We start from the raw sequence: 69,962 nt of genomic DNA on the forward strand, positions 1-69,962 counted from the left end.
CTGTATAACCAACTGGGAAAACATTTGATGAAAGAACTGCAAATGTGCACTGCTATACCTATGAAAGAAGATGTTCAGGCAAGGCTCAGGAGACCATAGGCAAAAACTAAAATAGCTGCATTGGTATCATGCTATTATACATATTTTAAAGGTTCCTGTTAACATTGTGATATCCCTTTTACAACGAAAGTAAATGCACTATGAGACAGGAAAAAAAATTTTTGAGACATTTTGACATTTGTTATTATTTCCAAAAAGCACCCAAAATAGTCATCAAAAACTTGTTTAGCATCCTTGTGCTTAATTTATAATCTATTATTTTAAGTCTTTTTAAAATTACAGGTCACTTTTTCAGTGTGTAATGCCTCTAGAAGTCTTAAGTCAGTTCTGGGTGCAGTTCATTTTGTTTTCAGATGGAGAGAACAGTGCTAGGAGGGCCCTGGCCTGTAGCTATGCCACCAGGCCACATGTGGTAACGTGAGTCTTGGTCTCCTCATGAACCAACTCTACTTTGATTAAAATGCCCCTCGTGTTCATGGTTTTGCCTTTGGCTCCAAAGAAATTTTTTTTTTTTTTTTTTTTTTTTTTTCTTTTTTTCTTCTTCTTCTATAAGTGGGCAGTTAGCTGCTAGAAACAGCTGACATATACTGTACCACACCTGGAAAGGAACCAAAATGGCTGTGGTCCCAGGGCTCCTTCCTAGTTTCAGAGCTGAAAGGCAATTGGGACATTGCACAGGCCCATGTGCCTGGCTCTGTGCACTGGTGCTGTCCCCTGGCCTACTATGCATTGAGGACGTGCTGCCCATCTGTGCTCAGTGAGTTGGAAATAATAATGAAGACTGACAGCTCTTCGTCAGTGTTTCTATTTAGTTTTTTTTTTCTCCCCCCCCCACCCCACTGACAAAGCTAGGGTACTGCAGTATCCTGATGCTGAACACTTTTGAACTTTACTTTGGGAACTTCCATTGCCATATTTGGTCTGTTGGAAAAGTACTTCTAAGCCTAAGAGTGAGAGGGGAAATGAGAAAGGCTGGCTGTATAGAAACTGGTGGGTACGGAGGAGGGGGCCTTGAGCCAGGCACCGCCAACTACTTTCCAGAACATCTTGTTTCATCTTCTCTCAACAATATCCTGAGTCAGTGCTCTTGGATTCCCATTTTTCACAGAGGATATCAAGATTCCAGCAGACCGAGGCTGGGCCCAAAGCCACCTATCAGGGCAACAGCAGGCTGAAGCTCCATGGAGCTAATCACACTTGAAAACAGTGACTTTCCATGGCTTTTTAAATGAAGTTCCAAATCAGCATGGACATGATATAAATGCAGGGATGAAGTACAGGAGTTATAATTTCTTTCCCCAAATTAGCCAAGACATCCTATGGAAAAGAATGGTTGGTCACGTCCCAAGTTGATAGATTTTTTTACATTTTTTTGATTAGCTCTGCTCAGCTCACCTGTGTGGTGGAGAACACTTTCTGGCAAGCTGGGAACCTGCTTTTGGTTTTATAAAAGAATCAGAATCTACCTTTTACCATGTAGATGTTACAAATAGAACTTAAGCCTATAGCCACACAAAGGGAGTCCCTGAGAGGCCACAGTCTTGCTAGTCTCTCCAGCAATAATGTTTGGTAGTTGCTGAGTAAATTTCAGACTGCAGAGTTTACTTTTATCTATTCAATAAAATCTGAACTTTGTCCCCGAGAAGTGAGGTTCTCGGTAAGGCTTGGGGAGTCTGCGGTCTGTTCCTAACACCCTTGGCCTTTGACTCACCGTGAGGATTTCCCTGCCCTTTCCAAGAGGATTTGCTGCCCAGATTCCATGCGAGGAGCGGGTTGCTGCCTCAAGGAGTTTATTAGGTGAAAACCCAGGTCTGGGGTTGGGGAGGGATTGGAGGAAACGCCACAGCAGTGCCTTTAAGGGAACTGTGACCATGTGGGCTGAGCTACAGAATATCTTCCATAACCTGCTGGATCACACCGTCCCTATCAGGCTGTGTGCAGAGCCAGGCTTGAACTCTCGGAATGCTGTGGTTTACCTCTTACCCTTCCCATATTGTCCCCTCTTGCCTCAGGGCCACCTTGTCCTCTACCCATCAGGGAACAGCCAAGGAAAGTAGTGGACATGGCAGGGCCTACCGTGTGCAGTGGTGAATGCATGGAATTGGGCCACTCCATGTGTCCTGAGCCCAGCCAGCCCTGAACCCCTGCACAAGAGCAGCCCTATGTAGACTCAGAGGCCAGATGGAGCAGCCTCAGATGGTGCTTCCACCTTCTCTCATCCCTTGGTAGGTGAAGAGGACTGTGCAGGACCACACTCATGATGCCTCTGGCCTCCCTTCTTCAGGCCTCCTCGCGGAGCACTTTAACCAGAACGCTGCCCACAGTGCATTGAGTCAGGCTAGGGCTTGAGGCTCACGCACATGCCAGGTCAAGTCCCTTCAAAAATCCCAGACCTAAGCATTTAGAAATAGTGAGAATTTTTAATATTTTATTAACAAATGAGATGACAGAAGAACAAGTTCTCTGGCAATAACCCAACCCCACCCCACAGTGCATCCACCACGTACCTGCCATGGTAGGGGGTCTAACACACTCTGCCGACTGAGTTCTCAGCAGGCTCCCTGAGTCTTCAGTCACCCGCCAGCTGCTCAGGGGCAGGAAGAGACTTCCTTTCTTAAGAAGGCAAGGGAGAGAAGAGCTTCTGTGTGGGTGCCATGGCCGCCAAGGCAAGTCATGCCCGCCCCTCTGGAGGACAGAGTCCATGCTTTTTTCTGGGCAGGCACATCACCCAAGGACAGCAGTTGGTAGAGGCCCGACTGGAAGCTCCATGTGATGAAGGCATTGGCATCATCTTCCTCTTAGACTGGCTGACAGGGCATCCTCTGATCTTGTCAGCACACACTCAGGACCGGAATAAAAGCCGGTGATGAGCTCCTGACCAGCTCCCCACAGGATCTTGGATGGGCCACATCCCCACACCGTTCAGTATCCACAGCCATGAAGGGGACATCAGTACACGGGGAAGTACGAAGGAGGGCAGATATTTCAGGCATGAATTATTTCCTGTTCATTGAGAACTTTCTTTCCAAGAAGCTTGGCACCGACTTTGTACCAGGTCCTCAGCTCTCCCCTGAAGACAGCGGTGACCAACACACTCCCCTGGTCCTTAGGGCAGGCATCTGTGCCAGCTGAGGCTGGCCTTCTCTGTTCTCCAATCTTCCAGCTTTGAATAAAATGGTTACAGAAACACATCTATGTCATCATGGTATAGAAAACCTTTCACAAGGCTCACACTGTTTCTGCAACATCCTAACGGCTGCTCAGGGAGGACATCCGCCACAGAGGTGGATCCGCATCATTAGGAGTGGGCTCCCAACAGGCCCCTGGTCGCAGGCCACTGACTGCGCAGGGTAGCAGCCTCTGCTAAGGAGCCTCCCAGGGCGAAGACCAGGCACAGGAAAGTCCTCAGAAACAGATGATCCGCTTCTCATCTTCAAAGACTTTGGCCTCCTCTGGCTTTATCAAGTTTCCATTTAGACTGGAGAGAAGAAAAACAAATTTCACACACACAAGGCACTGGGGATAGTGAACACTCCTTCCCAAATGTGTCCCTAATGCACTTTTTTTTTTTTTTTTTAATTTTTTCCCTTTCCTTGGAGGATTGTCTTTTTCAAACGCTTTTTTTTTTTTTTTTTTAACCTTTATTTTATTTTTATGTGGTACCGAGGATCGAACCCATGGCCTCATCGAACCCCAGCCCCTCTAGTGCACTCTTGAGCATCACATAGCCCTCCAGGTAAGGAACACGTTCTCCTCAAGTGATTCTTTGATACTAATATCAATCCTCTCCAGCCTCCATCACTCTCCTAACTGGCCTCCAAGAGCCTCCATAAGCCTGAACTTGGTGACACTGTTTAGGTCTTGTCTTTCTTCTGGACTTTCACAGGTAGCATCTGGCTGTCCTAACCCTTTCCCTTTTTTTTTTTTGCAGTAGTGGGGATTGAACCCATGAACATCGCGTGTGCTAGGCAATCACTCTACCACGCAGCTACATCCCCAGTACTTTTTATTATTTTAAGACAGCGTTGTAGCAAGCTGCTCAGGCTGGCCTCAAACTTGGGATCCTCCTGCCTCAGTCTCCCGAGTAGCTGGGCTTACAGGCTTGCTCCAGAGCCCGGCTCACCCCTTGAAGCTACCTTCCCTCAGCTTGACATGATGTTTTCTGGGTTCCTCCATATCTGAGCCCTCTGCCTCAGTCTCTTTTCCTGTATTCTCCATGTGACCTCTGACTACTGGACTCCCTACAGATTTGGGGCCAGGCCCTTTCCCCAGGCCTTCTCATCTATGCCACGACCTCATTCGGTGGTCAGTGGAGCCTGTTTCCTTCCTGGCATCTTCACTTGGAGTCTCCAGGCACCTCAAAGTGGCCACACCTCCCCAGGGTTCACTAGCTCAGTGAAGTGAGCAGCCCACTCTTCATGGTTGTGCCAGGTAGGACCTTGGGTCCACCTTGACACCTCCTCCCATCCTTATACTCTTTCTGCCATGCAGTTCTATTTAATTTCCTGGCCATCCCTAGAATCCCTGTGTGGAACCTCTCTATAGCCTCCACCCCACGCCCTGGGCTGGGCACCCATCTGCTCTCACCTGGACCACTGCAGGGTCTCACTGTCAGGTCCTTCATAAGCCTTGGTCTCAAATCCAGCTTCCCAGAAGGGGCCTGAGTGGTCCCTATGCCTTGAAAATCTGACCACATCTTTCTCCTGCTTCAAACCCTTCAATGAACCTTCCACTGCTTTTAGGATATAGCCCAAAATACGGGCTGGAGTTGTGGCTCAGTGGTAGAGCGCTTGCCTAGCACCTGTGAGGCACTGGGTTCATCCTCAGCACAACATAAAAAATAAATAAATGTAATTTTTTAAAAAAGACCAAAATATGTGATATGACTCACAGATCTTTTATGGTCGGGGCTCTGCCTATTTTCTTCACCTCCTCTTGCCCTTTCACAGTCTGAACCTCCTAACACGGCAACTTCTTGCAGTTCCCTAGGGACACCACACTCCCTCCTGCTCAGAGGCTGGGCATATGCTGTCCTCCCTCCCTCCCAGCCCAGCTGACTAACTCCTGTCCATCCTTCACGGCTTAGGTTTTGTTGTTATTGCTTTGTGGTGCTGGGGATGGAACCCAGGGCCTTGAGCATGCTAGGCAAGTGCTCTGCTTCTGGCTGCACCCTGGCCCCCATGGCTTAGTTTAAATACCACTTCCTTAGGAGACTTTCCTGGACACCTGCTTTTGGCCTTCCCCCTTGAAGCACCCCTCACAGTGATAGTTAAGTAATTCCATGCTGAGTCCCCCCTCTACTCTGCCACTCCCTCACTAGGTGGTGAGCCCAAGAGGGCAGGTCCAATTTGTTCACTACAGATGCTCAGCACTAGCAGTGCTCAAGTATTGTGTTCCTCAAGGAATGAATGAAGATGCAGTACTAGTCCCCAGGGACCCAGCCATGACCACGGCACAGGCCATGACACAGGTCCTCCCCTCAGGAGCTCACAGGCTGGACACCACCTCACAGGAGCTCCATCCCCAAACACAAGAACTCACAGGACACTTCAAACTTTATGTTCATTTTGGAGAGCAATGAGGTAGAAATAAATGTCAGCAGAAAAAGAGTCCAAGAAGATGGCTCTGTCAGCAGTGGCCACAAGCACACTGGTCCCTAAGCCCCAAGAGCCCCAGCTCCCCTTCCGGTCTGGCACAGCCCTGTGGCCTACTGTAGCAGCTCCTGGATAAGGCCCAGTACCAAGAAGCCACACACAGAGAAACACCCTTTGGCAGCTCCCAGCACAAGCCAGGAACTGAAGGGAAGACGCCCCCAAGACCAGCACCCAAGCCACCTGTCCTGCCCCACGTATGGATTGATGGCCAGTCCCCCCTCCACCAGAATACAAGCGTCTACTACAAGTTCTGGATAGCATACCTTGAAGCCAAAGACACCTGCCTTGCCCAGATAGTTCCTTGTGTAGGAAGGGTGGCTGAGGGACAAAATGCACGTGTTCAAGCTTGACAAAATCAGAGCAGCTGTTGACAACTGTCTCAACCAGCTTGGGAGAAGGGAGGGGACCAACTGTGGTCTGCAAAGCGCTCCCCTCTGCTTTTGGTCCTTAAACACAAGAGTCAGCAGGAAGCACAGCCGCCCCAGAGCAGGATCACAGTGTGAGGATCACAGTGAGATGCCTGCAAGCCACACCCTTCCCAGCTCTCCAGTGACTTCCAGGCAGAGGAGCCAGCTGGACCTTACGGGCACAGATGCCAGCATTGTCGTACTGGATCCAGGCTCCATTCTTTATGACAGTATTTAAAAAAATGTTTTTGACCATGTCCCCCAATAGGAATTAAATTCACCCACATGCGTGCCTGAAGTTAGATTGCCCTACTATGCATGTTGTAGCCTAGTATTCTGTCCTTTTCAATTTTATTTGAAAATAATGCAAGCTAGGAACCACCAGACTGCTTTTATGGTCCACTGACCAGTTCTAAAGCAAAGTAAAAAAAGTCTTTTAAGGATCCAAGGCTGAAGATTGTACTTTGATCCCTGCCCCCCCCCATACACACACACACCCGCTGTGAAAATCATGAAGGGAGAAAGTAGTTAATGGGCAAGCACCCCCTGAGCTGAAGGACTGAGGTCATGGTGAGGCTGCCCCATGAATCTCAGAAAAGCCGCAGTGGGCATAGAACTCTATGGCCTGTGTCCTCCACAGAAACCCAGCTCTGCCCTCTGCCAGCTTCTCCACAATGGTCTCCAGCCCGCATACTGGGTGGGGTTGACTCAGGCTCCAGAGTCATGAGGACGAATTTCCAGAGCACTGAGGAGTCTGCATACTGAGTCCCTCAGTTCTCAGCTCAGGCCAGCACCTCTGAGCATCAGGGCTCCTGCCATCAATTTAATTGCCATGCTCCTGGTGCCTGCAATGTAGCAGGTGCACAGGCCTGGCAACTGTCATGACTACTGGGAAACAACTGTGTGTTCTATAAGCCACTCTCCCAGAACCTACCAGGCCCACTCAGTCACAGAGTTGTTTCCAAGGAGCTGCAGAGTGTGTGGGGGGTGTACCTAGAATGGGGCTTGATGTTATCATAAAGCAACGGCAGGTTTTTTTGCATTAGCATAAGCATGCCCTCAAAGCAGGACGAAGAACAGAGGAAGAGCGACATCAGCTCAGATCCAGCCTGCCAGTGTCACTGAGTCCCAGGATGCCAAGGAAGGGGAGAGAGCTCTAAACTCCAGACCAGCACAGCTATCTCTCAGGCTCATGGGTCCAAGGGATTCCACCTCAGTAGGAGTCGCTCTCACAGGCCAGTCTCTCATGCAACACCGTGAAGGTCTATGACGTGGGCCCAGGGCAGCAGAGCACAGGCGGTAGAGCCAGGCAGCTGGGCTGAATTCTACTTCTGCTCTTGCTGAGACCTTGGACAAGTTCTCCACTGCTTGGGACCTCAGTTTCTACATCTGCATAGTGGAGCCCACACCATTCTAGAGGGTGATTGGAAAAGTCAGTGGAACTGTCCCATGTGGTGCTGAGCACATGGGTAGTGGTGCTGAGTCAAGAGTCCCTGTCAATGGGACAAGCAGACAGACAGCCTTACCAAATCTCTGTTATGCCAGTGTTGTTCTGTAATGCCTCGGCCAGCTGGGCAGTCCCCGTGGCTGTGATCTGATTCTGGATGAGCCTGAAAGAAGAGCATACCTGTGTCCAATACAGAATGCTGGGTTAAATCTGAGCCCTTCACAGGGAGTTGTAGGGACCAACAGGATCAAAGATGGGATTGGGGGTGGTAGGGCGCTTGCCTAGCATGTGTGAGGCACTGGGTTCGATTCTCAGCATGGCTTATAAATAAATGAATAAAATAAAGGTCCATCAAACATCTAAAAACAGTAAAAAATTTAAAAATAAAAAAAGATAGAATTGGACCAGATCCTATGACTCTTCATCAAGCTAAAGGAGTCTCACATTAGAATAATGAACAGCCTTTAAAATGTTAAATTTTTTTCTTAGTACCCATATTACATCTGTTGACTCAGATGTAGACAGTGAACGGGACCATGTGCATGTGCGTAATAAATGAATAGAAGCATGTGTGTGCATGTTTGTGTTCATGTGTGTGAGAGAGAAAGAGAGAGAGAGAGAGAGAGGGAGGGAGAGAGACCTTTTTTGTCACAGGGGTGCCCAACCAAAAAGGTTTGGATACCACCGATCTGAAGAACAAATTCCAAGAAACATGTCAGCAGGGTAAAAGGTCATCCAAGGTCTCCTCCCAGGTAGCTCAGTAAACTCAGGGCAGTTTTTAAAGTTAAGTAGCTACTGAATGGTCATCCCTTCTTTGGTACCACATCTCCCCACCATCCATGAGGGAGGACAGAGAAATAATTCTGTTGCTGCCACTCCTGAGTCCTGTGGGAAAACATGTATAGTGGGGCCTTGTAAAGTGGCCCCACGCTGCTGAGGAACAATGATTCGAATGAAAGTTTCTGATAGAGCTGAGAAGGCCTGAGCTTTCCTGAAAAGTGATCTAGTGGTGACAATTCTAACCCAACCAGGAAATAAATGCAGAAGGAGGCAGTGCTGTGTCCATCCTTCCACCCAGGTTCTCTTCTCACTCCTCAGTACTGCTAAACACGACCCGTAGAAATCCTGGATGCTGATCCAGAAAGGGGTTCTGCATGAGGGCTCTGATCTCATGATCCGTGTGGTCACAGGGATTCAGCATGCAGGGGCCTCCCCCTGGAGACAGGATCACATGGTGGGCAGGAGCTCCTGTCACAGGCCTGGTCCTGCCAACCCTTTTCAGCACTAGCACCATAAAGCCTTATCAGTGCCTTAGTTGTCTCTGTAAAGTGGGAAGAGGGGCACCCTGTGTGCACCTGGTGTGTAAGGCTTAGCAGATAAACACAGAAGGAAGGAAAATGGATGTAAAAGCACAGTCTGGCCTTTTTGCAGAAATTGACAATGTGGCCCTAAACATGGAGATGCAAGCACCTGGTCTAGCCAAGACAACCTGAGAAAGAGCAAAACTGAAGGGTTTGCATTTCTTGATTTCACAATCTCTTATAAAACTACAGTACTCAAGACAGTGAGGTATGACATAATGACAGATGCATAGATCAACAGATTAGAGCTGGTGCATTGGCCTGTAATCCCAATGACTTGGGAGGTCAAGGCAGGACGATCACAAGGTCAAGGCCAGCCTCAGCAACTTAGCAAGGTCCTAAGCACTTAGCAAGATCCTGTGTTTTAAAAATAAAAATAAAAAGGGCTAGAGATGTGGCTCAGTGGTAAAGTTCCCTGGGTTCAACCCCTGCTTAAAAAAAAAAAAAAAAAAAGTCTGTTCATCCAAGGTTGCTGTACAGATATGTACACATCTGCATACAAAGGAATAAAGATAGACTCCCATCTTACACTATATATAAAAATTAACTCCACGCCAGGTGCAGTGGTGCACACCTGCAATCCCAGCAACTTGGGGAGCTGAGAGGCAGGAGGACTGCAAGTTTGAAGTCAGTCTCAGCAATTTAGTGAGGCCCTATCTCAAAACATTAATAATATCTGGGGATGTTGCTCAGTAGCAGAGCACCTCTGGGTACAAACCCCAGTATGTATGTATAAATAAATAAATCTCAAAATGGGTTATAGACCTAAAATGAGAAGAAAACTATAAAACTCAATAGAAATAGGTATAAATCTTTGTGACTTTGGGTTAGATAAGGATTTCTTTATATATATATATATATATAAAGAAATATATATATAAAGAAATATATTTATAATATGTATTATATTATATATATTATATATAATCAAATATATATTTATATATCAAATGTATATCAAATTATATATCAAATATATATTTATAATATATATATTTCTTTATATTTATATATATATATTTTTGGGGGGGGGTACTGGGGTTAAACCCAGAAGTGCTCTACTACTGAGTCACATCTCCAGAACTGCTCCCCACCCTTGAGAGTCTCATTAAGTTGCTTAGGGCCTCACTAAGTTGCTGAGCTTGGCTTTGAACTTGTAATCCTTCTGCCTCAGCCTCATGAACCACTGGGATTATAGGCCTGGGACTATCGTGCCTGGCTAGGTTATTGTTTCTTAAATAATACTCCTAAGGCACTAACAACCAAAGAGCTTGGGAGGCTGAGACAGGAGGATCACAAGTTCAAAGCCAGACTCAGCAACAGTGAGGCACTAAGCAACTCATTGAGACCCTGTCTCTCAATAAAGTACAAAAGAGGGCTGGGGATGTGGCTCAGTGGTTGAGTGCCCCACAGTTCAATCCCCAGTACCAAAACAAACAAAAAAAAAAAAAAAAAAAAAAAAAAGAAAGAAAAAAACAACAACAATACCAACAACAACAAAAAACAACCAAAGAGAAAGTAGATAAACTCAACTTCATCAAAATCACAAACATCTGTGCTTCAAAGGTTGCTATCAAGGAAGAGGAAAACCTCACACACAAGAGAAAATACTTGCAAATCATATGTCTAATAAAAGTCTAGCTGGGCGTGGTGGCACATGCCTGTAATCCAGCAGCTCAGAAGGCTGACACAGGAGGATTACAGGTTCAAAACCAGTCTCAGCAACTTAGCAAGGCCCTAAGCAACTCAGTGAGACCCTGTTCTAAATAAAACACACACACACACACACACACACACACACACACACACACACACACACACACAAGGGCTGGGGATGTGGTACAGTGGTTAAATGCCCCTAGGTTCAATCCCCAGTACCAAAAAAAAAAAAAAAAAAAAAAAGTCTAGCACCCAGCATAAAGAACTACAACACTACAACTCAGCAATAAAAACAAACCAATTCAAAAATAGGCAAAAGGATGTGGAGACATTTTTTCAATGAAGACACACAGATGGCCAACAGGTGCATAAAGAGATGCTTGATGCTGTCAGCAGGGAAACGCATGTCAAAACCACAGTATGGTATTACTTCATACCCACTGGCATGGCTAGACTCAAAAAGAGTGATGACAACAAGAAGTGTTGAGGAAAACGGAGAGAAGTGGAATTCTACGTTGCTGGTGAGAACATAAAACAGCACAGTCATTTTGCAAAGCAGTTGGTAGTTCCTCAAAAAGTTAAATATAGAAGTGCCATATGACCCAGCAATTCTATTTTAAGTACATACTCAAGTGAAATGAAAACACGTTTGCAAAAATATATGCACATGAATGCTCACAGAGTCATTATTCATAGAGTCAAAAAGGAGAAACCACCCAAATATCCATCAAATGACAGATGTCATATATCCACACAATGGAGTATCATTTAGCCATAATAAAGCAATGAAGTACTAATACATGCTACAATGAAGATTAACCTTGGAAATTTATGCTAGTGGAACAGAGGCAAAAGGTCACCTTTATATGAATTACCCAGAATAAGCAAATTCACAGAGACAAATTATTGTTTGTCAGGGAATGAGGGAGGGTAAGACTGGGGAGTAGCTGCCTAAGGCATACGGGTTTTTTTTTCAATGCGGGGGACAGGGCAGTGAAAATGTTCTAGAATAGATCACTATGGTTGTGCAACCCTGTGAATATACTAAAAACCTCTAAACTCTACATATACCTGAACAGAGTGAATTTTGTGATATGTGAGTTTTATCTCAAAAATGTTATGTGAAAGTCACAGTCTGAAAATTTTTAGGCTAAGTTACCATAAATGCTTCAATGTCTGGTTGACTTTCAGCATTTCTGCAAAGCTCTCTGCCACTTCGTCGTTGAGTTCATTTTTGGTCAGCCTAGAAAGGAGAGGAAGTGTTTACTCAGGAGGGTTAAGCCAGGGGACATTGTTAATGAGTTCACAGAGGCCAGATTCCAGCCCAGGTCTCTGCAGCTCTGCAGCTATTGCTTGCTGAGAAGCCAGCAGAGCCCAGGCTCCCGGTAGCCTCCCACCCCACACATACATGCTATCAAGGAAGGGGACTCATTTCTAGTGCAGGTCCTGCTCTGAGCTCCCAATCCTAGCCCCCGTGCCTGCCCAGGAGCCTGCACTCCTCGCCCTCCCTGAGCCTCAGATTTCGCAGAGGAGGGGGCCACAGAGAACCAGGGCATGCCTGGACTCAGGTCTCCTCCAAGTCAGGATGAAAACCTGGGGAAATCCACCACCTGCCTAGTAAAGTGCTCTCCGTGCTGTGCTCTGAGGCCAGTGGCGAAGGACCCAGGTTCAGTGACTGAGAGTACAGGAAGCCTCTCGACTGCTCTTAAAACCAGCAGTGGTCTGGGTCAAGCACAGGATCTCCCTATGTAACTAGGGTTGGACCTTCTTGTCCAGTGGATGAAGGAATGATGAGGATACTGGAATAGTACACTGTTTTAAAAAGTCTTCCCCTGAAGGGGGGTGTGGTTGTCACAATCCAAATCTTAAACGTGTTTCCCCTAGGATGAAAGTCAGTTGCAAAGATATGCACGACAAAGCTTTCTACCTTGCAGTGTACACTACAGTATTAGCTGTCAAAATGCAAAATTGGAATAATTTAAGATACCAATCAATAGAAGCAACTGGTAAAATGATAAACATCTATGCAACATTGTGCAGCCTTCGAATGAGATAGATTGAACAAAGAAGCTGCAGAGGACACAGTGTTTGAATGCTCTTGCCAGGCACAGTGGCACACAACCTCTAATTCTAGTGACTCTGGAGGCTGAAGCAGGAGGATCACAAGTTTAAGGTCCGTCTCACACTTAATGAATCCTCTTAAAAAAATTTTTTTTTGGTACTATGGACTGAACTCAGGGGCACTCAGCCACTGAGCCACATCCCCAGCCCTATTTTGCATTTTATTTAGAGACAGGGTCTCACTGAGTTGCTTAGCGCCTCACTTTTGCTGAAGCTGGCTTTGAACTCATATAAGCATGTGTCACCACGCCCAGCCCTGTCATAATAATTTTTAAAAAGAGAGAGAAACCCTGATGCCATAAAAGGAAATGTCAATTATGTACAATACACAGTTAAGATATTTTCAAAACCATTTGCTTAGTGCTTTTCTACTTTGTATGTATTTGAATATATACAGGTAAAAAAAAAAAAAAAAGTTAGAAGGAAAAAAATGTATTTGGAAAACATGAGAGAGGTAGCTTCATTTCCTACTTTTCAAATTCCACCCGATATTTTTAGTCATACTTTCTTTATCTCCAACAAAAGCATACGTTACTTCTCAAAATGTTAAAGATTTTTTGAGGGAAAAGAATTAAAAATGCATTTACTGGCCAGTAGCTGTAGCGTCAGAACTCTGGTCGAGGCAACACTGGCATTATTTTCAGTAACCACGTGAGCAGAATCTAATACTGAGCCGGGGGTGGATGAAACAACTTGCTCACCCTTAAGGAATTTACGATAAAGAAACAATGAAAAGCAGCATCCGCTTAGAAAGCGTCTGGAGTACAGAGCAGAAGCAGGATGGGGGCTTCCGGTGACAGGTGAGGGTGACGGGGGAGCAGGGACACTCCAAGCCAAATGCTGATGCGGAGACCTGGGAAGGCAGGAGCTGGACTCTGCCAGGTGTGTGGGAGGGTGTTCGGGTCGGGGTGGGTGGGGTTCCCAGCAGTTCCAGTGGCGAGCCTTCTGGTTGTCCTGAGGCCTAGGGTGGCAAGAAGGATAGGCCACAAACTCATATATTTCAGGTCCCCTTTTTTTTTTTCCAGGCCCATTTTCCCCAGCTGTTTCTCTAAACAGCTGTTTTTCCTTCTCGGGGAGGAAACTGAATCAGTTTGCAGTTAGGAGGCACCTTTTCAGTAAAGATTCCAGGCTGTGTGCAGCCCCTGGAATGATCACCAAGGCCCAAAGCTTCAAAACGATTGGCCATTACCAGAATATCTTCAGCGACGTGTTCTGCTGCAGGGCCCTGGCAAGACTCTTTCCTCCTTCCGTGGAGATGCCGTTGGATGCGAGGCTAGGAAGGAAAACACTGCTTAGAGACACGTTCACATTTGGTCGTGGCGTCAATACTGAAACGGTGGGGAAGCCTCGTCTGCATGTGGCACCTGCCAGGCCAGCCTGGGGCAGCAGGTGGAAGAGCTCGGCCACCTCAGCAGCCGCCTGGGCCTTGCTGCTAAAGAGCGGCATCTGAGGACAGGCACAAGCCTGAAGACCAGCTGCTCCAGCAGAGGCCAGGGCACTCTGCCACATGTACGGGCGCCATGGATGAGACCTGGAGAAGTTTCTCCTGCTACTGCTCCCACCGTCTTGGACTCCTTTCCCATGGCAGTTGGGATACAGGCAGAGCTTGGGAGACACCAAGGCTCCAGGATGAAGTCAGAGGCCTGAAGGAGGACTGGAAAGGTGCACCTCCATTTCCAGAGGGGCGGGGTCCCCTCTGTCCCAGCATCATCATGAGGAAAAAGGGACAGGAATCTACTGGCCAGAATTCCTTTTAATTCTATATAGAGATAGGAATTCCTCCCTGAGCCCCAAGGGCTCTTGAATGGCTGCAAGTCTCCCACGTCTTGATCTGGTTGGTGGCTACAATGGTGTGAGTCTGGCAAAACTCCTTGAACTGAACACTTAAAAAGAATGCACTTGACTGTTTCCCTCTTACGCATCAAGAAAAAACAGAGAAAGTAAAATCACACAAGCAAAGCCCTACCCTCATCGGAGAGCCAACAGCCCTCTTCCAGCCGCTTCTCCCCTGGAGAGCTCAGAATGGCCAAAGCCCCGTGGGCTTTGGAGCCCCAGGCGCAGCTCTTACCTTAGGTTGGTCAGACTGGGGTGGTTCCTCAGAGCCTCCGCAAAGGCTTTTGCTCCTTCATCCCCTATTTGATTGCCCCACATCCTGAGGGCAGAGGCAAGACAGTGCAAGTTAGCTCCTCCCACTCGGCCCTTCTTTTCTGTCAGTGCCACCCGTAGATTGATTCATACTCAACAGGCAGCTGTTCTGCGCAATCCCTGGAGCTGTGGCCTGGAGACCTGTTTCTCATGTTGGCCTTTAAATGGGCTGCTCTGGATTTCCAAAGCATAAGAGAATAAAAAGCACTAGGCACAGTGGTGCACGCCTGTAATCCCAGCAGCTCAAGAGGCTGAGGCAGGAGGATCTCGAGTTCAAAGCCAGCCTTGGCAACTTAGGGAGGCCCTAAGCAATTCAGCAAGACCCTGCCTCTAAATAAAATATAAGAAAGGGCTGGGGATGTGGCTCAGTGACTAAGCACATCTGGGATCAATCCCTGGTACCAAAAAAAAAAAAAAAAAAAAAAGAGAGAGAGAGAGAGAGAGAATAAAGAGCAGTGGGGACCTGTGAGCAGATATTGTCAATCAGCAAGTTGCACTATTAGAGACCAGGTCTCACTGCAAAGTTTTGAAGAGTTGCCAGTCGACAGCCTCAGCTCCTGACTGTCTCAGAAAGGAACAAGCTGTGTGTCACCTTCAGAGTTAAAAGGTCCACACTGGCCTGAAAGGATGGCTGGCCGTGTGCAGGTGGTGGGCTGCAGCCCCGGCTAAACTGAGTGGGGCCAGCAGCACCTGCAATGTCCTCAGGATGCAAGGGTCAGGAAGCCCAGGCACAAACTGCACCGGCAGCATCCCTTGATGTGGAGAGGATGTTAGGACACCAGGCACCATGGACGGCTGCAATCTTGGTGGAGAGTTGCAATAAGGAAGCTGACTTTTCTCCCCAGAGCAGGTGATCTGAGATCTGGCTAACATGGTCTGCATGGTAAGATGCTGGGTTCCCATCCTGGCTCTGCCACTGTGGGACCTTGGGCAAATTATATAACACCATGGACCTCAGTATCCTCATCTATAAAATGGGTATAATAAGAGCACTCCCTCATAGAGTGGTTGCGTGTGAGGACTGTGCATGTTAGCAGATGCAGAGCACTTAGAACACCATCTGACCTGTAAAAAGTGCTGGCGATTCCTAATAGGCAAGGGGCCCCTATCTACAGAGAGCAAAGCAGTCTGTCCAGCCCACTCCCAACACCACCATGGCTGTCTCAACAACAGGCCCAGCAAGCTGCCTGCCTGCGTCCTTCCAGGCGTGGCCTGCTGCTGCCAACCCCAGAACAAGAGTTTTCAGTTTTTGATTAAAGAAAATGTGTGTACTATACAATTGAATGGTATCAAATTTTTTAATGAAGTGGCAAACTACTCATGACCTGAGAGTAAGTGAAAAGTGAAGGATAAAACTCTGTACATATAGTCTGACCTCTACCATATTAAAAAAAAATAGGAGGGGGGAAAGAGAAAGAAAGTGGGAACGCTTCAAGACACTCAAATGCTATCCCTAATTATTTCTGAAAAGAAGATTATTTTTCATATTTTCCACATTTGTAAAATAAAACTACCCATGTTATTTTTATAATACCATAAAATTATAGTGGTTTTAAAATAGTTCAGAAGCTTCTTAACCACAATGAGATGCCACCTTTCATCTACTAAGGTGGCTGTTACTGTTAAAATAACAAATACTGATAAGGATTCACGGAAGCGGGATCCTGCATGCACTTTGATGGGGACATAAGACGGCGCAGATGCCTGGAGAACAGCATATAGCTCCTCAAAAACTCAACGACAGAATCATCACAGAATCCAGCACTTCCAAAGAACCAAAAGCAGGATTTCAAAGACTATGCCTTTGTATACCTTTGTTAATAATTTAAGATAATTTGCAATAGTTAAAACATGGAAGCAACCAAAGGTCCACTGCTGGATAGACGAAGGAGCTGTCCAGTCGAGAGCCTCAGTTCCTGACTATCTCAGAAAGGAACCACCTGCATGTCACCTTCAGAGTATAAACATACATACAATGGAGTATTACTCAGCCTTAAAAAGGAAGCAAGCTCTAGGTGTGGTGGCCCACACCTGTAATCCCAGTGGCTCTGGAGGCTGATGTAGGCAGATCACAAGTTCAAAGCCAGCCTCAGCAAAAGTGAGGTGCTAAGCAACTCAGCGAGACCCTGTCTCTAAATAAAATACAAAATAAGGCTGGAGTGCGCCATTGGAGTCCCTACCGCACAGCTGGAGGCTGACTGCATTCATTCGAGTGCGCCTGCATTCAATTTCCAGTAAGCCCCCTCCCCCCCAAAAAAAAGGAAGGAAGGAAGCTGGCATGTCATATGAGAATATGGTGTTAGCTGAAATAAGCCATTACAAAAAGACAAGTACCATGTGACTTCATTTACCCAAGGTGCCTAGAGTTATCAAATTCATAGAGACGAAAAGCATAGTGGTGGTCGTGGGGCTTGCTAAGGGCTGGGGGAGAGAGGATAGGGGAGTTAGTGCTGAATGGATGAACAGTTTCAGTTTTGCAAGACGAAAAGAATTTTGGAGATGGCGGTGATGGCCGCTTAATGATAGGAAAGTACTTAACACCACTGAACTGAATGATTAGCAATGGTGAAGACGGTCAATTTTCTATGTGTTTGACCACAATTTTAAAAATTGAAAGAAAAAGACCTCTGGAGGATATACGTTCTTAAAATAAGAGCATCCGCCTGTGTTAACCACCACGTACAGCTAAACAGCTCCCTCCATTTGCTGGTGGTGATAATGAGTTTGCATGACTTAATTAAAAAAGTCTGTGCAGACAGATTTGCAATCAGTTCTGGGTCTTCCCATACCATTTCCATGCAGAAGCTGCTGGGGCATCCCTGCTTCTGCCTCCTCACAGCCAGACCCAGCAGTCATGGTACCGTGATGTACAAAAGACCATCAGTCACCCACGGACACACAGCAGGTCACCCACCCATGTGTGCGACCCCGTCTACTCACCCAATCTCCAAGATGGACGTGCTGTTCTTCATAGCCAGGGCCAGGCACTTCCCTCCTTCGCTCGTTATTTTGTTTTTCCCCAGTCTGTGGAGAATCCCCGCACAGTCAGCCTCCAGCTGTGTGGTAGGGACTTCAATGTGTGCCACCCTCCTCCCCAGCACAGAGCCCCTCCCAGCCCCTCTTGCCAGTCTGTTCCTGCTTCTGAGATGCTCAGCAGCAGAGCCCTGGGCCTCCTCTTAGGCAGGGACCTGAAGCCTTGGGGATGGCCAGTCAGGGCTCCTCTGCAGGAAGTTAGTGACCTGAGCCCTCCTGGGGTTCTTCTTTAAGTGATCTCAGGACTACCCATGCCACCAGGAGACTGGGCAGAGACCACTTCAGCTGCTTGTGATCAAGGTGTGTTTCTATCGCCAGGTGGACCAGGTATTCTGTGACCTTCGGCAGGGCATTTCTTTTTTGGGGGGAGTCGTGGGTACCAGGGATTGAACTCAGGGGCACTCAACCACTGAGCCACTTCCCCTATTTAGAGGCAGGTCTCACTGACTTGCTCATCACCTTGCTTTTTGCTGAGGCTGGTTTTGAACTCAGGATCCTCCTTCCTCAGCCTCTCAAGTTGCTGGGATTACAGGCGTGTGCCACCATGTCCCGCACCTCTGGCAAGGCATTTATTTCCATGATAGGGCCAAGGATCAAGCTCTTGCTTGCCATCATATGGTAAGCTCCCTGGGGGTGGAGAGAGATCTTTTTCTCTGGTATTCCAGAAAAGGCAATAGTTCCAGCCTTTTTTCTTGGTTAGCAGTTAATGAAATCAAAGTGCCAAGCTCTCCCTTCTCCTGCCCCCAGCTGGCTGTCCCTTCCAAAGTCTGAGCCTCATGCCTGGTGTTGCTTTCTCTGCAGAGCAAGCTCACTTTCCACACACAGATCTCCTGAATTTGGCCAGCATGGTCCTGGGGCAGGCAAAATGCTTTAGGGTAAAAGCTCTTTATAGTGACATTTATTCTTCTAATAATGGAAGGGGTGACCCAGAGAATTGAAGGAATCTATTACAGAACCTCACACCAGACCCCACTTACTTACTTCAGGTGGGTGAGGGCTTTGCATTCATCCAGGATTTGGGCGACGTACCTGGCTCCCACATCAGTGATCTGGTTGTTGTATAAACTTGGAAAGAAAGCACAGCCATGAGACTTTATGACTCCCTATGTCATGTGAACACCCCTTTTCCTTTCTCTATGTCCTGCCTACTGAGTTCCAAAATCTGAGTCAAAAGGACACAGGGCTCTTATGGTCTCAGCCTAGTTTCAAGAGCAGTTCCACCACAGGCCTCCTCTGCCTCAGTTCCTCTGTCTGTAGCAAGAGTGACAATCACAGCTCCTCATGGGGTTGTCACGACGAGCATATGACAAGGTGGAAAGTCTAGGCAGGAAAGTGCCTGGTGAATGCAGATGATGATACATCAATCAACACACAGTCTCTTGAGGGGCAAAAGTTTCTCTCTGAATACATTCTTTCTGAATGATAACAGGTAGACATACAGAACCTTCTCTATGTCTACCTCTTTTGTCGTTTTTACTACTCCATTACAATTCAGCAATAAGGCAGAAAAAAGTTGAAAGGCATAGCTAAGGTAAGACTCTGAGGACCCCACTATCAGACAGCATTCCTGAGTGGAGAAGTGGCCCCAGACCAGCTGCTTCACTATCCTCAATTGGTGAAGGAGCCAACTGAGGCCCAACCAAACTAAGCAACCACTTGGGCTCACAGAGTCAGTAATAACCAGGGGCCCAAGATCCCTTATCTCAAACTCCACAGCCCCAAAGGCTTTGAACACCTCAAGTATCTCATAGTTGTTTTGGCAAGTCACTTCTACAAAGTATATACACTGAACCATGATTCATGGCTTGGCCCAAGGATTCTGGAGGAGGGAGTATGGTCTCCCAGTATGAAGGTCTAATTCATAAATAGTAGTTCAACGTTTCCAAAACCTATGCCCATATGCACCCTCTTAGCATCTTCCAATAAGCAGTTATAAAACGACTTGCATAGATTAGGATCCCCATTTTACAAGTGAGGAATCTGAGGCTCAGCAAGATTTTAGGACGAGCCTCTGGCTGAGGCAGGAACAGACTCCAGACACTCCCCCCAGTTAGTCCTGGCCAATCTGCTGGGGACCCACACAGACAGCAACTTCCTGCTGCTCCGTGTCATTACTAAGTAACTGGCCCAGTGTTCCTGAGGAAGACATACCCCAAATACGTCAGAATTTTGTACTTGGTCAGCTCTTCACATAGCACCTTCACCCCACTGTCTGTGATCTGGTTGACGCTGAGTCTGAAACACAACAGCAAAGAAGATGACAAATCAGAGCCAGATGTGGTGGTGCATACCTGTAATCCCAGTGGCTTGGGAGGCAGAGACAGGAGGATGGCAAGTTCAAAGCTAGGCTCAGCAACAGTGAGGTGCAAAGCAACTCAGTGGGACCCTGCCGCTCAATAAAATACAAAATAGGACTGGGGATGTGGCTCAGTGGTCCAGTGCCTCCCTTAGTTCAATCCCTGGTACTTAAGAAAAAAAAAAAAAAAAAAAAAAGACAAAACTAGGACAGTTTCTAAATCAGAGGGACTAGGCTGGGGTCAGTAAACCTCTTCTGCAAAGCACCAGTGAGCAAATATTTCAGGCTTTGCAGGTTCTGATTTCCAGTCCCCCTGCTCAACTATCCAGTGTAAAGCAGCCAATAAGTAAGCAAGTGGTGTGACTGGGCTCTAATAAAGTTTTATTGACGAACACAAGCCAGGGCTGATTGGCTCACAAGCTGACTTCTGTAATAAGTTAAGGCCAATTGGGAAAAAGCTTTCAAATTGATCAAGTCAGACACTCTGGACTCTCCCCACATCCTAGCCAGATTGGTGAAGGGGTGTGGTATGCACATGCCCTATACCCAGGTTGACAGAGGCAGTTAGTCACTTCCAATATCTATCTTTCTTTGCAACTTCTAGAAATCTCCCTCCTTTTTAACTTGACATATACAATTAAATTCTACCAGAAAAATGAAAGAAGCAGTATCGTTAGCAGTAGTTGGATAGTCTTTTTAAAATAATGGCGTTTGCTCTTCTTTGCCTTATCCTTCTTCCTGGTGGCTAGATTGCTAACTAGATGGCTGGAGCATGGGTAACCATGTTGGGTCAAGGCATAGACACAAGGCAGTGAGAAAGGCATTAGAGCCAGACAGAAGAGAACCTGGGCTCCTGGTGGCTCTGTATTAACCACCTTTAGACTTTGCATATAAGAGAAATAAGCCTTTAACTTATTTAAGCCATCAAGATTTTGATGTTTGTCTAACTCTCAGCTGAAATGAATCCTATCTGGTGCCCTTGGGGAACTCAGAGCACTTCCCTGAGGTTGCCCGTATCCTCTGACTTTCCTGTGAGCTGTTTTTCCTTTAGCTTGTGGGGAGCAAAACTTCACCTGGGGACAGCAGAGTGGAGCAGGACCACCACACTGCTGCCAAGTCTCCCTTTCATATGATGGGCACAGGGTGACACAGGCTGGCAGATCACCTAAGGCTGGCTGCCAGGGCAGAGGACAGGCTCCGGGCTTTCGATTCCCAGGCCAGGGAAGGCTTCAGCTCCCGCACTCCACGTGCCCACACTACTTCCTCTCTGCACTGGGAGGGGGTGAAAGCCCCCACTGCTCTTCAGGAACAGGGGCCAAGCAGTAGAGAATCCTAGGCCTGTGAAGACTGACAAGGTTTGTTCTATGCAGGAAATGCTAATAGACAAGAGCAGACGGGCCTATTCCCTTAAAACTCTCAAACAGGAAAGCAACCACGTGGCAGCATTTTCGCCAAGATCTCCAGAAGTGAGTAGGGCTGCTGATTTGACCATGGATAGTACCTCAAGCCAAGTAGCTGAAGGTCTGCTTTCTCTGCAGTAATGAAATTTTTCACAAGCTATTTCCAACTCTCCAATAGATCATAAAAGGTAGGTTCTTTCTGCATTCTGGCTCTACCTCATCTCAGTTGTGTGATCTGAAGTTAGTTATTAACTTCTCTGTGCCTCTGCTTCCTCATTTACCAAAAGGGAAACAATAATAGTACCTACTTTATAGGGTTAAGAGCATTAAACAAGGTAATATTGGTAACGTGCTTCACCCCTCCTCAAAAAACGTGGGTTGTTCTTATTGTGATTGCTAGGGTTATGAGCATCTCCTCTTTCTAGAGGAGGACCACGAGGCTCAGAGAGGCTAAGCAGCTTGTTCAAGTACACCCAGCTGGAGAGGACCAGTTCTACCTGACTCTTTTTACTCCTTGCCCTTTGCTACCCGGAGAGAAGGTCCAGATGTTCCAAGACCAGTGAGTCCTAGGAGACAGCAGACGGGGGATCCTGATCGTGATGCTATTCCTGGTCCCATTCCAAGCCCCACCCCCGCGCTTGTCTGACCTGATTACGGTGAGGCGGCTGAAGCAAGGCTGCAGCTCCCGCACGCCGTAGTCGTTGAGATTGTTGTTGTCCAGATCAAGGGCCAGCCGCTTGCGGAAGTGGTGCAGGACGAAGGAAAGCGCGCTGCAGTCAGCGGAGCAGGCATTACAGAAGGTCAGCTTGAGGTAGTTGGCGCAGATGCCCTTGGCCGCCAGCTGCCCCACCTTCTGGCTCTGTGTCTCGTAGATGCAGCGAAGCATCCAGAGGAACGTGGGCATAGCCTGCACCTGGCTGAAACCCCCGGACTGAACCCGGGGCAGGCTCTTCAGGTAGGCGCGCAGGCTGGCAAACAGGTGTGACCACAGGGCCTTGCGCTTTTTGCGCAGGGTGGCTGCGGGCACCAGGTGCTGCAGGAGTTTCTGCCTGGCTTTGGACAACAGCCCGCACAGGAAGAGGTTGGTAAACTGAAAGTGATCCTTGTTTTTGAAGGGGTCAGAACGTACCAGGCTGCTGCCCCCCAAGCACTGGAAAGGAAAGAAGGGAGGATAGCAGGACTCTCCAGCCGCCTCTCCAGGAGGTGCCCACTCCTGAAAGAACCTGAGCAGCTCCCGGTGTCCCACCTTGTTGTCCACCACAAGAAAGAAGGCGGTAAAGAAGGCCTGGAGAGTGATGTGGAAAAACTCATAAGACTGCTGTCCCCCTTCAGGGGCCACTTCTGGCACGGCCCGCAGAAAGCCCAGCTGCAGGTCCCCCTCCTGTAGCTCGGAGGCCTGCACCTCCGTCTGGGTGAACACGAAGAGGCTCCTCTCCATGCCGCGGTGGGCCACCTGCCCCAGCGAGCGCAGTGTGCGCCAGCCGGCGCTGAAGGTCTCGGCCGGGCTGCGCGTGTTGCGCTGCACCAGGCTGCTGGGCTGAGTCCTGTTCAGGTGGACCTCGGTGACCAGCAGGAAGACGTCGGTCAGTGTCACCGTGCAGTCGGGAAGCTGTGGGGAGCTTTCGAAGGTGGTGTGGAAGTGCTGGAAGCACCGGAAGATGATCCAGCAGAAGAGGGGCACGGCGCACAGGCTGCAGAGGTTGGGGTTGGCCTCCAGCTGCTGCAGCAGGCGGTCCTGCGCAGGGCGCTCGGGGAACATCTTCCGGGCGTACGTCTGCAGATGGCTGGGGGAAAAGCCCCGGAGAAGCACCTTCTTCCGCAGGAGCTGGCGTGGCACCTCGACCCCCGTGCGGGCTGTGAGCAGCTTGCTGGCGCCCTTGAGCAGCCTCCCGCTGAGCAGGTTGGCCAGCAGGACCAGCGGGTGGGCGGGATCCCAGGGGCAGCAGCTGTCAGGCACGCGGCTCAGGTCGAAGTCCGAGTGCAGCTCGTCCAGGCCATCAAAGGTGAAGAGGGCCACGTGGGGAAAGCGCAGCAGGAAAGAGAACACCTCGTCGGGGTCCTGCTCCGGGTAGCAGAAATGCTTGAAAAGCAGGTCCTGAAGGCACAGCGTGTCGCTCTCCTTGAAGCAGCTGAACATGCGGCAGCGGAAGTGGAAGAAGAACTTGACCCCCACGTCCAGCCGGCCTGAGGCCCAGAGGCTCTGCAGCCGCTGCAGCAGCATGGACTTGCCTACACCCGCGTCCCCGAATACGAAGATGGTCTCCCCGTGCTCGTTGAGGACGCCCGAGCTGTGGTCCAGGAGGCAGGACAGGCTGCCGAGGCTGCCCAGGCTCTCGTTGCTGAAGCTCACCAGCTCCATGGTGGTGTCCATGTAGGTCTCCTCCAGCAGCAGCTCCTCTTTCTGGGCATAACACAGCATGAACTTGGAGTCACAGCCCAGTTGGTGCCGGAGCTTCTGGGTGTACCTGCTCACTGGAGAGGAGGGGTAGCGGGGCACATGCCCGGGTGAGGGAAAGGGAGAGAGAGAGAGAGAGAGAGAGAGAGAGAGAGAGAGAGAGAGAGAGAGAGAGAGAGAGAGAGAGAGAGAGAGAGAGGAGAGAGAGAGAGAGAGAGAGGGAGAGGTGGAAACCGCATCAAACAGGGAGGTATCAAGGAAGAAAGGCAGGCACTCAAGTAAACCAAACCCACACCCCAGGGCCCCTGGTGTACCAAGTGCAGGCATTTCCCCAATGCAGGCCTTCTGGAGCCTGGAAGAGCTCACCCTTCAGAAACTGAGCAGCCCCAGATTTCCATACCTCTGCTTGACTTCCATTTTACCCTGCTAGAGGGCGACACACTTCAATTGGGATCAGAGTTAGACAAGCCTCCCTTGTCTTCCTGTCTTCTGCCCCTGCCCCTAGTTGTTGTCACTCAACTCTAGCCGAAGAAGCCCCCACCCACTTGAGGGCCAGGCCAGATGGCACTGCTGCCCTGACCCATCCCTGTTCAAATACCATGAGCCAGTCCCCATTGAAAGTTTTATTGTTAAAGAAAAAAATGACCCTGGCCTTTCTTTTGCTTTGCAACACTGTTCTTAAAGCAGGTGGTCTCACAAAGCCAGATGCCAAAACTTTTTATACAATGATGGACATTGATCTGGTTTACAAAGGAGCCAAGTGCCTCACCTAAAACACCACATCGAGTACACTAAGATGAAAGGTAGCACCAGCCCTGGTGCCCAAGCTGTGGGCCTTGGGTCACTGATGTTTGGCATAGCCACAGGGTAAGGCCTGAGCAGCCCACAGGGGCAGAGATGTTCACATGGGTGCCACGCGCCCAGCAAACCTGAGTGACAAAAACAGGACTTAACACCACAAAGCAGGTAGTTCTTCCCCAGACAAAAAGCTGTTCCTTACATTCCTTTATAATAGTCTTAATTATAACTCAATTAGCAAAAATTGGATACCCATGTATACTTCCAGATTCATCTATAATCCTGTTCCATCAACTTCCCAATTTGGTTACCTATTTAAAATTTGTAAAGTGAAATGTATTTTATTTATCACTTTATAGAAAAATAATTTATAGGCCATAAATTTCACTCTTTAAAGTGTTATAGAGCTGGGGTTGTAGCTCAAGTGGTAGAGTGCTGGGTTCAATCCTCAGCACCACATAAAAAAAAAATAAATGAACAAATAAAGATATTGTGCCCAACTACAGCTAAAAAATATTTTTAAAAAGTGTTATAAGACTTATCAATAACATTTACAAATGTACAAAGTTGTGCAAACATCAGCACAATCCAGTTCTAGATCTCAGTCGTGTTCCTGAAGATTTCTCATGCTTATTTGCAGCCAATCCCTGCCCCGCACCTTTATTGGTCTGCTTTCTCTATAAATTTGCTTTTCCTACAGTTATAGTCTTTTGCATGCAGCTTCTTATAGAGTGAATTATACTTTAAAGGTTAGGAAATAACTGGCTAAAGGAACCAATGGAGAAGCCCTTTGAAAGGACTACTCACCATGGGAATATTTTTCTTTTTTTTCATAAGGAAGGAGAAGTAAGAGCAAGTTGCTGGCCATGGATGGTAGCTACAGGAGTAAGTCCATCCCTAGCCCTAAAGCTGCTTTTTGGCCATTGGCCTTGTTCTCTCTAAACATACACCTAGCTCTCTAGGTATGTTCTTTGCTTCTGTTTCCAAGGTCAAGCTGAACTTTTTTTTTTTTTTTTTTTGGTACTCATATTAAACTCAGGGGTGCTTTACTACTGAGCCCAATCCCCAGTCCTTTTTATTTTTTATTTTGAGACAGGGTCTCACTAAATTGCTGAGGCTGGTCTCAAACTTGCAATCCTCCTGTCTCAGTCTCCTTAGTATCCAGGATTACAGGCATGTGCTACAGTGCCCAGCAAGAATTAAGTTAATTTTATTAGCAGTTGCTGTTCCACCTTGAGGTGGAACCCGAGGCTGACTTTTATGCCCACCAGGGTCTCAGTGCTATAGCATTTCCAGACCCAAGTTCCTTTTGCACAGGCACCCGCAGTCCCCGTGGGGCTGATTCATACCTGGGTCGGTGTTGACAATAGCTTTGCTCTGAATGAGCTGGGAAGGGGAGAAGCAGATCTCCGACAGCCACGGCCTGAGGTCCACGTAAGCATCTGCGAGTTGCTGGAGCACGTAGAGGAAGAACTCAGAAACCTCCTCACCCTTGCTCTGGACCAGGTCCAGAAGTTTTCGGACCTGGTGGCAGCACAAGCATAAGAGCATGAACTGGTACGAGGGGTTCATCCTGGCAGAAAGACCCCTAAGTGAGCTTAGTGCAGGGCTCTGGGCTCTTACTTCAGCCAGTGTGAAATTTAACGCATTAGAGACCTAGCATCTTCTAAATAGACCTCCTTAGCAAGAAGCAAAACCAGGAACTTCCATGAGTCTAAAAATAAAAAAGTTCAGACTCACGACTAGAGCCATATGCACCTATGGAATTCTCTCTGCTTTTCCTGGGGACTGAACCCAGGGCTTCATGCATGGGAAGCAAGTACTCCACTACCAAGCCACATCCCTGCTTTTTATCTTAACCTAGCACTACTGCCATCAGGAATGAGGATGGAGGGGGAGGGAATCATCCTGAGGCATAATGAAGCGGCAGCTGGGCCATGCAGCAAGAGGGTAACAGACTCCCATATGTATTATATGTTTTAAATAGCCTTTTTATTATTAAAAGGGCAGGGGGAAAAGGCAGGGAGATCACAGCACACCAGTGTGCTACTGGGTTTCCTCCAGAAACCATTCAGGTCTCTCTGAGTCCCAGCAGCATCACGAATAGGTTCTGTCTTTCCTTCAAGTGTGAAGGAGTTGTGGGTCTCAAATGTATCTACAGAAGGTAACAGCAAGCTTAGGTGAAACTAATTGTTGCTACACTGCCCACAATGGAGTGTGGAGACTTCCTCCTCAGCGACCCACCTTGGGATGTAGTACTTCCTAAAGAGAAGGCCATGCCCTCCAAGTCTCAGCCTGCTACCAGCAGCCCTCAGGGTTTCAAGGCACTGAATGAACATCATTACTAGTGTTCTGTGCTCATTTGCTTCTTTTCTCCCATTCATTTAAAGCGGATTTTAAAATAAGTTGTCTGGGGCTGGGTGCAGGGGTGCATGCTTGTAATCCCAGTGCTTGGGAGGCTGAGGCAGGAGGATGGTGAGTTCAAAGCCAGCCTCAGCAAAAGCGAGGCACTAAGCAACTCACTGAGACCCTGTCTCAAAATAGAATACAAAACAGGGCTGGGGATGTGGCTCAGTGGTCGAGTGCTCCTGAATTCAATCCCAGGACCAATAAATAAATAAATAAGTTGTCTGAGAACACAGCAATGACAGGTGAGATGTAGGGGCTTGCTCCAACCACAAGCACAGAAGTGATATGCACAACGTGCAAATAAGTCAATAACTGGGGTACTGATGCTCTAACAAGAGCATCTGGCTTATTCATGATGGCTAATGCTACTACCAGCCTGTCATAGCTGGTAGTACAGAGCTTGTGGACAAGTATGTAAGTGTATAAGATCAAGAATTCTTCAGCACATTGTGCTGAAGGGTGAGAAGGAAATTATTGGAACGCTTCTAGGATTTGATGACTTTGTTGGTATTCTTTTAAAAAGGGGGGTGCCTAGGTTTTAAACATACTTTTACTAATACAATGAAATCACACCAGAAGGAAGGATTACTAAATTAGATCAGATTTTGCTAAATGGAAATTATATAACAATGATGATTCCTGGAGGAGAGGCCCTGAAGTATAAAATAATTTTTTTTGACTTATGCTAGATTCCATTGTTTTTAATGGCAACAAAATAGATTTTTAAAAAAAATTGTCTAACATTTGGATTCTCTAAAGCTAATTTTCCCATTAAAGGGAAATGCTTTGAAGATGTATTGTATGACCCTTGTTCTAAATTATTCATGATTATCTTGAAAAAAGAAGAAATTATTGGGGGGGTTTTGGGGGGTGGGTACCGGAGATTGAACAGGGGCATTCGACCACTGAGCCACATCCCCAGCCCTATTTTGTATTTTATTTAGAGACAGGGTCTCACTGAGTTGCTTAGTGCCTCGCTTTTGCTGAGGCCGGCTTTGAACTTGAGATCCTCCTGCCGCAGCCTCCTGAGTTGTTGGGATTACAGGTATGTGCCAGTGTGCCCGGCAATTAGTTTGTTTTTTGAAGACTAAAAAATAAAGGTGTTTGGGGTTAAAAAAAAAAAAAAAAAAAAAAACCAATGTGAAATTCTGCCCAGTGTACTAAACTCCCAAAACACTTCGCTCAGATCAGTATGACAGGGTACTTCCAGCTTCAGGGGCAAAAGTCCCGCTAGGATCTATCCCCATGGCAGAGCACCTTGTCGGGTTGGGTGGGGCAGGCACCCACGATCTCCGCGTCCTCCGCTGAGAAGTAGTCATTCTCCAGCAAGTTGTCCAGCAGACACTGAGTGTTATGGATATGAGTGACCAGAAGTTCCCGGTTGATCTTCAACAATTTAATGTGGGAGTCAGAACCAGCTGGGATGACTTTCCTCTCACTGTGCTCCTGCGTTTCCATAGTTAAAGTAGCAAGCAGCTACTTTTCCCCCATTCATCTTTGGCTTCATGAGTCCTCCTGGCACAAGGGCAAACAGGATTCAGGACTCTCCAGAGTCCTTGCCTCTCGATGCAGATGCTGAAGAGATAAAGGAAATGATCAACAGAGTAATAGCCATGGAAGGGTTCCCCCATCCCTCTCTCGCACTGGGTTTCTTTCTTTAGAGCAGGAAGGAGTCATGCTTATGACTTTTATCTGAGATTCATTCAAGAAAAAATGTATTTAATTGCTTCAGTTTTTGGTTTTTAATAATTGCAAGGGTAAGTGAACAAAGGCATCCAACTCTTATTTAGCAAGGTCCCCTAATTTTTATTATCTTCTTTTAAAAAGCAAAATTGTGCCTGAATTCTAGATTGCGACAGAGATAGAAAGGTGTATTATCTTACATAACAAGGTTAGCTGGGATTGCAGGTGTCTGCATCCTCCAAAAGCACAGCAATCCCAGAACTGGGAATGGAGGAACTACAGGGGATGGTGGGATAAAGAGTGTGAGCCAAAAATGACTCAAGGAGACGGCCTTCATGAGATCTCCTATGGCAACCAGAGCCAAGAAACCTGGGGACAATGATGTGTCATTACCACCCCTTCTGTGTTGAGCCATAGACCTCCATTGGCTCTGCTATTTTCATACCTTCAGCAAAGTCTGTTCCAGGCAAACACCATAGGGAGGAAGGAGAAGCAATGGCCATGTGTGGACTGAAGGGACAGAGGGAACTTGGCTTCTTAGTGCAAGGTGAGCAGGAAAGGCATCATTCTGGCAACCCTTGAAAACCTCATGTACATGATGAACCTCCAGTCTGGGTAGGAACAGGAACCCAAGTTATTTTAGCTGGGTATTAAAAATGGGTTCCTCCAAGTTTTCCCCAAATTGTACTGATTTGCTTTCTTGCAACAACAACAAACTAAGATCCTCAAACTGTATCTTTGGTTTGAATGTGAAGAATGAATCAAAATCTTGGAAGCAGAAAGACCTTGAAGTAGTCACTTGTCCTTTGTCCAGGTAGGAAAATCCATACATGTTACAGAAATAGTGTAAAATTATTATTGTTGAGCTAAAAAAAATTCATAGACCTCTGAACAGTGTTGTTCATTTATGTTTCATGACCCATGCCTGCTAACATTCAAGTCCAGTGGTTCTCAAGTCCTTGTGATTGGATAGTCATTTCGTTTAACAAGTCATTTGTGAGTCTCTACTCTGCCATACTTCCATTTTTTTCTTGTTTTACCTAAATCTCTATAGAGACTCTAAGTTGCTAAATCTCTATAGAGACTCTTAGTTGAACCCCATGCAATAACTTCCCTTTTATAACCTGATTAACAATATAAAATAACATTTTGAGCAAGAGAAGGGCAAGAGATTCTTACCAAAATGAATTTAAAGGATGAAATGATTAGTTACTATTCTACAAACAGTGCACTAGTCTATTAGATGTGAATTCAGACTCTCCTGTATGGTCAATTCTGTGAACACCTTTTAAGATCCACAATTTTAGAAAATCAATGCCCTTAAGACATACTGGTAACATTAAAACATTAAATTTAAGTTAGTGGTTAACAATACCTTTTTAAGTTTCTGGCATCGTTCTTGGAAGGAAGTCAAAATATTTTAACACAATATTCTCCCCTTAAATCTTCAATTTTTTTTCTGGAATCCACAAAACTGAAACAGAAGAAAGGAGTTTTGAAAACGCTATTGTACTGAATGGTGAAGGAATGGGTGAGACTGCTAACAAGCTAATTTTTAAATCCAGAACTCCAAGATCTGAGTACTTTCTGTACCTTTTCCTCTCAGGACAGGGTTCCAAACATCGGTCATTTGGGTACCACATCACTTGTTCTGTTGTTGTTGCCATAATTAAGTCCCACCTGTACTTTCCCTGCTTAACTTTTTGAAATTAGAGTTTTAAAAACTCTAATAGATTAATTTTAAGGGAAGTTTTAGGTTGCCATTAGAAACATGAAAAAAATTGCTTAAATAAATTCACCAAAAATAAAAAATGTAAGTATAGTCCAGCTGGTGGCTTATGGGTGTGAGGCCCGTTTCCTCCTGGAAGCACTTGAGAGATGTTAAAGACCTAGTAGTGCAGTATTGAAGACTTTCTCTTTAGGATAATGACATTGATGATGCAGTTTTTAATGTCTTGCTCTCTTCTTAGGAGGCTGGGAATGGGGGTGGCACACTCCCTTATGCCTCCCTTGTCCCTCTGTAGTTTGTGGCAGGCTAGCTCAGATGCTGGTAAGGACGCGGAGTCAAGACCCCAGACTCCGGGAGTTGGGTGGAAGCAGGCTTGTGGCGAGCAGCCTGCAAACTCATTTATTGTGGGAACAGCCATACATTTTATAGGTTTCTTGCCCAATCACAATGTGCCACGGGGGATCAGATCACCAGGCTCCTATACGGGTTCCCTTGGTAACACTAGGTCAACTTGGGGCAGTTGTTTACTTTCCTAGGTAGGAGAAGCGGAATGTTCCTCCCTTCAAGTTTACACACTTGAGACACTGCTGTCAGTCAAAAACTAGGATTTCTCCCAACATTTCCCCCATTTTTATTAATTTGGACAAGGGATTCCTTCAGGAGGACTTGATTGACCTGAACCTTTGTGATTCTTTTGTTGAAAATGGACCACAAACATTTAAGAACTGCAAGTATTATAAGGAAGAGTATGCAGGCTAACCCTAGCATTACAGTAGGATTTAGCATATTAAGCAGGTTCTATTTAAAGGTGATAACATAGACCTCTCCCAGGAGAGAGAAGGGAGCCATAGCTAATGTTCTAAAGTCCCAAGAAGTGAGCGCACCCTACATCCTTTATAGGTTAAGGTCTCTTTTGTCCTCCAGTTCTCTCCCCCCTTATCTCTCCTTCCTGCCTATATGACTAGGCCTGGTTTTGCAGGTGAGATGCATAAAGTGAGAAGCGAATGGGCAGGGGAAGGGCCAAAGTGATTCAGCCAGGTAAATCTGGTAATCAATGGGTTCTGCAGATGCTTGACATTCCATTCTCCCAGGGGCAGTCTCCAACTTCCAGAGGCAGGTGGCTTTCATGGCCTCCATTTCCTCTATTTGACCGGATCCCCTATTTTTACACTAACTGCCTGTTCCCAATTCTGGTTTCCTGCTCTGTGTCTTCCATGATCCCACAGGAACAGCAACCTGTCTCCCTAGACTGTTCCTGTAAGGACCACCACAGACATCACCATCTCTCACCATGAAAGGTGGACATTTTCTTCTGATTTCTGGCCACCTAAGCAAAACACTATGTCATTGGTCGGCCAGCTGGTAAGGAGGTTGTTCACAGGGAATTTCCAGAGCCCTGGTTTGGGATTTACAGGGGGCCGTTAGCATAATTCAGCAGGATGTCAGAAAGACAAAGGGAGGAACTGAGTACTGCCAGGGTCAACAGAATCCAAAGGGAGATCAAATCCATACCATGCACACCGTTCAGAAATTCAAAGTTCATGGGCATCTGTAACTAGGAACACCAGCAAGTCAGGGATCTCCTGGCCCTGAGAAGACCTTTTACTGCATTTTCTGGTAAAGGGTGGGCCCTTCTGAGAAAAGGAAAGGCAAGACCTAGGTCAGGCCAAGGTCAGGTTTCTGGGAGCAGGATTGCCCTGCTGGGTGGGGCTCTCTGGCCAGTGGTGTGGAGCAGTGAAGTTGGAAGCTGCAGGGAGAACTTGGTGAAGCAGCTCTAGCACACAACCAAGGGGTGGGGGGCAGGGACCAAGGCCATGGAGGTGGTGAGAATATAATACCCACTGCAGAAGAAAAGACAACGTCAAACGGAAAAACGAGGGAAAAAAGACAGGGACAGGAAGGCTGCTACTAAAAGCCATCTCTTTTTTTTCTTTTTTTTTTTTGGTACTGGGGATTTAACTCAGGGGCACTTAACCACCGAGCCACATCCCCATCACTTTTTATTTTTTATTTAGAAACAGGGTCTCACTGAGTTGCTCAGGACCTTGCTAAATTGCTGAGGGCTGGCTTTGAACTCATGATCCTCCTGCCTCAGCCTCCTGAGCCACTGGGATTACAGGTGTTTAAAAGCCACCTCTTGAGGCAAAGGCAGATGTGGGTAGAGCCTGTTGGTGAGGAAGTCCCTGAGGGAGACAGGGGCAGGGTTAGACAGGCACCTCCCACTCGCTCCCCTTCTTTTTGGATTGTTTGGTTGAAATAGGGTCTTGCTGTGCCAGGCTGGTCTTGAAATCCTAGGCTCAAGTCATCCTCCTGCCTCAGCCTCCAGAGTAACTGAACTATGTCACACACCACCACACCTGGCTCTTTCTGGCTCTCTGGTCTGCCCTGAGAGAGGCTTAATTTTCAGGGTGAGAGAATCCCAGGGGCAAATCACCACCCCAGGCTTCTTGTAGAAATAGGAGCCCAGGTCCCATCTTGCAGTTTGAACTTCCAGACTAAATATAAAATCTGCAGCACCTGGTAGAGAAGACCCAGGTAAAAAAAGAAAGGAAGGAAGGGAGGGAGGGAGGAAGGAACAGTAGAAGAAAATCCACATGAATTGTGATTTTGTTTTTCATACCAGGAATTGAACCCAGGGGCACTTAACCACTGAGACAAATCCCCAGTCCTTTTTATTTTTATTTTGACAATAGTCTCACTAAATTGCTTAGGGCCTCGCTAAGTGGCTGAGGTTGGCCTTGAACTTGTGATTCTCCTGCCTCAGCCTCCCTGGGATTATAGGTATGCATCACCCTGCCCAATTAATTGTGATTATTTTTGAGTGATGAGATGACAGTGATTTCTATTACTTTGATTTTAGGAGGCATATTCGAAATTATCAAAAACAAAATACTTTGTGAGGGGAACTTGGAACCCTAGAATAGAGAGGGGTATCTGTCAGTCAAAAGTCTGGGGACAGAAGTGGGGCCAGGGGGTTCCCAGGGTTTTGCCGATGGTCTCTTATCAGAACTTAGCACCACCACAGGAGATGAGGTCACAGGGACCCATCAGAGAAATGATTATCCTCGAGAGCAATTGCGTCTCATGGGCCCAAACCAACTTTCTGCCCCTAATCACAGGGAGGGCCTGAGAGAAATCAGACACCCACATTCAATGTCACTTCTAAAGAGGGATTCATCTCAGGCTTTTTTCTTTCCTCTTGGTTACCCAAGGGCACCCTGAGAGGAGGTGTTCTCCAGATGTCCTTTCTAGGTTTTAATAATTTATTTTCATTTTATTTTTCCTCTTTGTTTTTATAGTGACAACACCTGGTCACTGTAGAAAACATGAAAGATGAAAAGAAAGAAAGAAAAAGAAAAGGGAAAAGGAAGGAAAGGCAGAAAAAAGTCTGGAGGGAAAAAAAATGTCACCTATCACCCATATGCAGTAACCACTTCATGTTCTGAAGCTTTTCCTTTCAGTTTCATCTACGTGCACTGATGGGTGAACTGGGTTCTGGTGTGTTCGGCATCACACGCTGTTTCCACTGTGTCCGTGCCTTTATCTCAGGGTTCTTTGTGACTGCCAGGGTTCTCTTGAGCTGCAGAAGCTGGTTTCTGACCAACCCACCAGGCTTCCAGAAAGCCGAATGCTTTGCCTCACCTGGCTTTCCTTTTATAAAGAGAAGAACAACTCACCAGCCAGGGCACTGCTCCACACCCTGCCCCTGTGCAAGTCCCCAGGCCAGAGAGAGACTCGAAGGTGACGGCAGATGGTAGCACCTTTCCTGGCCCGACCCTGCCTGCCTGAGCTGTGCAGCAAGCCTGGGTGCTGCTCAGCAGCCTCCACCAGCTGCCAAGTCGGCCGACAGAGTTCTACCCTCAACGCGATCTGAGAAATGGCTGTCGGGGTGGGCACGGGTGGGGAGCAGTAGACATGCCTCCGTGAAGTGGCAGCCTCATGCATTCCTTCTGCACAGATCCACTGTGGGCTTGCTTACGGTCAGCCTGGTTCTGTGAGGGGCCTCAGCAGGCAGATGATCACTGCAAACACAGAGTAAGCGCTTTGGTTGGGGACCTGCAGTGACCCAATGCTTTACATACTCTGCGAGAGGCAGGCTTAAATGCACAGTCTCTGGAGTCATTCCAACTGAGTTCAAACTTGATCATTAGCAAGTTAGAAGGAAGCTCCTGGTGCATGGACCCCAGGCGGAATGGATTGGTTGCTAGTAGTTTTTTCAGGTTACAGGGAACAGGGCACACACCAAGGTGATCTCTGTTCATGGGCTTTATCAGATCACTCATTGTGAGGACCGCCACTCACTAGCAAGCTAGCCAGCTTTTCTGAGCCTTGATTTCCTCAAAATGAGAATCCCTGACTCAAAATGTTGCTGAAAGAATTGAGTTAATGTGCATGAAATGCCTAGACCAGGACTGGCAGACAACAGATCCTCAGTCATTTTCTAAACATTTGATCTTTTTCTATTATCTCCATCCTTACCACAACCGCAAGTGGCCGAGATGCATGTTACCACTGCTTTCCAAATGAGAAAGCGGGTTAAGCAGCTCCACATCCTCATGGGGTTTACAACTGGGCAGAGCAGACGGATCCAGAATGAAGAATGAGAGTATAAATGGAACAAGAAATGCAGAGAGAGCCTGGCACGACTGAGCTCTCCAGAGGGCTTCCTTGGGCACCAGTCATGGTGACCACAGAGGTGTCTGCTCCATGGGAGCCCTATGCAGTGGAAGGTGACAAGCAGATGTGGTTAGAGCCCTTCTCCCTTAGGGAGTTTGAATTTGAGGCACACAGACACTGACTCTAACTCAGAGACATGAGTAATAGCCAAATGGTCTCCACAGCCACCAGGCATGGCAGTCCTTATTCCATGTGATCTTTTAAAAAACACCATGATCAGATCTTCCCCACATGTCCTTGTTCCTTCCAGCCTGTTCACACTAGCAAATATAGTCCAGTTTAGCAAGGAGCTTTGTCCTATGCCATATCATTCAGCAGTACCCGGATGCAGAGGTCACACTGCCTTGAGTGTGGCTACTACTCTTTACTCCCAGAACAAGCAGACAGAATCTTCTCCCAAGAGAGAATTTGGCCTCCATCCCAACTGATGAGGGCTGGGCAAGAAAAGAAACCTCAAGAAGTCATTTCCCACCATCTACATGGGCCTTATGAGTTTACTCTTTGCTAAGACATCCAGTTCTTGGAAATCATCATTCTTTCTCATTCAAACATATGTATTTCAAAATGAATGGCACAGCCTTCTGCAAACTGGTGTTGCAATAGCAGCAGATAAGATTCCAAACTTCAGAGTCCTAGTCAGGGAAACATTCTTTAAGAATGTAGCAGAAAAAAAAAAAAAAAAAAAAAAAAAAGAATGTAGCAGAAGCTAACTCTGAGTTAAAACTCAAAGACTAAACAAACAAAAACCAGTGAGATTTACATAAGTCAGGCCAGTCTGCGGGCATTTCTTTTCGGAAACTTTCTGCATTTATATTAGAAACAAATAGAATTGTAAACAAAAGCAAGGCCAGTTTTGGAGTCTGGCCCAGGTCATCTCCTTGAATGCATCCTGCTTCTCAAGCTCTTTTCTTTCTTGAAATTCAAGTTCTCAAGCAGCCTTCTGCTCAGGAACATTGGCAGCCCCAGGCAAAGGCTAGTGCTTTTATATACACAGAAACAGGCTTATGAGATGGGACTTTACTGTCCACATGGTTTTCACAGACTTCCCCTCCCCTTCCCTGAAGACCAACACAGTGGTAGATACATGCCACTGGTTAAAAGCTCAGGTGGTCCTCTTGGAGACCTAGGTGACCACTCCGTCCCTCCTTGCTTTGACTTGGGACATGTGAGCAGAAGTGGAGGGAGGTGCTTTGGGCAGGCAGCTTTAGGTGTCAGCGCACTATTCATCAATGGGCAACTCTCTCCTGCACTATGGTTGACACCATGCAAGATGGTGGCGCTCCATGGATCAGCCCAAGCCCAGGTCCACAGATAACTCCAGTAGTGGCACCCTTGCCAATCCTTGATGCACAGAGTGTGAGCAAGAAATAAACAGTGCTGGAGCTGCTGAGATCATCTGTCACCGAGACACAGTCACGCCCAGTAATTTGCTGAATACAATTTTAGACAAGAAGAGCATTCTGGACATGAAGAAACTGAGGCCCGAGATGAGAAGTGATTGTCTAAGGGCAGTGGGATTCGAAGCAGAGCAGGAATAGTTAAGATGTCCAGCCCGGGAAGCTCACCACAGTCCTCTCTCCCTCATGAGTCTGCAGTTTCTATAGGACAGAAACCCACTACATTAAAGGGGGCATCTCAGCAATCACCTCCTTCTAAAAAACTTTGGCTTTCGACTCAAAGATCCTGCTAGCTTAGAAAGAAAATGCTCGGTGTCCATTTAACTGATGGTTCCTTAAAAGCAAACACACATGGGGCACAAGGCTCTCCCTGTGCACCTGGAAGTGAAAAGCTCCTCCTGGTTTGGTGAAATACTACAGTGAATCAGATGAGTTTCTTCTGAGTGACAGCAGGTATATTTTGTCTTTGATTTAGGAGGAGGCTATCAACTCATGGACTGATTTGATATAAGGAATCTAAAGTGAAAAATTAATACCAGCAAAAATAGCACAGAGCAAAAGTCAACAAAGATGATTTTCGAGTAGGTTTTTTTTTTTTTTAATCCAAGGACCTCAAAAAACACTATCCTGAAGAAATGCTTCCTGATGACCTAGATGTCTTACCATTTCCTTTATCTTGTATTTCCCCTTCTTTTCCTGAAACACTGAAAAACACTCTCAGCTCAGCTGCCTCCGTGGAACATTCTCATCCTGAATGGTGTTTTGATTTCCGTTTCTTAGCAGCAGATGTGTGATGCCAAATGGACGACACTCTTTCCCACCCCATACCTGCTCCCCATTCAAATGGTAACCACTATAGACACTGTCTCCCTTTCTGTTAAGATCACACCTACCACTAAAGTCTAACCAGGAGAATCATCTACAGCAAAGCCAGAACTTGCTATACTTGCCAAATGGGCTTCCAGAACATTTTGTCTACCACAGTTTTGCACAATTGAAATCCATGATTAGTAGTATTTAATAATTAAACTAAGTTAAAAACCATCATTTCCTGGCTACCCACCTCAGAGTTGATATTATCCAGATGGCAGTATGTCATTAGGACATTCTGGCTCCACCAACTTGACAATAACCCCTAACACAATTTGGACATATATCCACACATGCTGAGGTTTGTGATTGCATTCTCCTTTAGGAAACTACTTCTCTCTTGAATCACATTCATGGTGGTGAATTGAATGCAAAACCACCTTCCAAGAGGAGTTTTGCAAGTGATGAAGACAATCACGCTGAAATCAGTTGACATGAACCCGGATATTCAGGGGTAGGGCAATCGTGTGAACAACTTGGCTCCACCACCTTCAAGATACCCAACAGTGAGGCAGGAGGATGATCACATCCCAAGAGCAATCCAACAGGAAGCTCATGCCCAGCCTATCTTTATACACTCTGCTACAGTTGTATAGGGAACACATACAATCTGTTAACTCAGATGGGTCCTACTTTCTCTGCTGCATAATCCTCAAAAAGCCACATTTTGGTTTTTTTTTTTTTTTTTTTTTTTATTATTCTGATTTTCTTGATTGGTTTTTCAATTCATCAAGGAACTTAACCTGGAAAACAAGCCCAACCTGGTAATCCTCAGCCACGCCAGTAAACTACAGGTGCATAAGGTTACAGTGATTACTGGACACTTTGAAGCTCCATTAACACTTACTTTAAGGATCTGGAAGTACGTAGTCCCTCAGAATTTCAAAGCAAATAGAAGCTGGTCAGCCCCTCTCCATATGCCTTCTCTCAGCTTCTCTCCTTTATTTTTCCCCTTCCCCCTCTCCATCTCTCCTTCCCTCCATCTTTCTCTCATGAGAAAGCACCATATAATCTGAACCCCAGACACACAGACACTGCCACTCTGCCCACAAAAAAAGGAATGCAGACACAGCCAACGTAAGCACTCAGGGTGGGACTGTGATGAAATACAGAACGTCCTTTCACAGCTGCCTGGAACTTTGGAGGAGCCAAGCAGCTGCCTCTCATTCTTCATAGTAAGGAACTCCTTTCTCTGGTCAAGAAACCCTGTTCAGAGTACATGGAGGGCCAGCCCCTCAACTCTGCTGGGCTCCCAGAGTAGAGTGGAATGTTGTCCTACCCACCCATTTTAGAGATGCAAAAACTGAGGCCATCAGCAGGGCAGAAACTTGTCTGGATTAACCAAAACTAGAATCCAGGTCTCCTGGTACCAAAGCAGTTGCTTGTTTTGCTTACTTCTGGTTAACCCTTAGCAGGTAAGAGTCCGCCATGTCCCAGTGGGGACTGACACCTGTCCAAATGGGTAAAGGGCAGGGGTCCCACCTCACCTTATCCCTCCCCTACAAAAAGGGTGTACTTTATCCCACCCCTCTCAGAGGAGGTGGTACTTTCTTTCCTACGTTGATTATCAATTGATAGTGGCAGGGAAGGGCAGAGACCCTGTAGCTAGACTACCTGGTTGTACTCACTAGCTGTGTGACTCAGGCAAATAATGCTATCCTTTTGTGCTTGTGTTTTCTTATCTGCAGAAAAAAAAAAAAAAAAAAGATAATAAGAGCACCTATATCATAGGATCCTACCTCATAGGATCACCACGAGGATGCAATGAATTGATACACATCCGGGGTTTAGGTCAGCCCTGATCACACAGTGACCTAGGAGATGGTGATCTAGGCCAGGAATTCTACCAGGAATCTTTGAGGCTCAGCATTTAACTATAAGGGATGGTGTCCATGTAGTTATTGCATCTCTAGCACATACAGGATGATAGAGAAAAACTGTCGCATGAATGGATCTGGCCCAAAGCCAGTGCTCACTGAAGAATATGTGCACTTCCATAGTTCATGACCTCACTCAGGGAATGCCAACTGCTAAGTTTATTAGTGTAAGTTCAGATTTGCAGGACCAGCATTTCCTATTTGCTCTAAGTCTTTCATATTAGCTGCTGCCTTTAAAAGGTTAACCAGAACCCAGCTCTCAGTTTCCAAAGTATCATCAGTACAATCGCTGGCTGCTTAAATACCTATTGCTTAGTAATTAGCCTCTCCCTACAGTGCCTTACAGGGTTGATGGGCAACTGTTGATTGACATTTTCCTGGTTTGGTCCTGGCTTTGAAAAACAAAGTTCCAAAAACACCATGCATGGTGTTCATCTCTGTGGGGCCAATGAATAAAAAACATCATAATAAGGACAGCTGACAGCAAACAACAGAGCCTTGAATCAGAAACCCAGTCCTGGAACTCGGCAAAGGGATTAAGTGCTTACGCAGAAGAAAGTGCTACGCAAGGGACAGATCTGGCAGCCCGAGGACATCTGGAGGTGGTGTTTAGGACTGACACAGAAAGTGTCTGGGGCTTCTCCAAAGAAAAGCAGTTCACAAGAACAAAATGTATTAGTCACCACAGAAGCTTGAGTTGAAACTTGGCTGTGAGCAAATAAACACTGCTGACTGCTGGCCAGAGTGCTTAGCTGAAGGCTTGTGTTACCCCATTTGAGCAGGTTACCACAGCCAGCCAGCAACCGGGTCACGAATCTATCAGAGCTCAGCCAGAGAGTACCTGGCGTTCATGTGCATTGGCCCTGAGCAGCAATCAGACATTGAGCTGATGACTGAACCATAAACCCTGGACTGTCCTCCACAGAGCCCACTCAGCCTGGGCCAGGGCTGCTCACTGAGAGAGGTCCAAGCTCATGGAGATGACCCACCAACCAGCCAAGATCCACCTGAGGGAGGAGAATCAGTTCATGCAGATGCCAGAAGCAAGCCAGCAGGCTCTGGTAGGGGCTTGGCCCGGTACAGGGGAACCTTTCCCGTCACCTGAAAGCTCAAATAAAGAATTTCTTTCTTTCAAACCCCACACCTTCCACGTATATGCAAACTCAGTTGCTGATAGTTTTGAGTTTTTTGAAGCAGTAATTTAATGTGAATTTTCAAAGGTGATAGGGTGGGACCCAAATAGTGTCTCACGCCTGTATTCCCAGCAGCTCGGGAGGCTGAGGCAGAAGGATCACCAGTTCAAAGCCAGCCCCAGCAACTTAGTGAGTCCCTAAGCAACTCAGCGAGACTCTGTTGCTAAATAAAATATGTTTAAAAGGGCTGGAGATGTGGCTCAGTGGTTAAGCACCCCTGGGTTCAATCCCTGGTACAAAAAAAATAAAAAGGTGATAGGGTGGGGAAAGCATCCCTTTGGGGAATTCTGGGAGACAGAGCAGATGTCTGAAAACCTGCCCTGGATGTCCCCTTCCCTTAGCCAGGGGGTTCCTGGCATTTTGTGTCCACAATGACTGACCCCTGACCCCACTCACCCAAGCCCCCTTCACTCTTCGGAGTCTTTTGTTTCTGCTTTCAGGAACCAAGGACTAGAAGCCACCAGACCATCCACTGAGGCTCCTGATGAAGACTGCTGTGTACTTAGGAGGACCCCACCCACTCATACTCATCTGACCCAGAAAACTCCAGAGCTGGTGCTGTGGGCTAGGCACCCCGGCTCTGAATCCTGGTCCCACCCTCTTTCACTTTATTCTGAGCCTTGGTTCCTTTGTCTAGAAATTGAAAACTGTCATGTCTAACTCCAGAATTGTTTCACACTTTAACACAAGATTTACAAAGCTTAAGAAGTAGAGGTTGCTATGGTTTGAACATTTGGCCTCCAGAAAGTATGTGCTGAAAACAACCCTCAAAGTCACGTGTTTTCTTTACTGCTTTTTCCTTTTTTTCATGCTGGGGATTGAACTCCAGGCCTCACAGGTGCCAGGCCAGTGCTCTGCCACTTGGTTACACCCAGCAAAGACATATGTTAATGGTATTTGGAGGTGGGAGCTTTGGGAGGTGACAGGGTCTGGGGGCTCTGTCCTCAGGATGGGTTAATCTAGTCATGGATTAAAGCACTGATGGATTAAGGGATGTTAAGGTTTGGATCGTAAATGTCCCCAAAGGCCTGCGTGCTAAAAGGTCTTGCTAGCCTGTGGCACTGGGAGGTAGTAACCTCATTTTTAAGAGGTAAGCCTTCATTGGAGGAAGTTTGGTCACTGGGGGCATGTCCTTGAAGGGATATTGGGACCCTAAACCCTTCCTTTCTCTTTGCTTCACAGTGAGGTGAGCAGTTTCCTCCATGATGCTCCCTGCCATGATGTTCTGCCTCTCCACAGGCCCAAAGGCAACAGGGCTGAGGGACTAAGGACTGAAACCTCCAAAACTATAAGTCAAAATCAACATTTCCTCCTTTTAAGTTGATCTCCCAGATATTTTGTCAGTGTTGGAATCTAACACGATGGGTTGGGTTATCAAGGGAGTGTGTTAGTTAACACGAGCATTGGTCTGTTATAAAAGCCAGTATGGTGGTCTCTTGTGAGCTCCCTCTCTTCCCCTCTGCAGAGTGCCTACCAGTAAGCAGGCCCACACCAGATGAGGTTCCTTGACCTTGGACTCCCAGCCTCTGAACTGTAATAGATAAATTATAACTAATTTATAAAGTTCAGTGATAGCAACAGAAAACAGACTAAGATGGGTTGTTAATTATCTTTTCTTTAATTCTTCAACAGCTTCCCACTCACTGAACATTAGAATAAAATCTCGAATCCTTACATCTGCATCTCTGGTGCAGCTCCAAGTCCAAGTTGAAGAGGCTAGTTCCTGGAGAAGCAACTCCAGACTCCTCTGATCCTGGAACAGTTCTGATCCTCGGTGTCACAACATCCTGCTGTTTCCACTTAAAATCTTACTGAAACCGAGCCCCTTTAAAATTAAAAGCAACTTTCTGGGTGTGGTGGTACACATCTGTATTCCCAGTGACTTGGGAGGCTGAGGCAGGAGGATTGTGTTTGAAGCCAGCCTCAGCCACTTCACGAGGCCCTCAGCAACTTAGTGAGACCCTGCCTCAAAATGAAAAATTTTAAAAGGGCTATGGATGTAACTTAGTAGTAAAGTACATCTGGGTTCAGTACCAAAAAAAAAAAAAAAAAAAAAAAAAAATTAAAAGCAATTTCTCCATAACTGCTCCTTCCCGTCTATAGTTTCCTCTTCCTGAGAAGCTATCCCCTGGTGGGAGTGTTGGCGGAAAATGAATTGCAACATGTTTCTGATTAGCACAGCCGCATAGAATCTGTATGTTTATTTCCTGCCTTTTGTCCTGCTGTTCACATCCTTGAGCCCCTGGAAGATGGGAATTGTGGACCAGAATGGTCTCCTCTATCCCTCAAGGTCATCTTTGCATAAATCTGTTTTCTTTCACCAATCTCCCCAAATTTAGAGAAAACTTCTATTCCAGTAACATTACCACAATTGATAACTAAGTATTTTCTTGTCTGCCTGCCCACCACCTTTGGATAGAAATTCTGCGCTCCCCATCTTTCCTCTGTTGAGGTCCTAATCCCCAACATGGTAGTGCCTGCAGACAGGGCTGCATCAAAGAAGCAAATGCATCTTTGGTAGGACATTTGGTTAGGTTTAGATGAAGTGCTGAGGGTGACCCTCTTGACTGATGTCCTTATGAGAAGAGACGCAAGGAAGATCTCTTGCTTTCTCTTTCTTTGCCACACGAAGACCCAGCAATAAGAAGGCCATTTGCAAGCCAGGGTGAGTTCACCTCCGAACCAAAATGCACTCATACCTTCAACCTCCAGCATTAAGAAATTAAGTTCTGTTGTTGAAGCCATTTGTCCATACTAATTTGTTATAAAGACAGCTTCCAGTTCCCTGCAATCTCCATTTGGCCTGAGACTGGATCTGTTTCATTCACTGCTACATCCCAAGTGTTTAGTAGACTCCTGGTCTTGGCAGGACCACCTGATGATATTTATTGAATGGACGTGTTGAAGAACTGAAACCCCAAAGAGCCAGTAGGAACCAGGAATTCCAAATAGCTTTCTAACACTCTTCAACACCGGCTGGGGAGCCAGCAAAACACTTCACCCCGCTGGGAAAGCCGGAAATTGTCACCTCCTTCTCAGAAATGCTAAAGTATCCACCACTTGCTCAGTTGAGAATTTGCTTTTCTGGGCTCCCAGGTTTCATGGACATTGGGAAGATGGCCAGATCTCAAGAAGAGGAGAAAGCCACTGAGGTGGGAAGCAGAGGGAAGGTGAGTAAGAGATTTCAAACAACGGGGTACACCTAGAACATCCACCTGTGCTTTTGATGGAATTCTATTTTAAATACAGTCACTGTTCACTGTCCGCAGTCACTGTCCAAGGAAGTTCCATCTTTGGAAATTCTGGGGCTGTTTTCTGTGCTCCTAAACACCCCCACACCTGTCTGGGTAAAGATATGCATTATTGCACCCAGGCTAACAATCTCAGTGTGCACAGATGACATTTATTGCAAAACAAACACCATAATCCATCCTAAAAGCGTCAGTCAATACCAGTATCAGGGGTTTCTGTTTTTCATTTTTCTCTTTTTCAGCTCATATTAGGCAGCACACTACAAGAAATGGTTGAGGTTTATAAGTTACCCGAGTGAGCAGGAGGAGGAGGCCCCACAGTACTTCGTAAGCAGCCATTTCTTTTGGAAGCTGGGCCCCTCTGTACAGAAACAGGACTCTAGGCAGAACAGGTGCATCCCTGTCAGTTACTTAAAGGAGGTGGTGGTCAGGGCGGGAGGGCAGGATCAGCAGAGACTGAGCCCTGCTCACTGTGCAGCAGGAGCAGAGGTTAAGAACAGGGGCCCTACCTACTTCAAGTCCCCGGCACAGCATTTATTCTCTGTAAACTTTGGGCTACTTAATCTAGTGAAGCCTTAGTGGTTTCATCTGTAAAATGGGCAGGGGGGGATGATAACTACTGGGTAGAATTGTTGGAAAGATTTAATAAGCTAAAACCCCAAATTAAAAGCCCTAAAGCCTTCCTTGTGCCCAGGAAGTCAATGCAAGTGTGTCTGATGTTATTATTTGGGGTCTACTAAATCAGATGCAACGTCATTTCATTTCATCAAATTAAGCCTCAAACCAATTTTTCCAGACAGGCGGTTATCCCCATTTTATACCAAAAGCTGGGGCTCATGGGGATCAAGTGCTTTATTCAAAGTCACACCAGCCAGACCAGCGCAGGAACCAAAGCAGTCGTCATAGTTATCATCACCATCATACTCACCAGTTCCTGAGAGCCAACCAGTGTCCTCAGAGCTTCACATAGATTAGCCATCAATACTCAAACACCCGGTAAGAAGGGAGTCACTATAAATATTTTATGAAGGTGGACAGGGAGTTGGGAAGGTTAAAGATCTCAGCCAAGGTTATGCAGTTAGATAAGGAACAAGGTAAGGGAGGGATCCTCATTCTGACTCTAAAACTCATTTAAGTCCTGCCTGCCTGGCTTTTGTTACAGAGCTCATACCTCCACTGGAAATCACCGACATGCCTGGTTTCATGTTCAGTGAACATTGGTCTTGCTAAGTGGGGTCAGGAATGGTCTTCTCAGTGAAGGGGCCTGTTTTCCTATATTGTAAAGAGTTAGGCTACCCCCCAAAAAAAAGCCTAGCTTTCGAACACAGTTCTTTCCAGAAGGTTTGGTCCAAGATCATAGAAAGATATTTGGGAATGTGTTCAAATGAAGCACTGCCATTCTTGGCATTAGACCTTTAATCTTTTGGGAATAAGATCAACGTGTGATAGTCTCCCAAGTGCATCATCTCTCTCACCATCTAAGGAGTCTCCTCAGTCAGATGTGACTGCCCTATTCGGTTTGCATGTGGTTCCAGAATTATCCAGTCAGTACATCCTCCCAGTTCCTCTGACCTCAACTTATATCATGGTGATGAGACACCAGAAAGGCAAGGGACATCGATATTCTGAAACAAACATATAAGGGTTGTTTATTTAATAAAATTAAACAAACCTACAAAGGGTGTAATTTTAATAAAATTCACAGTGAGGGATGAATTTTCATATTTTATAAAAATATTAATCTACCAGAACCAGGTGCTAATCTGTTGCTCACTTAGCAATGACCTGGCCCCATATCTTGACCTACTTATTAGCCCTTTAAACTATAAGTTTTTTCTAATTTAGAGGAAAATCACTTCTCAGCTGAACAAATTCCAAAGTGGCAGTTTACTAGAGAGTAACCTATTGATTGTAATGAAGCATAACACTTCATTGCTGGCTGTAAAGAAACCATCCCTTCTCAGGGAACTCTGTCCCATCAAAGGACCAAGAAAAGATGTCCTCAGAGTAACAGTCTCCCCAGCTGGCTCCATGGGTCCAGAGGCTGGGAGGAAGACAAAGAAGAAGGTGGTGGAGAGCTTGCCCTGGCCACCTCTGTGTAGTCATCTGCCTAGCTTGTGTGTGACAGTACCAGATAAAACTCAAGTTGAAATAAGAATCCAAGTCAGGATGTCTTGCTTCAACAAACTTTCTAGCACTGGGTAAAATCCATCAATTAATTGAAATGTCAACGACTACACACCTCTTCCCACTAGAGTCAAATTTGGAAGGAATACTATCTATCCTCAATACACTCTTCCCCCCACCCCTAGACTGGGGGTGAACCCAGGGGCTTCACTACTGAGCTATAGCTCCATCCATTTTTATTTGTATTTTTTTTTTGTTTTGAGACAGGGTCTAGCTAAGTTGCCCAGGCTAGCCTCAAACTTGTGATCCTCCTGCCTGAGCCTCCCAAGTCAGTGGGATGACAGGCCTGTGCCCACCATGCTGGGCCTCAAAGAGCATTTGATGCAATGAAGAAGTGTTTTCCTAGAAACAAGTTTAGATCTACAGATGGCTGAAAGGAAGTCCTTTGTGTGACATGAGCAGACTTCCCCAAGATGTCAAAAGACAAAAAAAAAAACTCAAAAAACAAAAAAAGACCAGAGCCTGAAGACTTGCAAGATACCTACAGCTTCTGTGTGGCAAAAATTCAGCACGAGTAGAAATTTTAGCTTTCTAATTTCATCTTGCTAACTTTCCACTCCCCCTAAAGAAAAAGAATTATAGAAGAAACTGGTAACTCAAATCCTAGGTTTATATCTTAGATTTTTAACAAATAGTGAACCCCCCCTTTTTTGGAGAAAAGATAAGGCCCTGGTATCTTGTTTAAATTAATATCAGTGACCACACATACACTATAATACTTACTCTTCATACCTCTAAGACTTCACTGTTCACATTTGTAATGTCTAGTCTAAACACTGTTGCTGCTGTTGCTGTCAAAGTGATTGTCACATCATACTGCGTGGATACGAGGGTGAAAGTTTCAACTGGGATGCAGATATCAGCCATTGTAGGATTTGGGCTTCCTGATCTAGACTCTTGACTGTCTTTGATCATCAAAGAAAGAGTCACTATCCCTAGGCCAAGAGTCTGGAGTAAAACAGGAACAGCAGGTGCAAGATCTGAGACGGCTGCCAGCAGGCGATACACATGTATGCCGACATCAGTCCCTGCTGGCAGCCCCTGTTGGAGGCCGTTTTGGGATATAGGAGGCAGTGGGGTGCAGGAACACTTAAGATTCAGGACAGCTTTCTTTTGTGAAGAAATTCATTCCTATCACATGCAATAAACCTATAGTCTAGAGCCATTAATAAGCCCTTGATGTGACTGTGGTAGAGAGCTAGTGGTCTGAGGTCCCAGACCTCAAAGGCCTGAGGATAAAGGTCTGGATTCCTCCCCTGAGCCGGGCAGCAGGGCAACAGAAGAGCAGGGCACACAGCTTTTTGTACCAGGGATTGAACCCAGGGGCACTTAACCACTGAGCCACATCCCCAGCACCCCCGCCCCTTTTGATTTGGATTTTATTTAGAGATCTGGTCTCACTGAGTTGCTTAGGGCCTTGCTAAGTTGCTGAGGCTGGCTTTGAACTTGCAATCCTCCTGCCTCAGTCTCCCAAGCCTCTGGGATTACAGGTGTGCACCACCAGGCCCGGAGGAATAAAACTCTGAAGGAGCTATCTTCTGGATAAACAGTATCATCATCATGTGGCTGCACCAAAAATAAACAATTGTTGGACACAAGTTTCCACTTTGGTGACTAGTAACTACCAATGACAGAGTACCTGCTATGTATCCTGCCAGGTATTTGACGCATATCGTGACATTTTAGCGTCAGGAGAGAGCTACTATTTTCTTATTCTATAGGTAATCAAATATGGGTTCAGAGAGGTCAAGTAACTTGCCCAAGGTCACATATCACAGAAGGATCAGAATCAGAATTTGGACTTAGGGTTAATGGTCTCCAAGTTTGAACATATTCCTCCATTCCCACTCTTCTTGCAACCTTTGAGAGACCCTTCTTATACCTGGGAGTTGCCTGTCCCTTGTCCAGTGGCTCCGCTTGCCTGTTACAGCTATCTGTCCCTGGGGTCTACCCCCAGATGAATCTACTTCTAACTCCTAATATCTGAGGCAGAGAGTTATTCTCCAATCTTGACAGGTAAATCTTGAACAGAGCTTTCAGGGAAGACCAGCCCCACCCTCAGGCAAGCACACCTCTGGCTTAACCCTTAGGGCCCAAGGAGCTGAAGTTGTCAAGGATTCACTCGGCTTCCCAAGACTTAGTTTCGAATACCAACAATCCAGGCATTTCACAGACTGAAGAACCAAAGGGGCATCATTAAGCATTCTCATTGTTTATTTCCCACAATATGTCAAAAGACTGTACACTTGAGGCATTTTTTAATATGATTATCAGGGACCCTGCCAAACAGTCTCGTTTCCTCTTTTTGTAACCCATGAGCACCAAGAGAAGTCCTGCCCCAGACTCAGGGTTTAGCAGGACACTGGAATAAAGTTACCCAGGATCCCTCCCCTGAGCAGGGCAGCAGGGCATACAGTTTTGGGTTTTGGTTTTGGTTTTGGTTTGGTTTTGGGTATTTTTGGTTTTTGTTTTTTTGGTTGTTTTTTTTTGTTTTGTTTTGTTTTGTTTTGTTTTGTTTTTGTACCAGGGATTGAATTTAGGGACACTTAACCACCGAGCCACATCCCCAGCGCCCCCCCCCCCCGCCCCCTTTTGATATTTTATTTAGAGACGAGGTCACACTGAGTTGCTCAGTCTGCTGGCTAGCCTCCAGGAAGGCCCCCATCCACCCTCCCAACTTTCTCTTGGTAGCCCCCCTTGGGCCTCGGGTTCCTAACTCCGGTGCACCTTGGAATCATCCAGGGAACTTTTCAACAACACAGAGGCCTGGGTTCTACCCTAGAGATTCTGACTGAATTGATCTAGGGTGTGGCCTGGGCATCTAGATATTTAAAATGTCCCCCAGGTGACTCTAAATTGCCGGCGGGCCCCCAAGTGATTCTAAAGTGCTGAGAAGGCCCACGTTAGACCACGGCGGGGTAAACGTTTCCGCTGACTCTGCAGTTTCTGAACGTTCGAGGTGTTCCTCAAACTCCCGGGTTTCTTCACCTCTTTCCACCGGGAGTTCTTCAGAGCACCGTTGTGTTCCACCCGCAAGCAGATCTCGCCTCCCTGCGCCTCCTCGCCTGCGGCGCCCGAGACCCCAGATAACGTTTCTCCGCGCGAACCCCCAAAACTTACTTGGCGGCCAGGTCTGCAGAACAGGCAGCGGCTGCAGGCAGGAACAAGCGCCAGGTGCGCCGTGTGCGCCGGGAGCGCGGTGGCCGCAGGAGCGCAGCGGCAAGGGGAGCGCGGTGGCCCGGAGAGCGGCGCGCCGGCAGCAGCGCTGGGGCAGAGCAGGCACCGCCGCCTCGCGGGCCCGGAACGGGAACTGGCCGGCACGGCAGCCGCAGCCGCACCCCTCTGGCGGCGCCGGGAGTCTGGCGGGCTCCGGCAGGAGGCGGAGGCCGAGTGGGGCGGGCAGGGCAGAGCGGGCGCTGGAATCCAAGGGGCGCTCGGTGCGGGAAGTCGCGCGGCCTGCGCCACCGTACAGGCGCAAGCGGGCAGGACTCAGAGTTCCCCGAGGGGTGACACTCTGGGAACTCGTAGTGCGAGCTTGGCCGCGGCCTCTGTGGGCCAAGGCCCGCCCCCTAAGGTGCCACCCAGCACCGGCAACCCGAGTCAATGCCTGGACGTAACGGGGAGCTCTCGTTAAAATGGCACGTGTGCTCCACCGGATGAAAACTAGTTCAAAGTAATCAGACTTTGCAACTGAGCCTGGACTTCGATTTAGATTTCAAAATCTAAGCTTTTATTCTTGTGTGTCCTTAAGCTTGTTATAGGCGGTGTACACTCTATTTCTTTCCATTTCTTACCTTTCTTGTAAAAAATGAATTTTTAACATGCTAATAAGTTTGCCCGATATTTTTAAACACGTTTTCGATGCCATAAAATGCTGTCACTTATTCACACTAAAGAAATGCATTAGATCATGTGACCACATATACTCATGAATATTAAACGTTCAACCAAAGGCTGCCTTCTGAGAAAAGGAGAGCAGGATGGCAACCCAAAAGTGAAACTTTGCAAACACAGCAGGATAAAACGTGCGAACTTGCAAGTACCAAAATAAAGTCTGGATTTTAATTCCTCCAGCTTCTCCTTATACGAACCTATCTTAGGGAGGGAATTTTTTTTTTTTTTTTTTTTTTTTTTTTTTTGTCTAGGATTCTGAACTGTATCTTTCATGGCTTTTAACCTGTCAATTATATTTTCCACCTCTGGTTTGTCCTGCTACATTCCAAGTAACTGCCATTCTTTGAAATGTTATTTTGTAGATGTTTGAATTTTGAATTTTTGTTATTCTTTGTTTTGTGATACTAGGGATTGAACTCCGGGGCACTTTACCACTGAGCTAACCCTCCCCCCCCCCCCCCCCCCCCCCCCGCCCCTTTTAATTTTATTTTAAGATAGGGTATTTCTAAATTGTCCAGGCTGGTCTAGAATTTGCAATCTTCCAGCCTCAGTCTTCATAGCTGCTGGGTTTATAGTCCTATACTAGTTTGGATGGGTCTTTTAATCATATATGGTAGTCTGAACAGTGCCTCCAACTCCCTACCAACATGTCAATGCCCTAAACCTGGAACCTGTGAATATAGCAAAGAGGAACTGAAATTGCAGTTAATTAAAGTTGCAAATCAGCTGACCTTGAGATGGGGAAATTATGTTGGATCGTTGAGACAGAGCCAATGTAAACCCAAGGGTTCACCTAAATGGAAGGCGGAGGCAGATGAGGGAGGACCAGAGCAATCTAAGAAGAACTTTAGCCAACACTCCTGACTTTGAAGATAAAGAAAAGGAACTATGAGCCAACAACTGCTGTTCTGCTGACACTTTGATTTTAACCTGTGAGACACATTTTGAAAAGCTGACTTTCAGAACCATAATATTAAAATACTAAATTTATGGTAACTTGTAATAGCAATAAAACACAAATACACCAAGTCCTTAATTTTAACAAATACTTATTTTCTTCTAAGTTTTTTTAAAGTGCTATTTCTAGTTTTCTTATTTGTTTTGCAGTGGTGGGGATCAAATTCAAGTTCTCCTACATGCTAAGTACAATTCTACCACTGAGTTGTACTCTAGTTCCATCCTTTGTACTTAATAGTTCCCTGTTCTTTTCTGAATCCATAATTTAAAAAAAATTTTGACAGTCTATTTGTTTTGCTTTTTTATTTTGAGGCAAGTATAAATTCACATGCAATTCCAAGAAAGAATGCAAATCCATGTACCCTCGGATCTGTTTTCCCCAACGATAACAACATCTGGCAAAGCTGTGGTATAATAGCACAATCAGGACATGGACGTTAATACGGTCAAGATAGAAAACATTTTACCACTACAACCACACGTTGCCTTTTAGACCACCTCACCCACTCCTTAACTTCTGACAACTACTAATTTGGTATCTATTCCTATACTTTCATTATTTCAAGAATATTAAATACATGGAATCATATATTATGTAAAAATGTTAGGGTTGTTTATTTTCCCACTTAGCATAATTCTCTGGAGATTCATCCAGGCCTTTGCATGTATCAATAGTTCTTTCCTTTTGATCGTTGATCAGCATTCCATGGTATGGAATTCCATAGTTTATTCAATCATTCATCCATTCAAAGAACACCTGGGTTGTTTCCAGTTTGGGGCTATTTTGAATAATGCTGTTATAGACCTTCATACACAAACTTATGTGTAAACATAAGTTTTCATTTTCTTTGGATAAATACCCAGGACAGCAACTTTTGAGTTGGCACTTAAAAAAAACAAAACAAACAAACTGCCAAAGTATCTCCCAGAATGGATGTACAATTTTACATTCCTACGAACAACTGGATGAGTGATCATTTCATAGCATTTTCACCAGCATTTGGTGCTGTCAAAATTTTTCATTTTAGTATTAAGGACCAAGGAATTAGACCAGATACTCTATACCAAATGGAAGAAAAAGTAGGCCCAAATCCTCATCATGTCAGCTTAGGACCAGACTTCCTTAACAAGACTCCCAAAGGGCAAGAAATAAAAGCAAGAGTTAATAAATGGGATGGATTCAAACTGAAAAGTTTTTTCTCAGCAAAGGAAAAAATTAAAAATGTGAAGAGAGAGCCTACAGAGTGGAAGAAAATCTTTACCATACACACCTCAGATAGAGCACTAATCTCTAGAATTGATAAAGAAAAAAACTTAACACCAAAAATACAAATAACCCAATCAATAAATGGGCTAAGGAACTGAGCAGACACTTCACAGAAGAAGATATACAATCTATCAACAAATATATGAAAAAATTTTCAATATATCTAGTAATTAGAGACATACAAATCAAAACTACCCTAAGATTTTATCTCACCCCAATTAGAATGACTATCATTAGAATATAAACAATAGGCGTTGGCAAGAATGTGGGGGAAAAGATACACTCATACATTGCTAGTGGGATTGCAAATTGGTGTAACCACTATGGAAAGCAGTATGGAGATTCCTCAGAAAACTTGGAATGAACCCACAATTTGACCTAGCTATCCCACTCCTCGGTCTGTACCCAAAAGATTTAAAATCAACATACTACAGTGACATAGCCACATCAATGTTAATGACAGCTCAATTCACAATAACTAGATTGTGGAACCAACCTAGATGCCCTTCAACAGATGAATGGATAAAGACACAATGGAATATTATTCAGCCATAAAGAAGAATAAAATTATGGCATTTGCAGATAAATGGATGGAGTTGTAGACTATCATGCTAAGTGAAATAAGCCAATCCCCCAAAAAACAAAGGCTGAATATTTTCTCTGATAAGCGAATGCTGATATCTAATAAGGGGAGGGAGGGGGTAAGAAAGAATGGAGGAACTTTGGATTGTGTAGAAGGAAATGAGGGGAGGGGAGGGGGAAGGAAAAATGGAATGAGAGAAACTTCATTACCCTATGTACATGTATGATTACATGAATGGTATGACTCTACATCATGCACAACCAGAGAAATGAGAAGCTGTACTCCATTTATCACTGCACAGTGACTCAAAATGCATTCTGTGTCATATATAACTAAACAAAACAAATAATACAAAAAAATATTCTTAAAAAAAGTTTACCACAATAAAAAAATGTTCATTTTAGCCATTTGGATAGGTGTGTGGTGACAGTGATACACCATTATTGTTTAAGTTTGCACATTGAACTTTTTTTGTGTGTGCTTATTTGCTATGTGTTTTTTGTTTGTTTGTTTGTTTTTTGGTACTAGGGATTGAACCCAGGGGTGCTGAGCCACATCAACCCTTTTTATTTTTTATTTTAGGACAGGGTCTCACTAAGTTGCTTAGGGCCTCACTCATTTCCTGAGACTGGCCTTGAACTTGTTATCTTCCTGCCTCCACCTCCTGAGTTGCCGAGATTACAGGCATTTGCCACCACACCTGGCTGTCATCTATATCTTAAGTGAAGTATATCTCTTTGTCTCTTGCTTAATTCTGATTGGATTGTTTCCTTTTTTCTGTTGAGTTTTAGAGTTTCTATAAGTAGTTTGTAAATATTTTCTTCTACTCTTTGCTTATCTTCCCATTCACCTATTAGGGTCTTTTTTTTTTTATTATTGTAAACAAATGGGATACATGTTTGTCTGTTTGTACATGGGTAGGGTCTTTATAAAGAAAAATATTTTTAATTTTGACATGGTTCACATGTTAGTCAACTTTTCGTCACTGTGACCAAAATACCTGACAAGGACAACTTAGAGAAGAAAAAGGTTATTTTGGTTCACAGTTTCAGAGGTTCAGTCCATGGATGGATGACTCCATTGCTCTGGGCCCAAGGTGAAGCAGAACATCATGGTGGAAGGGTATGGAGGAAGAAAGCTGTTTAGTACACAGAAGCCAGAAGCAGAAAAAGAGCTTGAGGAGCCAAGGATGAGATATAAACACCAAAGACCTGCCCCAGTGACCTCCCATCACACCCTACCTGCATATAGTTATCATGCAGTGGTCCTTTCAAATTATTAATCTACCATCTACCAAATGGATTAATCCACTGATTAGTTTACAGATCTTGTTGTCTAACCATGAGCTTTTGGGAATACTTTAAATCCAAACCATAGTATCCCACCCCTGGTGCCCAAAAGTTCATGCCATCTCGCATTCAAAATGCATCAGTCTATCTCCAAGAGTTCCCATAAGTCTTAACAGTTCCAGCATTGCCCAAAAGTCCAAGTCCAAAGTCTCCTGTGAGACTCAAGATTAAACTCTTGGCTGTGAACTTTTGTAGAGATCAAAAGCAAGTTATATGTTTCTCATATATAATGGCACAGAATAGAGGTGAATCCAAGATGGCGGACTAGAGGGAGGCCACGTTCCTTGTCGCTCCGTAACTCCGGTTTCAAGCAGAGGATATCTGTTTCTTTGTAAGGCAGTTTTTGCTGCTTATCGATCCCCTGTTTTTTACATTTGTCTGCTGTGATGACCTACAGTCTGCCAGCATATCAACGCCTTTTTTGAGGGCAGATTGCTCACTGTCAGGCACCTATCATCGCCCTTTGCCTGCCTCTTGCCTGTCCACCGCCTGCCTTACACCTATCCATCACCCAACGCACAAGGTTCGCCTCCCGATGGTCCGACAACAGCAAACTGATCACCAACTGCCAGTGGAGCACCAGCTGCCTGCTGTTGCCTGGAAGTTCACTGTGACAGTACCTTCAGGTTTGACTACATGTGGCTGCTGCCATTTTGAGACAACAGTCAGGCCCCGTAGGATCCCTGGCCAGACTGACTGAGCCCCGTCTCCAGGATCCCTCAGCCTGACCGATCACTCTCTGCCTCTGGGGCCCTCACATTGACTGACTGCTCCCTGCCGCTAGGACCCCCAGACCAACTGACTATGCCCTATCACTGGGACCCCAGACTGACTGATTGTACCCGGCCTCCAGGATCCCACAACCACACCATACACACCAGACCTCCAGGACCCCTGCCTGGCCAACCGCATTCCGCCTCCAGGACCTCCAGCTGACCACATCCACACCCTGAGCTGCAGCTCCCCATTTGCCAACACATTTCGAAGCCAGAGCAGCCATCTTGGATAATCCTGGAAGCCATAGCTCTGATCTTTAGGCAGGCAAATCCCATCCTGAGACGCCTGCTGGAGGCTTGAAGCTCATTGTCAGGTACTTCTCATGCATCAGGCTACTGAACACTGGGAGGTTTCATTACCATATGACTGTTATACTGTAGATTTTCTTTTTTCTCCTTATAGAAATATTTAAGTTTTTATTTCTTTACTTTTCTTGCTCTCTTTTCCTTTTGTTTACCTGTTCCCTCAGAGTCTCTTTCTCCCTTTTCTGCATGCTAACATCCGATTTCTTTTGATTACACTCTCACCCTTTCTATTATCTAGAATTTCTGTATAATCTTTTCTTATCCCATTAACAGCCACATTCTACATCCCTCTGCATCCTCTTTGTCCTCCATTAGATACTACAGACTTTATTGCAAATCTGTTTTATTGAAGATAATATTTTAACTCATTCTGTTTATTATGACAATTTTGTTATTGTCCTCATAGGGGCTATTTGGTCTAGGATTGCATAGTGTCTGAATTGGGCACTGCTAATATTTATCTCCCCTTAAATAAAGGGTTTTGGAAACCTATAGGGCCACTATAAGCCTATAGGGGGAAGTCTGCAATATCCCAGATCTGCACTGCTAGAGGGGAAGATATATGAACAACATGAAAAAACAAGGGAAGAAAATGATCAAAACAAATCTAGATTCTATAGTAATAGAATCCAATGACAGTATGTTAGAAGATATATTCAGAAAAGGACTTCAGATTATACATGATTAAGATAATTGGCAAAGCAAAGGATGAGATAAGAGAGCAAATGCAGGCAATGAATGATAATACCAATAAGCTGAAAGAGCACCTGCAGGAAGCAAAAGATCATTTCAACAAAGAGATAGAGATGCTCAAAAAAAAAAAACCAAATGGAAATCCTTGAAATGAAGGAAACAATAAACCAAATAAAAAACTCAATGGAAAGCATCACCAACAGACTAGACCACTTGGAAGACAGAACCTCAGACAATGAAGACAAAATATTTAATCTGGAAAATAAAGTTGCCCAAACAGAGAAGATGGTAAGAAATCATAGACGGAATCTCCAAGAACTATAGGACAGCATGAAAAGACCAAATTTAAGAATTATTGGGATTGAGGAAGGCACAGAGATACAAACCAAAGGAATGAACAACCTATTCAATGAAATAATATCAGGAAATTTCCCAAGCCTGAAGAATGAAATGAAAATCAAATACAAGAGGCTTATAGAACACTGAATGCACAAAATCACAACAGATCCACACCAAGGCACATTATAATGAAAATGCCTAACATTCAAAAGAAAGATAGGATTTTGAAGGCCACGAGATAAAAGCATCAGATTACATATAGGGGGAGACCAATATGGAAAGCAGCAGACTTCTCGACCCAGACTCTAAAAGCTAGAAGGGCCTGGAACAACATATTTCAAGCTCTGAAAGAACATGGTTGTCAACCAAGAATCCTATACCCAGCAAAACTAACTTTCAGATTTGAAGATGAAATAAAATCCTTCCATGATAAACAAAAGTTAAAAGAATTTACAAATAGGAAGCCTGCACTACAGAATGTTCTCAACAAAATATTCCGTGAGGAGGAAATGAAAAACAACAATGGAGGTCAGCAAAGGGAGGAACTACCTTAGAGAAAAACCACTCAAAGGAGAAACCAAGCCGACTTAAAAACCAAAAATAAGCCAAATGACTGGGAATACAAATCATATCTCAATAATAACCCTGAACGTTAATGGCCTAAACTCCTCAATCAAAAGACATAGACTGGCGGAATTGATTAAAAAGAAAGACCCAACAATTTGCTGCCTGCAAGAGACTCATCTCATAGAAAAAGACATCCACAGACTAAAGGTGAAAGGATGGGAAAAAACCTACCACACACATGGACTCAGTAAAAAAGCAGGGATTTCCATCCTTATATCAGATAAAGTGGACTTCAAGCCAAAGTTAGTCAGAAGGGATAAAGAAGGACATTTCATACTGCTTAAGGGAAGCATAAATCAGGAAGACATAACGATAGTAAATGTTTATGCTCCAAACAATGGTGCATCCTGTACATCAAACAAATCCTTCTCAATTTCAGGAATCACATAGACCACAACACAATATATAATGGTACAGAATAAACATTGCCATCCCAAAGTGAAGAAATAGGGACAAAGAAAAAAGGGATGCAAAACTGAAACCCAGGTGGACAAACAAGTCCTGTAGCTCTATGTCCAGTACCTAGGACAAATGGTGGTGAGACTAGGGTCCAAAGGACTTGGGAAGCCTTGCCATTATGCCCTTGCTGCTTGCAGCCCACATGGCCTCTCTCTTAGGTTGGTTCTCTCTATATCCAAAAGCTTTCCTCTGCAGACATTCCACGTTACTGGCATCTATTAATCCCAGTAGTCTCCATTGCGTCTTCTTCTTATTGCTTCATGCATCACTCTCTCTGGGCAGGGATTCTAATCCTGCTACATCTTGCCTGACCTCCCATGTCTTTCTCTGAAATCTTGATGGAAGCTTCCATGACCCCTTATCTCCAGTATCCTTACGTTTCTGCAGAACCAGCACCATGTGGATAGTGCCAAGGTGTGCCACCAGCTCAAGCAGTTAACTGGATCACATTGAATGACAGCTGCAACAGCCTCTGAGTACCTGCGAGACCAAGCATGGTGAAACTAATCCTGGGGAAACAATTTCCTATGCACCTGTGTGGTAAGGGTGCCTCCATGGTCTCTTAAATGTTTTCACTTTTATACCCTTAAGCCTACCATGAGTGTGGTCATACTGATTCCTGAGATGCCCTCGAGGCATCTTTCCTATTGTCTCTGTTCAAATACTTACCTTTTTTCAGTAGTTGGTAATCTCTTCAGCAACCACAACTTCCTTGGACCCAGTTTTAGACATACTTTTCTGGCCAAACTACAAGTTTTTAAAAGCTTTCTTCTCTGCTTCCTGCTTCCAGTTCTCACAATAAACCTGGTTTGAAGCTGTCGGCAATATTGATGCTGCTGCCTGGACATATGCTTTCTTACACTTTCTTCCACCATATTACTTAGTCCAACACCTTTAAATTCATTCTCACAGAACATCTCAGGACAAGGAGAAAATGTAGAGAAGTTCTTTGCCAGAATGTAACATAAACAGCCACTAGTTCAGTTCCCAGTTGAGTCCTCGTTCTACTCTGAAACCTCATGAGCATAACCTTTACTGTCCACATTCCTATGGTTTTCTGGTCTTCTGAGCTCCCATCAGAGTCACCCATTTTGCTCTGCTTACAACATTCTAAGACTTATCTAGCCTGTAAGTCCAGACTTTTCCAAACTCCCCCTGCATACCACTTCCAAAGTCTTCTGAACCACATGGTCAAGTTAGTCACAGCAACAACCCCCGTCTTGGTACGAATTTGTAGTAGTCAGCTTTTCATTGCTGGGATGAAATGCCCCACAAGAATAATTTCAAGGAGGAAATGTTTATTTTGTGCTCCTGGTTTCATAGTTGGCCAGCTCCAGCACTATGAGCCCAAGGTGAGGCAGAACATCATGGCAGGAGAAAATAAGTCACTGGGGCTATGCCCTTGGGATTAAACATTTTGTCCTTGGATCCTTGTGCTCTCTCTCTGCTTCATAGCAGCCGTGAGCTAGGAAACTTTCCTCCACCATGTCCTTGCACCATGATATTTTCTGCCTCACCTTGGGCCCAGAACAATTGAGCCAGCTGACTATGGACTATCCTCTGAAACCATGAGCCTAAAATGAACTTTTACTTCTCTAAGTTGTTCTTGTTGGGTATTTTGGTCACACGGATGAAAAGTGACTAACAGTGAAATTCATTAATTTTTATTTTGATGGATCATACTTTTGGTGTCAAGTCTAAGAACTCTTTTTTTTTTTTTTTTGTGGTGCTGGGGATTTGAACCCAGGGCCTTGTGCTTGCGAGGCAAGCACTCTACCAACTGAGCTATATCCCCAGCCCTAAGAACTCTTTGCCAAGATCTAGAACTTAAAAGGTTTTCATATATGTTATTTTTCCCTCAAATGTTCTGCAGTATAATGTCAGACTTTAATTTTTGATCCACTTTAATTTTTACATACGGTTTGAGATTCATGTCAAGGCTAATGTCTTCCTTCCCCCTTACTTCTTTGGTTTGAGTGTCCAATTGCTGATTCAGTGCCATTTATTGAAAAGGCTGGTGGGGAGGTAAGAAAAGAATGGAGGAAGTATGGATTGCATAGAGGGAAATGAGGAGTGGGGAGGAGGCAGGGGGAAGGAAAGATAATATAATGAGACAAACATCATTACCCTATGTACATGTATGATTATGCAAATGGTATGACTCTACTTCGTGTTCAACCAGAGAAACAATTGTTGTACCCCATTTGTGTACAATGAATCAACATTTTAAAAATTACAAAAAAAAGAACAGTCTATCTTTCTTCCATTAAATGGTCTTTGTACCTTTGTTTTTGTACAAATATACCAAGACTTAGTTTAGTATATTTGTATGTGTCTTTTTCTGGGTTCTCTGTTCTCTTCTAATGACCTATGTATTTATCCACTTGCCAATAACATGCAGTATGGCAATCCAGTAGACTGAGTTCTCTCATTTTATTCTTTTCTTTTAAATTGCACTATCTATTTATTCTAGTTCCCTTAATTTTCCATAAAAACTTTAAAACAATAAAAATGCTCTGATTTTGATAGGAATTTTGTTAATCCTATATATTAGTTTGGGGAAAGATGAAATCTTTACTGTGTTTAGTCATCCAATTCATGAACATTACCATTTGTCTTGCCATTTATTTAGGTCTACTTTGATTTCTTTCACTGGTAGTTTGTAGTTTTCAGCATACAAATCCTGCAGGTTTTCTAAGATTTACAACTAAGTGTTGTCATTTTTTCAAAACAGCATTCATATGCATTACTGGTAGGAATGTAAAATGGTTTGACCCATATAAAAAATTTTGTTGGCTCCTCAAAAATGTAAATGTAGAATTACCATATGAATCAATAATTCTACTTCTGGGGATAAATAAAAAATTATTTAAAATAGGTGCTCAAATACATATATATGAATGTTCATGGGAGCACTATTCACAATAGATAAAAGGTAAAAACAGTTCAAATGTCCATCAGTGGATGAAGAGATAAACAAAATTGGAGAATACCATAAAACAGAATATTATTCAACCATAAAAAGGAATTACTGATACATGAAACAATGTGAATGAACTTCAAAGACATAAGTGAAAAAAGCCACATAGTCACATCTTGTATGACTCCATTTTTATTAAACACATACAATCGTAAATCTATAAACAAATGGTATGATTCTACATTGTATACAACCATAGAAATGAAAAGTTATACCCCATTTGTGTACAATGAATCAAAATGCAGTCTGTAAAAATAAAAATTAAAAAAATCTATAAACACGAAAAGCAAATTGGTGGGGTGGCAGGATCTGGAAAGAGGGAGGAATGAGTAGTAACTTTTTAATGGGTACGTGGTTTCCTTTGCGGGGAAGAAAGTGGGGAATATATAAAGTGGTGGTTGCAAGATGTTATAAATGTATTCAATGCCATTGACCTGTTCACTTTAACATGGTTAGTTTTGTTATGTTAATTTCACTTCAATAAAAATTAATTAGAAAAAATAGCAAATTGTATCATATTTTTAATTTCAATGTCCGTGTGTTCTAGTACATGGGGAGTACAACTGTCTTTCTTCATTCATCTTGTATCCTGTGACCCAGCTGAACTATTTTGTTCTGGGGTTATTTTAAAATAGAGTACTTGAAATTATTTGATTTCTATATCAACCCTCTGTGAATAGGGATGTTTTTATTTATTCCTTTCTAATTTGTGTGGTTTTTATTACCTTTTCTGCCTTATTATACTAACTTCCAGAACTTAGTTCTTACAGAACATACAGAACTGTTAGGCAAAAGCAGTGAGAGAAGACATTTTTGCCTTGTTCCCAACTCTAGGAGAAAATATTCAGACTTCTACTATTAAGTATAATATTAGCTATAGGTATTTTATCAATACTGTCAAGTCGTTAAATTTCCTTTCTATTCGTATTTTTCTGATGCTTTTTCTGCAACAGTTGCTATTGTATGACTTTTCTTCTTTTTCTGTTCACTTACTTTGATGACTTACTTTGATGACTTTTCAAGTGTTGAATTAGTATCACATGTCTGAAATAAACTCCACTTGGTCATGTTGTAATTCATCTTAGGTATTGCTGAATTCTATTGATAAATGTTAGACATTTTCCCCTACATTTTTTCTTCTTCCTTATCTTTTTTAAATTTATTTTTATTGTAAACAAATGGGATACATGTTTCTCTGTACATGAAGTAAAGGCATACCATTTGTGTAATCATACATTTACATAGGGTAATAGTGTTTGATGCATTCTGTTTTCCCCACATTTTTTATTGGTGCGTTATAGTTGTACATATTTATGGGATTTGTTGTTACATATTTGTAAGTACATGCAATGTAACAATGTAATAAAAATGAAATCAATCCCCAGCACTTTCCCTCTTCTCCCCACCTCACATCCCTTGGTCCCTTCTACTGATCTCCCTTTGATTTTTAAGAACCCAACCCCCACCTTTCTTTTCGTTTATCCTTTCTAGCTTCTGCATATGACCCAAAATCTGAGTTTGACTTATTTCACCTATTATGATTGTCTCTAGTTCCATCCATTTTCCTGCAAATGATGTAATCCCATTCTTGTTTATGGCTAAATAAAAATCCATTATGTATATATGCCACATTTTCTTTATTCATTTATCTGTTGATGGACACTGAGGCTGGTTCCTTACTTCGGCTATTGTGAATTGTTCTGCTTTAAACATGGGTATGCATGTATCACTGTATGAAGAGGACTTGAATTCTTCAGGATAAAGACCAATGAATGGTATAGTTGGGTCATATTGTGATTCCATGCCTAGTCTTTTGAGGAGCCTCCATACTTATTTCCAAGTTGTATTAATTTACAGTCCCACCAACAGTGTAAAATAGTTACTTTTTCGCCAATCCTCTCCAGCATGTATTATTTGTGTTCTTGATAACTGCCATTCTGCCTGGTGTGAGATGAAATCTCATTGTAGTTTTGATTTGCATTTCCCTAATTGCTGATGATGTTGAATATTTTTTCATGTATTTGCTGGACATGTGTATTTCTTCTTTTGAGAAGTATCTGTTTAATTCATTTGCCTGTTTATTTATTGGGTTATTTGATATTTTGGTGCAAAGATTTTTTTAGCTCTTTATATATTCTAGAAATTAATCCTCCATCAGAGGAGTAGCTAGCAAAGATTTTTCCCCCATTTTGTGGGTTCTTTCTTCCTAATGGTTTCCTTTGCTGTGCAGAAGTCTTTTAATTTGATGCTGTCCCATTTATTAACTCTTGGCATTATGTCCTGAGCCTTAGAGTCCTATTGAGAAAGTTGTTGCTGTGCCTAAAAGCTGGAGTGTTGATCCTAAGTTTTCTTCTAGGAGTTATATAGTTTCTTGTCTAATCCTGAGGTCTTGATTCATTTTGATTTGATTTTTGTGCACAGTGAGACAAGGAGCTAGTTTTACATTTATATATGTGAATAACCTTTTGTCCAGCACCAATTATTAACAAAGCTTTCTTTCCTTCAATATATGTTTTTGGCACCTTTGTCAAGATCAAATGACTGTATATGTATGGATTTGTCTCCATCGTTTCTATTCTGTACCATTAATCTATGTGTCTGTTTTTATGCTAGTACTATGCTGTTGCTGTTGCTATAGCTCTGTAATATAATTTGAAGTCAGGTATTGTGACTTTTTTTTGGTTTAAAATTGCTTTGGCTATTCTGGGTCTTTTATTTTAATTTTTCTTTTCTGTCTATCCTTCCAAATGAATTTTAGGACTGTTTTCTTCTAGCTCTGTGAAAAATGCCATTGATATTTTGGTAGGGGTTGCATTGAATCTGTAAATTGCCTTTAGTACTATCACCATTTTAACAATATTAACTCTGTTTATCCATGAACATGGGAGATCTTCCCATCCTCTGAGATCTTCTTCAATTTCTTTCTTCAATGTTAGTTCTCATTATAGATGTTGTTCACTCCCTTGGTCAGATTTATTCCTAGGGTGCTTTTTTTTTTTTTTTTTTTTTTTTTTTGAGGCTATTGTGAATGGAATTTTTTTTCTGATTTATTTTTCTTTCTCAGCAGATTCATTGTTGGTATATATGAAAATTGTTGATTTTTGTCTTTTGATTTTGTAACAGAGTACTTTGCCAAATTTGCTTATTACCTCTAGCAGTCTTTTGGTGGAGTTTTTATTTTTTGGGGAGTCTTTTAGGTTTAGGATCATACTATCTGTGAACAGGGATAATTTGACTTCTTCCTTTCCTATTTTTATTCCTTTTATTTCCTTTTCTTGAGTAATTGCTCTGGCTAGAATTTCTAGCACTATATTAAACAGAAATGGTGACAGTGAACATCCTTGTCTTGTCCTAGATTTTAAAGGAAATGCTTTCAGTTTTTCCCCATTTATTATGAAGTTAGTTTTGAGTTTTTTATATGTAGGCTTTATGATGTTGAGGTAGGTTCCCTCTATCCTTAATTTCTTCATTGTTTTTATAATGAATGGGTGCTGAATTTTTTCAAAGGCCTCCTTTGCATCTATCAAGATCACTAAGTATTTTTGTCCATAATTCTGTTTATATGATGAATTGCATTTATTGATTTGCATATGTTAAACCATCCTTTAATTCCCTAGCCCCCATTAGGTTGTTTATTTGTGAACTTTCTGATTTTCTTATGTAGACACTCATAGCTATAAACTTTTCTCTTAGAATTGCTTTTATAGGGCTGAGGACATAGCTCAGTTGGTAGAGTGCTTGCCTTGCATGCACAAGGCCCTGGGTTCAATTCCCAGCACCACAAAAAGAAAAAAAAAAAAAAAGAATTGCTTTTATAGTATCTCAGAGGTTCTAGGATGTTGTATCACTATTCTCATTTGAGTCTAAGAATTTTTAAATTTCTTCCTTGATTGCTTCTATCACCCATTCATCATTCAAAAGTGTATTGTTCAGCCTCCATGTGTTTATTTTCTGTAGGATTTTGCCATGTTGATTTCTAATTTTATTCCATTATCTGAGGAATTATATCAGTTTTAAAAAATAGTTGCTTTTTGTTCTAAATTATGGCCTATTTTTTATTAAGATTTTTTAAAAAAATTTTAAAGACTGCATTTTGATTCATTGTACACAAATGGGGTACAACTTTTCATTTCTATGGTTGTACACAATGTAGATTCACATCGTTCATGTAATCATACATATACATAGGGTAATACTGTTTGTTTCATTCTACTATCTTTCTGTCCCCCACACCCTCCCACTCCATTTTCCTCTATACCATTCAAAGTTCCTTCATTCTTCTCTTCCCCCTTGCCATTATATATCGTCATCCACTTATCAGAGAAAACATTTGGCCTTTGTTTTGGGGGGCTTGGCTAAAATATGGCCTATTTTTGAGAAGGTTCCATGAACTGCTGAGTAGAAAGTGTATTCAGATGTTGTTAGATGCCTTATTCTACAGATGTCTGTTAACTGTTTGATTTATAATATCTTTTAGGTCCAAAAAGTCTTTATCAAGTTATGTCTGGATGACCTATCTAATGGTGAGAGAGGTGTGGTGCAACACTCAGTATTATCGGACTGTGGTTTATGAAGTTTGTACTGAGAAATAGACAGTAATTCTGATTGGCTTGCCTCTAAATGTGACCTAACGTTTTTCTCTTGTGGCTTTTAAAATTCTATCTTTGTTCTGTAGGTTAGGCATTTTAATTATAATGTGTCAGGCAGAGGTTCTTTTTTTCATCCTATTTGGGGTTTTGAATGCCTCCTGTATCTGGATGTCATTCTCAGTCTGAAGGTTTGGAAATCTTTGTTATTATTTCCCTGAAGAGGTATCCACTCCATTAGCCTGCAACTCACACTCCTCCTCAGTTTCAATGATAATAACCAAATAAATTTGGTTTCAATAAATTTGGTTTCTTTGTGTTATCCCAAAGTCTTTGTATGTTGTGATCATGGTTACTTTTTTTTTTCTTTTAATACTGTCAAAATGGAATTTTTTTCCTGATTTCTTTTTCTTTCTCAGCAGATTCATTGTTGGTATATATGAAAATTGTTGAATGCTCAAGGCTGGCCACTTTGTCTTCCAGTTCTGAGATTCTTCTTAAGCATAGTCTACTCAACTAGAGAGAATTTCAACTGAACGTTTTACATGATTTGTTGTGTCTTTCATTTCCAAGATTTCTGTATGGTTCTTGTTTTAGTCAGCTTTTTTGCCACTGTGACTAAAATACCTGACTAAAACAATTGTAGAGGAGGAAAAGTTTATTTGGGGGCTCACAGTTTCAGAGGCCTCAGTCCACAGACAGCAGTCTTCATTCCCTGGGGCTGAACTTTATGGTGGAAGAATGTGGCAGAAGGAAGCAACTCACATGATGATCAGAAAGCAGAAAGAGGCTCCACTTGCTAAATACAAAATAAATACCCCAAAGCCACACTCCAGTGCCCACCTCCTCTAGTCACACTCTACCCACCTTCATTTGCCACTCAGTTAATCCCTATCAAGGTATTAATTCACTGATTGGGTTATGACTCTCATAATGCAAACATTTCTCCTCTGAATCTTCTTGCATTGTCTCACACATGAGGTTTTGGGGATACCTCACATCCAAGCCACAACATTCTCACACCTGGTCCCCCAAAAAGCTCACAACTATCTCACAATGCAAATACATTTAGTCCATTTCCAAGAGTTCCCATAGTCTCAACAGTCCCATGATTGCCCAAAAGTTCAAGTCCAATGTCTCCTCTGAGACACAAGGCAAGCTTCAATTGTGAGCTCTTGTAAAAATCAAATGTAATTTATAAGTATCCAATATAAAGGTACAGAATAAACATTTCCATTCACAAAAATAGTGGCATAGAAAGGAGGAATGAGACCAAAGCAAGACTGAAATCCAGCTGGGCAAAAAAATTCTGTAGTTCCACCTCTGGCCTCTGGGGCACGTGGCATGCTGATGTATTTTCAAAGGGGTTCTGCCTCTGTGACCCTGTTGGTTGCAGCCCAAGTGGTCTTTCTGTTGACTTTTCTCAATTTCTGCAGCCTTCCTCAGAGGATATTCCATGGTACTGACATTTCTTAATCTTGGGGGTCTCCACTGCAGCTTTGGCTTCCTCACATCTCCATATATCACCCTCTCAGGGATTTCCCACAGAGACTCCAACCCCTGCTTCACCTGGCCTCCCAGGTCTTCCTTAAGTCTTGGTGGAAGCCTCCATGACCTCCTAACTCCAGTTTCCTGCATTCCTGCAGAACCAGCACCACGTGGTTGATGCCAAAGTCTGCTGCCATCTCAAGCAGTAGCCAATCTTCCAGGGACCTTGGCTACAGCAGCCTCTGAACACCTGGGTAACTGAGCATGTTGAAAAAACTTCTTAGGCCCCCTAGTGCAAGAAAGGTGACACACTCATCTCCTCTCAAGAGAATTTTTACTTTTACTTACTTGAGTCTGACATGAATATGATCTTGCCAGCTCCTAAGATGCCTTCAAACCATCTTTCTTATTGTCTCTGGGCAAAATCTTTAGCATTTCATTAGTGGCAATAATGCCTTTAACAACTGCAACTTCTTAGCCCCAGCTCTATTCCTGCCTTACAAGTCCAAGTTTTTCAAATCTTTCTGCTATGCTTTTTGCTTCTGATTAACATGACGAATTTGGGTAAAAGTCACCAGCAATATCCATGCCACTTTCTGAAAGCTATGCTGCCTAGAAATTTCTTCTGCCAAATTAAGAAGTTCATAACTTTTAAAATCAGCTTCACAGTCTCAGAACATGGGCAAAATGCATATAACTACTCAGTTAGAACATAACACAACTGGTTTCTCGTCCAATTACCAATAGTATCCTCCTTTTCCTCTAAACTATCTTGAGCCCTGTCTTCACTGTCCATGGTCCTATTGGCATTCTGGTCTTCTGAGCTCTCACCAGAATCAGCCATTAAACTCCACTTACAACACCCTAAAGCATTTCCAGCTTGCACTGCTAATTATCTCAAAATTCCTCTGACTAATTTCAAAATGCTCCATAAACTTATGAACCACATGGTCAAGTTAGCCATGGCAACAGCCCCACTCCTGGTACCAATTTCTGTTTTAGTCAGCTTTTTTTTGCCACTGTGACTAAAAGACCTGACTAACACAATTGTAGAGGAGAAAAGTTTATTTAGGGGCTCACAGTTTCAGAGGTTTCAGTCTATATACAGCAGGCTCCATTCCCTGGGGCTGGAGGTGAGGCTGAACTTCATGGTGGAAGAGTGTGGAGGAGGGAAGCAACTCACAGGATGATCAGGAAGCAGAGAGAGGCTCCATTTGCCAAATACAAATATATACCCCAAAGTCACACCCCCAAGCCCACTCCCTCCAGCCATACCCCACCCACCTTCATTTACCACTCAGTTGATCCCTATCAAGGTATTAATTCACTGATTGGGTCATGACTCTCACAACCCAAATGGTTCTATTTTAACATTTCTATCTCCTTATTGAATTACTCATTCATATTCTGTACTGACTTCCTTAATTCATTCAGTTGTTTTCCTGTTTTCTCTTGAAATTCATCGATCATTTTTATAATGATTCGTTTGAATTCCTTACATAATAGTCCTTGCTAGTGAATTATGTACTTTAGGAAGTGTTAGGTTGTTTTTTCATATTTCTTGTATTCCTGTGTTGGGTTTTATGCATTTGTTGTAAGGGATTTCTCTTCTACTCTTTTTGTGGGCCTTTTTAGGGCACAGTCTTCCCTTGCCAAAGTGTCTTAGAGTTAATGATCTGGATTGAGACCCCTTCATATGTGTGGTATTCACAGCCTTTGTGTTATTTCTGTTTTTCCTATAGCAATGCATATCCATAGGTGGGACCTGTGGGCCCACCCCTAGCCATTTCTACTTGGGTCCTGGTCATTAGTTTGGATTTTTTTTCTCTTCTATCCTTTGTGGTAAAGTATAGCTGCGTGTTGAGTGTCATTAATTTGTGTGTGGAGCAAAGTGCATTGAGTTTAGTTCAGCAGTGGAGTGTCTACTCTGTGAACTTGTAGTGTCCTTGTAGGTTCCCAGAACCTCACAGAATAGGCAGAAACAAACAACAGCAATGACCAATGCAAATAATATGCAGCATTAAACTAATACTAAAACTAAATACTTGGTTCCCACATCTACAATGTTAATTGCCACCCCCCCAAAAAATAGAAATATGGTTAGCAATTACCAACAGCAAAAACAATAAGCAACCACAAACTATATGTGGCATTAAAGCAAACAACAGCTGTCACCATGTCATCCATAGCAGTAATAATTGCTATAGCATTAATGGTGGGGGCAGGAGTTATATAAACCAATTAGTTCTAACAGATGGTAAGAACACAGTTAAGAAAAGAGAAAATATAAAAAAGAGAGAGAGAGAAGAGAAAATATGATACAAAGATGGAAAAGAGTTTACAATTTCAAAAAGTGAACAGAGAATGCAGAAGAAATGTAGCATGTGACGGCTATAATGAAGGAAGAGGAAAAAAAGAGAAGTAACAAAGTGAAAGGAGAATGAAAGAGAGAACAATAGAATTTGGCTGTCAATCAGAAAATAAAAGAGAAAGAAACAAGAGAAACAGATTGACGAAAACAATACAAAATGAAAACAAAATATACTAATCAAAAACCCTAACCCTCAAAAGACAAAGCAAGAAAAAATAACTACATTTAAAAAATACTAAAAATGAGAAAAAAAGGAACAAATATGTATATATTTCTATGAACCAATTGGGACAGCAAACATACCCACACCAAAACAAAACAAAACAAACAAACAAACAAACAAACAAAAAAAACCAAGCAAATAAAGGAGAAAAAAATATTTTTTAATGAAAAAATGAAGAATCATCACAAAAGTAGTCAAAATAGTCAACCAGAATGAATAGTCTATGCTTGACTGACTTTCTTTCTGTTTCTTTTTTTTATTTAAAACTTTTAAAATTTTTATTTGTTTACTTTTTTTATGTGGTGTTAAGGATCGAACCCAGTGCCTCACATGTGCTAGGCAAGCGCTCTACCACTGAGCCACAGCCCCAGCACTCTGTTTTCTTCTGAGGTCTGTGCTAAGAGCAAAAACAAGGGCTGGGAGTTGTTAACCCCTTCCTCTTTTTGTGTTGCTTATCAAGTTGCCAGTTAGAGTGGCTCAAGACTGATGGTGTTTCAAATAATTCTTAGTTTCTCTTCTCCCCAGTATTGACTCAGCTCGCTAGCTGTCGGGCTACGCAGCAGACCTACTGGTTCCTGCTGAGGAGTGTCAGTGGCATGGTGGAGTTGCAGAGTGGCAGGCAGCGTGGGTTGGAGAATAGGTGGCAAATACAGCCCTCATCTGCATGTAGCCAGCCATACAAGTGTGGAGGGTCTGAGGCACTACAAGCCAGCACCAAGGCAACCAAGGCGCACTAGCCTGTCTTTCTTCAGCGACCAGACCTGGGCACAGATGCAGATGCCTACTGCCGAAGCACACTCCACACAGTGCTGCAGCCCAGAACCTGCAAGCATAGACCATCTGACATCTTCGACCTTCTGCTTCCTGACCAGGAGCCAGAAAATGGAAGTGAGGCAGACCTGAATGGAAGTCTATAGACTTGAGAGTTGACCAGTAGTGTTAGTACATTTCCAAACCCTAATTAGCATGAGTTTGGACCAATGGCAGTGACCCACTTGCTATATAAACCCTTAGG

At 44.2% G+C, this 69,962-nt stretch overlaps 1 protein-coding gene and 1 long non-coding RNA gene across 5 annotated transcripts; both read right to left on the bottom strand.

The window, feature by feature from the left end:
• Positions 1–1,433: 1,433 nt before the first annotated feature.
• NOD1 (nucleotide binding oligomerization domain containing 1) lies at positions 1,434–30,321 on the bottom strand. Of its 4 annotated transcripts, XR_013765646.1 has the most exons (13): positions 29,314–29,350; positions 28,443–28,760; positions 26,126–26,300; positions 22,231–24,055; positions 20,039–20,122; positions 18,869–18,952; positions 17,795–17,878; positions 14,778–14,861; positions 13,899–13,982; positions 11,748–11,831; positions 7,648–7,731; positions 2,568–3,538; positions 1,434–2,453 (listed from the first exon to the last, which is right to left on the bottom strand). XR_013765646.1 is itself a non-coding variant. In XM_079150592.1 (12 exons), exons 2-12 carry the CDS (start codon positions 28,641–28,643, stop codon positions 3,466–3,468), a joined length of 2,862 nt encoding a protein of 953 aa, XP_079006718.1. In that variant the 5' UTR covers positions 28,644–28,760; positions 30,244–30,321; the 3' UTR covers positions 2,461–3,465. The 4 variants fall into 4 exon arrangements, 2 of the variants coding, with proteins under 2 accessions (XP_079006718.1, XP_079006717.1); XM_079150592.1 differs by lacking the exons at positions 1,434–2,453; positions 29,314–29,350 and adding an exon at positions 30,244–30,321 and having other exon boundaries at positions 2,461–3,538; XM_079150591.1 differs by lacking the exon at positions 1,434–2,453 and having other exon boundaries at positions 2,461–3,538.
• Positions 30,322–42,232: 11,911 nt separating this feature from the next.
• LOC306667805 lies at positions 42,233–49,893 on the bottom strand. Its single transcript, XR_013765649.1, has 2 exons — positions 49,170–49,893; positions 42,233–42,436 (listed from the first exon to the last, which is right to left on the bottom strand). It is a non-coding gene; the product is annotated as an uncharacterized lncRNA (long non-coding RNA).
• Between the last annotated feature and the right edge of the window lie 20,069 nt (positions 49,894–69,962).

This window comes from Sciurus vulgaris (genome assembly GCF_902686455.1).
Source record: "Sciurus vulgaris genome assembly, chromosome: 8".
In the NCBI taxonomy this organism is placed as follows: domain Eukaryota; kingdom Metazoa; phylum Chordata; class Mammalia; order Rodentia; family Sciuridae; genus Sciurus; species Sciurus vulgaris.

Coding starts and splice junctions, on each gene's coding strand:
- NOD1 (XM_079150592.1), bottom strand. CDS start 28,643: ATGGAAACGCAGGAGCACAGTGAGAGGAAAGTCATCCCAGCTGGTTCT. Junction 20,123..22,230: donor AGCCGCCTCACCGTAATCAG/GTCAGACAAGCG, acceptor GTTGTGTTTCAG/ACTCAGCGTCAACCAGATCA. Junction 7,732..11,747: donor CAGACATTGAAGCATTTATG/GTAACTTAGCCT, acceptor CTCTTCTTTCAG/GCTCATCCAGAATCAGATCA.